The 72,089-nt window shown below is 36.3% G+C and overlaps 3 long non-coding RNA genes across 11 annotated transcripts; all 3 read right to left on the bottom strand.

Moving 5' to 3' along the window:
• Nucleotides 1-19,939: 19,939 nt before the first annotated feature.
• On the bottom strand, nt 19,940-25,146 carry LOC127833851 (uncharacterized). Of its 2 annotated transcripts, none has more exons than XR_008027646.1 (6): nt 25,027-25,146; nt 24,540-24,667; nt 23,821-23,993; nt 23,244-23,420; nt 21,424-21,591; nt 19,940-20,239 (listed from the first exon to the last, which is right to left on the bottom strand). It is a non-coding gene; the product is annotated as an uncharacterized LOC127833851 (long non-coding RNA). The 2 variants fall into 2 exon arrangements; XR_008027645.1 differs by having other exon boundaries at nt 19,941-20,239; nt 21,436-21,591.
• Nucleotides 25,147-32,031: 6,885 nt separating this feature from the next.
• Nucleotides 32,032-42,692, bottom strand: LOC127833849 (uncharacterized). Its single transcript, XR_008027643.1, has 9 exons — nt 42,579-42,692; nt 42,044-42,227; nt 41,373-41,505; nt 40,266-40,535; nt 38,998-39,146; nt 37,674-37,868; nt 36,881-37,008; nt 35,574-35,757; nt 32,032-32,153 (listed from the first exon to the last, which is right to left on the bottom strand). It is a non-coding gene; the product is annotated as an uncharacterized LOC127833849 (long non-coding RNA).
• A 4,420-nt stretch (nt 42,693-47,112) lies between these two features.
• LOC127833842 (uncharacterized) lies at nt 47,113-60,294 on the bottom strand. Of its 8 annotated transcripts, XR_008027625.1 has the most exons (11): nt 60,223-60,294; nt 58,420-58,544; nt 56,090-56,221; nt 54,704-54,888; nt 53,478-53,661; nt 52,863-53,009; nt 52,197-52,345; nt 51,211-51,382; nt 49,556-49,683; nt 48,961-49,143; nt 47,113-47,540 (listed from the first exon to the last, which is right to left on the bottom strand). It is a non-coding gene; the product is annotated as an uncharacterized LOC127833842 (long non-coding RNA). The 8 variants fall into 8 exon arrangements; XR_008027624.1 differs by lacking the exon at nt 51,211-51,382 and having other exon boundaries at nt 47,116-47,540; nt 60,223-60,288; XR_008027631.1 differs by lacking the exons at nt 47,113-47,540; nt 51,211-51,382 and adding an exon at nt 47,564-48,272 and having other exon boundaries at nt 60,223-60,291.
• Nucleotides 60,295-72,089: the final 11,795 nt, after the last annotated feature.

Raw genomic sequence — 72,089 nt, 5'->3', positions numbered from 1 at the left:
ATCTTTTTTATAACATTCAAAATAAAATTTAAAGAATACCTACAAACAAATCATTGATATATATGTATGCTCATTTGTTAATTTTTCTATGTTAATACTTTGTTGTGATGTGTCTGATGTGATTTATTTGAAAGATTAATTTTTGAAAGATTGATTTTTGTATCACATTTTGCATATTTTGTATTATCATAATCATCATCGTCATCATTATCATCGTCGTCGTTGTCTTCGTCGTCGTCGACGTCGTCGGAATTGATAAGGAAGTTATTATAACATTTAACTGTATAGTTCATTTTCTTTTTTCCCTTGTATGTTCGTATGCATGTTTCAAAATATATACTTGTGTTTTGTTACTGAAGACCACATTGTTAAAAAGAAATTATTTCTTAATGTGAATTCTTCATGAAATAAAGTTATTATTATTTTTATTATTATTATTAGTTAGTGTGTGTGTGTCGTATGAATAGATATCGTTGCCGGAAATTAACATGATCCGTAAAAATAAATTTAGATTCACTTCGTACATGCATTATATGCATGCTGTCGAATTCGACTATAATACAGACATTTTCGATTTCAGAATAAAATATCTGGCTTATTTCGCATTTTTCGACACATGTTTTTCTTAACTTTTATTTTAATTTATATCGAAATATATGTCTTATGAGTTTTTTACACATTTTATATAAATTCACAAAGATTTGACAAAATCGTGCAGTCCCGCTTTAAGAATCACAAAACACGCACATTTAATGAATACGTACATTATATATGCACTATTTTAAGAAAATATTACGCATCCGCAGATCGACGGTATAAAACCTTGAGTTAATCTCTTAAACTTCTAAATTGCATGACCTATGTATGTTTAATTGAACATGTATTTCACTATTATAATGACTTAAACTGTGTCTATGCAGTGGCCTTATGTGGGGAAATTGGTGAATTGAGGTCATTTTCGAGCGTGCGATGCCTACGAAGTGAGTTCGGATCATAGATTTCGCTTGTATCGTTTGTCAATCCCGCTTCTTGGGCGGAAAATAAATCGAAACGTGATATAGGGGTCCAAATCATACTTCGTGCAATGAAAGAAGGAGCTGGATTGAGTTGCATGGAAGAATGACTCTTAATGGATAAATCCGATGTTTTTTTAATGTCGCCAGGATAATGTTTTTTTTCCATATTTTACAACAAATTTTGTTTTACGATGCCACATGGAGCGTATATACACGAGCACTGCATTTCTTCATTACAGGCGGCATCAACCCGATGTTTCCTGTAGTCAGTGGAAGCGGTAATGGCGGCTGCACGGGCCCGTTCTGTATGGGCGCCGGAAATGGCGGCAGTAGAGGAGCCAGAAGTGGCGGTGGGATGATAGGCGGACCCAGGGGAGTGAGAGTTAAATATTGGCGTACGTTCCTGTTGTTATTGCTGGCCGGACACGAAATTCGCCATAGGTTGTCAAACTTTGACGTCATCGAGCCACGCATTGCAGCTGGGAGAGGCATCACCGGGGAACTAATATACACATGTCCGGTTTGCTCTTTGGATAGAGGGATGTCCTCTGGTTTTTCCGGATCTCCGCCCAACAGCACACCAAAATTACATATACAGTGACAATAACTTTATTGCTGTAAATTGCTGCTTTAATTCAGTATTCGACCAAACGTCCTTGTTTGTAGAAAGTAAATGTTGTCACGGACGCGTAAGGACCTTATACACTTTGAAATGCAAATTAACTCATAAATGAACATTGGGACATTGATCCACAAACATCAACTTGATCTCCTTCACAATGCGAGTGTTTGTCGTTTCAGTTGTTGTTAAATATTTTAATTTTTTTTTTTGTTATACTGGCACATTTTCCGTTTTATTGTTATAAAATTGTTCACATACAAAATTGATTCAACACAGTTCAAAAATACGAATCAAAGAAAAAAGTAATAAAAAATTGATTCAGAACAGTTCAAAAACACGAATCAATGAAAAAGTAAATGTAAAAAAAATTAAAAAAATAATTGTCAAAAGTGTAATGTGTAAAAAGTATGATTTCTGAAAAGTGTAATTTGTATAATGCATGATTTCTGAAACGTATAATCAGTGACTACTACTACTTCTACTACTACTACTACTACTTCTTCTTCTACTACTACTTCTACTACTACTACTACTACTACTACTACTACTACTACTACTACTACTACTACTACTACTACTACTACTACTACTACTACTACTACTGCTACTACTACTACTACTACTACTACTACTACTACTACTACTACTACTACTACTACTACTACTACTACTACTACTACTACTACTACTACTACTACTACTACTACTACTACTACTACTACTACTGCTACTACTACAACTACTACTACTACTACTACTACTACTACTACTACTACTACTACTACTACTTCTACTACTACTACTACTACTACTACTACTACTACTACTACTTCTACTACTACTACTACTACTACTACTACTTCTACTACTACTACTACTACTACTACTACTACTACTACTACTACTACTACTACTACTACTACTACTACTACTACTACTACTACTACTACTTCTACTTCTACTTCTACTACTACTACTACTACTACTACTACTACTACTACTACTACTACTACTACTACTACTACTACTACTACTACTACTTCTTTGTATATGTTAATTAAGTGAATAACAAATTGTGAGTCAAAGGCTGATATTTGCCTAGGTAGCTTATTTAGGTCCTTATTTTTATCACAAAATCTCTTTTTAAATCATCGTAGAGCGAAAGTAAAGCGCCTTACCCCTGCGTGGGGTTACAGTGATTATACATACTTCAATATAAAAATGAGTCACATAATTTTCTCTGAAACTACATGACCCCGTGGTTTTACAAGCTGAGCTGTTTATTTTCTGCCAATCGAAGGTTATGATATTATTTTTAAAATTTAAATCACATCTTTCTTGTGAAATTTGACAATGTTCATATTAATACACTTCGAAACAACCTGCATGTGCATAGTGTTCGTTGTTCAGGTTACAACAACAAGTACGCGGGACCGGAGTGCTCGACAAAAGTGGGACAAAGTATGTCGCCTGAACTTGATGTTTTCCCGAGAGTTTTGTCGCGTTTGGGCTGATTTGGGCGATTACTTCTAAAACAGACCGAAACTTGTGTGTTTGTGTTTAATCCAAAATATATCGTGACCATTAGACACTTGACAGCAAATTGTTGGTGGTCTCTTTATTTTCTTTATATTTTGAACTCATCGCAACCACTCGAACCAAACATCCTGTGAACCCGCATCATCCTGCAAATGCGCTAATTTTAGAATTATGAAATACACGCAACTATGTTTTTGTAAATGTATACATTAATATTAATCACACATTGATTCGTTTTACTGGCTCTGTTTTGGAAATCTACTTACTGTTGTTAATATCTTGTTTTTGTGATTTTCAGGATTTAACTGACCCTGAAGCAAAACGAGTTTGATTCAGAACAAGTGTTTGGATTGTAGTGAATTGCATAACCAGGCCAGCCAAGTTTTATTCAATGTTCAGCATCCCCATGATGTTTTATAAACTCGCATGTAAGAATTCAAAAGTCGTTAATATACTGTTATTAAACAGTTTTACCATGTATACTTCTAATAGTTGTACATTTTTACCATATTTATTTCAAACAGTTGGGTTATGTAACCCATAACCCTTTGTAAGACCCGTCCCTTCTTGCATTTGTGATTTTTTTCTATATGTCATCACTCTTCTGAACAATTGAAAAATACAGGGGCTTTTGGTGGTTTAATTTTAATTTGAATTATTGATATGAAATCAACATTTAACTTATATGTAATATAATTATCTGTTGAAATGTATATTATTACCTCATTGTACCCAAAAACGAATATAATGATGAAACGATACACCAATGCTTTTGTTGTTTTTAAAAAAGGAAAATTAACGAACAGAAACGACGTGTTATGCAAAAAGATTAAATAGAGGATATTCGTTCATGTCAGTGTAAGATCGTTTGTTATTTCACGAGAGATCATATACAATATATATTCACGACTGGCGCAGCTATAAGTGAAAATATTATTGTTCTATGATCACGAGTGAATGTTTCTTTTATGCCCCTTTTTCAAGACAATAATCAACAGCTGTTTCCCTTTCGCTGACAAGTTACCCTTTCTCCCGTGGCATGCATCAATACATTTCAAAACACAAAATGACGCCATAAGTGTTACGAAATGACTTTGAAGCATGTGAAGAAAATTATGAAATAATTACTATTTTATAACATGCGATACTCCAATGAACAAACACGTATACTGTACCTATATTGACTTTATCTTTATTGAATTATCTGTATATTTATCCTGATTATCGATTATAATCCGATACATTATACTTGCAATTTGACACGTGGCCCTTAATTAACACCACGGAAAGGGACATTATACTTTTTAAGGAAAATGACAGAATTACAAATCCGTTGTGTTCGACCCTTTCCGTATTTTATTGTTTGACCAGAAAAAGCTTCGTACATTCATCAATACATCATGGAGTTGAAGAAAATGTTCAGTATGAACATAATTTAATATGATATTTTTTCTAGTTCAATATTCGTTACCATTGTGTAATAGTTTATTAAAAACCCAATCGGGAATCCTCGGACAATTCCGCCATACCGGCGATGTGTAGCCCACTGTCCGAAGTGTTCAGATTGTTATAAAACCCGTAAGTTCAATAAAAACTCTTTCCGCGGATATGAGCCCTTTTCGTTTTTCAGTCATAACCCTAACATATATGAAGGAAGCAAATTTTGCCTCTAATTGTGTACATTTATGTTAATATGCGGAAACTGATATTGTTAGGCACAGTTATTTTCAATGATTTGTTTTCAATAAAATTTTTGATTCATCGCAACTTGACATATCAACGACGCTGTTACTGACTTGAAGAAAGGACTTTGTTTAAAAACATTTTGGTTCCAAAATCCAAATGCAGAGTAACGAACAATCGGGACTCCTCGGACAATTCCGCCATATCGGCGATCGTCTCTCGGGTGTATTTGGTGGAAGGATATGTCTAACGCCTCTAGGCGGAAGATGTTACACCGAAAATATAGTTCGGGTTACACACCATTAAATTTGCACTAAATTAACTGATAATATAGATATAGAAGGACCAATATCTCTGAGGAGTAATATAATAGAATATTTGTTTCTGTTATTGTTAAACATTAGTTGTCATTACATACAAAATATTCAAATGTTAATTAAATGTTTAGAAAGCCAATTAGTTGTTTCTTGAGGGTAAACAACACCATTATTCAAACTTAAAGAACCAGTATTTCTTAAATTGCATTAATTATCGGTACAACATTGCGGATGTTCTGCAGGGCGACAAACTTTGAGATTTTATCCATATGTTTAGGTTCTATACCATAAACAATCGTACAACACTGTACAGTGGTACAGGGAAAACTCTTCGGTGTAATATAAGAAATAGTAAAATCCACTTAGATCCCCCCCAAAAAAACAACATAATTATAGTGACAAGCCAAGCTGTCACAAACTGTATACAGACAAAAGCCATATGGCTCTCAGTGGGGTTTACTATTACCAGTATTGAGACACCTAAAGGGTTTCGCAGGATGGAATAAGTGGAGAGCTTGATTGAATTTGAAAAACAATTCTTTCTGTGCATTTGATGATGGCAACCATACAGTACTTCAGGCAGATATTTTTTATATTTTAGCCTAGGCAACTTAATTTCAGATGCTGTTATTCTGGCCAGGCCGATACTCTTTAGCTGGGCAACCAAAACACTTAATATGGTCAACTGTGCAGGCAACAATTGTAACTAGAAGTGGCGCGGCAGAGGCCGACGCGTATCCCCATGCCGCATGTTTGACCCAGTAAGCATTTTAATGAACCTTGTGGTGAATATAATGGATCAGCCTTGTTTTAGCCTTAAGTGTAAATTGGTTATTCCAATACTGTGGAGACACCAATAACACCGATAAACAAATTAAGAATACAGTTTTTTATGCCCCCGGTAGGGTGGCATATAGTTTTTGAACTGTCCGTCAGTCTGTCTGTCTGTCCTTCCGTCTGAAAACTTTAACATTGCCCTAACTTTGCAATATTGAAGATAGCAACTTGATATTTGGCATGCATGTGTATCTCAAGTAGCTGCACATTTTGAGTGGTGAAAGGTCAAGGTAATCCTTAAAGGTCAAATATATGGCTTTAAAGCGGCGCAATAGGGGGTATTGTGTTTCTGACAAACACATCTCTTGTTTTTAATTGAAAAACCAAAGACATTGTTGGAATTTGACTTATTTAAGGCATCGTGTAAACATTTTAAAACTCAATTTTCCACAATATGAAACAACTTTTTTAAAAGGCACCATTAAAAGCTCCTCCATCCCCTTATAATGCACGCTAAACCAAGAATCAGTTTTTTATAAGATTATCCTTCAAGATGGGCAAAAGTCCGGGGCAATACTGTCAAAATGACCTTTAACAACTCTTGTGACATGCACCTGTAGTCTTTTTTCTCTGTATTTTTTTTACAGCGAAACACATAATGGCATCATCATAGATGTATAGCTCAGAATTCATTTTATACTATATAAATATGTTATGTGGTCTTATTTATACAAAATAACCTGGATATTTATGAAAAAACACCATCTCCCTGTAAAGAGAGATGGCATTTGTTCACCATAAACATTTATATATTCAGTAAATTATAAGCAACAAACATGAAAAATTCAGTCCCCCAGTCATTGAGTTTTTAAAGAGTTCAACTTTGCTTAAGTAATAATGCATCAATGTTGATTCTAACAAAAAAAGGGTAGTCATTTATGCCTAAACAGTTCTGCTTTCCAGATGCAAGCACGTCAAACACAAACTTTAAACCATTTATAGTCTTAATTATTAAACAAGAGGGCCATGATGGCCCTGTATCGCTCCACTGCTGAAAAAAAGGCTGAAACAAGTATTCTCGGCATGTGCAAATACTTAAATATAGGCCCTATTTAAGCACATGTACACTTTTGTGACCCCCTGGTCACATTTAACCCAAGGGGCATAATTTGAGTAAATTTTGTAGTGGACTACTATATCTCACTACATACAAAATGTGGTAGCCCTAGGTCCTAGAGTTAAGGACAAGAATATTTTAAAAGTTTTCACAAAATAAGCAAGATATAAGCGTATATAATGTTCAATTTTGTGACCCGGTGGTCAGGGTCATATTTGACCCAAAGGGCATTATTTGAACAAAGTTGGTAGAAGACTATAAGATGCTACTGCATACCAAATTTGGTAGCCATAGTCCAAATGGTTTTCGACAAGAAGATTTTTAAAGATACCACAAAATAGGTGCTTTATAAGCGTTAATTCAATTTTGCGACCCCTCGGGGAAGGGTCCAAGTTGACCCCAGAGGCATCATTTGAACAATTTTGGTAGAGGTTTATTTTAGATGTCACTACATACCAAATTTGGTAGCCCTAAGCCCAATGGTTATGGACAAGAATTTTTGAAGTTTTCACAAAATAGGCCTTATATAAGCATATGTTCAATTTTGTGACCCCCGGGGCAGAGTCAAATTTGACCCCAGGGGCATAATTTGAACAAATTTGGTAGAGGACTATTAGATGTCTCTACATACAAAATTAGACAGCCCTAGGCTCAATGGTTATGGACAATAAGATTTTGAAAGTTTTCACAAAATAGACCTTATATAAGCAAATTTTCAATTTTGTGACCCCTGGGGCAGGGTCAAATTTGACCCCAGGGGCATAATTTGAACAAATTTGAAAGAGGTTCACCCAGGAACATTCCTGAGAAATTTCATCAGAATTGGACCTGTAGTTTAGGAGATGTTTAAAGGAAAAGTTAACGCGCGGACGGACACACGCGCGACAAACACAGGACCATGACATAAGCCCCGCTTGTCTTTGACCTGTGGAGCCTAAAAGATATTCGGCGTATATCCTGATTTTGTTATATAGTACGAAAAATAACAATTTTATTTGATTCTGTGGTAGAAACAAAGAAGAACCCTTTTCTTTTCAAAGTAAAAGTTTTATAATTATTTTTATTTATTTATTTTTTTACATTTTTTGTTTAATTCAATATAGTACTTACAATGTATACATGTATATGATCATACAACAAAGTGATTGTACAAAGCAATAAAGTTCAGACATGAACTATACAAGATATTCTAATATATATACTTTTTTTGGTTTCCTTAAGATTAAGACAAAAACCAAAAAAACTGGGTAAATATGGTTTTTCTTTGGTTGTTTGTGATAGGTGTTGTTTTTTTTTTAAAGAGAAAAGAAAAGAACAACAGAAGAACAGTTATGAAAAATGACGAGTTGTATAAAGTGGGAAGAAAGCATAATGGACTGTGTGTTTTGTTGTATATTCACAATGATCTTATAATGATTGAAAAAAATATACACAAATATTTTAGAAAGATAAACTAACATTAGAGTAAAATGTATATAAGTGGACAAACATTATGAGAATTTTATCCGATTCCATTTTTGTTCAAAGATTTGTAATGTGTCATTACTGAGGGCTATTTCTTTCTCAATCTGGATTTTTAGTGGACAAAAACAATTAAAATTTGGAACTTGTTTTTTGTACTTCATGTTAAAGATAAAAGATGTTTAAAGGAAAAGTTAACGCGCAGACGGACGCACGCACACACAGCAAACACAGGACCATGACATAAGCCCTGCTGGTCCTTGGCAAGTGGAGCTAAAAAGATATTCGGCGTATATTCTGATTTTGTAATATAGTACGAAAAATAACGTTTTTATTTGATTCTGTAGTAGAAACAAAGAAGAACCCTTTTCTTTTCAAAGTATAAGTTTTATAATTATGATAAATTGCCAGGACATAATTATGGGCCTTTGTTTTTGACATCTGATATCTTGTGAACCTAATAATGGTGCCCTTATACGAATGATACATAACATGAAGTAAAACAAAACAAAATTACTGCGTAAGTGTGTGTGAGATAGAGAAAATTATCAAAAAACATTGAAAATTTTATTTGCATATTAAATACAACACACTTTGACAACAAAAAGTATTGTTTGTATAATCAATATGAACACAATCTAAGTTGCTGCTAATATGGGATCCCCACCAGGATTTGAACCTGGATTTCCTTTCCATATAGAAAGGTGTGTTTGCTTACACTATAAGGATGTTCCAATTAACAGCAATAATATTGGTTACAATTATTTCTGTCAACTATATTAATTGTTTTATTAAGTCTTGACACAAAATATGTAAATAAACTTTTTAAGCTTTTTAAAAACAATTTATTCTCCATCAATTTTTTAAGGCAACTGTCACATTGATAATGGCATGTATCATAAGGGCTCGCCTTTAAAGCTACTCTCGATCAGAAACTCATGTTTTTCCACAAACACTGAACCTGAAATCAGAAAAAGATTATTTAAAACCACTTTTTTTGTTATAGAAACAATTAAATGCCTTTTTTATTTCAATAGATAATTGATCCCCATAAACATCTGGACATATCACCCAACAACTTGTTGAAAATGTGTTTGCTTATTTACATCTGTGAGTACATGTGTTGGTACATGTGACAGTGAGGCGGTAAGAAACTGCAACAACTAAATCGAAACAAATATTCAAATAACTACAATGGTATGTTTCTTATGCTAGCAATTAAGTAGCAAATAATGAGAATATCTAAGTATGACATTTTGGGCTGCACTAACTATTAAGATCTATATAATGTTCAATGAACTTTATATACAAACAGGGCCGAGTTGCAACATTTTACAAGATAAAACGTTTGATTACTTGTACTGTAAGAAATAACACTTTTTAATTGATGTAACATGCATCAAAATACTCCCAAATAGTTTAAACAAAAAACACAGAAATATTAATTGACTAGATAGTAGATTGACATGAACAGACAGTAAAATAGAGTTTTGGAATGGTCATGTTCATCAGATCATGTACAAAATTGGGACAATCATAGCTCTACACAGTTTCCAACTAGTATTTTAAATGTAAAAGAAACAGATGAAGAGAAAAAGATGTACACAGAACATATGCTTGGAAAGTTCTGGGATTATTTCATCAAAATTTCTTCAAGAAAGTATCATGTACTGAAAAGTTTAGCTTAATAAAAAAAACACTTAACAATATATATATAATATTCTAGATATTCACATATAAACATTGTTACTGAACTCAACAGAAAACAATTGAAAAGTTTCAATGACTTAACATATCGTTGTTGAAAAAAAGGGGCGCTTGCTGCACTGGTAACAACACAATTATATAACGCGATAATTTGCTCATAAAATGTCCATAATCAAGAATGAGTTAAACATTGTGGGCAGTCAATCGTTTGGCGTATGGGTGTTTGAACTAAATTGCATCCGATAAACAAAATGGCAGCAAAAGCTATTGATGTTATGTACATTGAAAACCCGCAGAACTAGATATAATAAGCGCTTGGTGAAATCTACAATTAGTTATGCTCACCATCTTGAAATAAAAAGTTCTTCAGCAAGCGTCGATTCTTTCTTGGGTCTGATGCGCAATACACAACTGATTGATTATTATGCCACTTGAAGTGATTAATAGTAATAACACATTTAATTAATATATCAGTGAACTAAATCTTGCATTAGACTAACACTAGTGTAAATTATTAATTTTTTTGACTTGATACATTGACATGTTTAACTATGCTGTTTACTATAGATAAGAGTTGGTCTCACTAAACACTGCAAAGACACACACAGTCTAGCAAAGGCTACAAAGACAAGTAAAGTCAGATAAAAACACAAATAAGTTAACCAGTGTATCCTTTATTTAATAAATTTAAGACTATTAGGGGAATATATTTAGGAGAAACAAAGATTTTAACATTAATAACTGTTTTTATTTGGTCTACAGTAGTTTTGATATAATTCCAGGCAAGGTATAACAAAGGCAATCCAAGAGTTACAGTGGGTTTATTGGACCTTGCAGCATGTGTTTGACTTTGTGTACCTTTGCTACACTTTGTGTGTGTGTTTTTGTAGTGTTTAGTGTGAGCGTTACGGCATGTAAACAATAGCTTCTTTTCATTTTAGAGACATGTGATTAATGCTATAATGCTTCTTAACTAAGGAAAAACGTTTCGGTGTAATGTTTAGAGAATGTTTTTTATCATGTTTTTAATTTATTGTAATAAACATGTACATGTTCTTTAAAATATATTCATATTTCTGTTCAAATGATATGCATCCATTGTTTACAGTGATTTTTGTATTATTAGCTAATGTACAATTCGGATGTAATCATTTGGGACCTACTGGCGGGAATTTTTATATGAATTTGACTGGTCATGATTAAAGGTAAACTAAGGTCAAAAGTGACGTTAAACAGCTTTGCTGAAAAAAAAGAAAGGAAGTCTTCCTTAACTGAGCTCAATCCACTGACCCTTGGAGTAAAAGTCAAGCGCTTAAACCAATGGGCCATCAGTGCTTCCATAGTCAGTGGTTGATTTTATACTTTATACATGTATAAGCATTCCTTGAAATATCACACAATCAAACAATAAAAAAAGAACTCTCCAAAATTATTTGTGTCATTAAATGCAATATTGATAAATGTAAACATTCGATCTAAAAAGCTCCAATACAACACAAGAATAAAATAAAATAAAATAAAAAAGTAACCCTCAACTTGGCTAGAACCATTGAGTCCTGGAGTAAAAGTCTACCGCTTAGACCACTCGGCCTTCCATGCGTATACAATGAGTGATGTATTTTATACTTTATGTAAGCAATCCTTGTAGTGTCACAAATTATAACGAAAACAGTCAATTTAAAGGTGCCAGTTAAAAATCTAGAATAGAATTAAAATAAGGAAAAAAAGTAGCCCTCATCAGGGCTAGAACCAATGACCCCTAAAGTCCTGGATTTAAAGTCTACCATTTAGACTACTCAAACATCCGTGCTTATTGAATGAAGGATGTATTTTATACTATATATAAGCATTCTTTATAGCTTCACAAAATATAAGGACAACAACAGATTTCTCCAAAGTATTCAATCGTTTCGCGTTGCAACGCTGTATAATTTTCAGGCTTTTAAATGCTCTCTCTCAAGATGCATATAATGGCTATTTTAGAGCATGGTTAATGTTCAGTATTACTGTTTCCTTGCAAATATCATAACTAAAACCAAAATATGCGAATCTGAAACATAGTTTTAAATTTTCTCAATTTACCAAAACATGAAAATTTTAAATTAACTTAATGTCATAGTCCAAATAATTAGACGTAATCTACCAATGTATATATGTATCGACCTCATATTTGTAGGATAGCTGAAATTATTCGCGTTCAGAATAAATCTGAGCCAAGAGTCTGCCAAAACAGAAATCATCAAAAGACTATTGCAGCAATTTATATTGACTACATGAAGTCATTATTGATTATTAATATCGTGAAAGTACATCTTCTCGAACCTCACCTCTTTTCGAACCCTTTGTTTACATTTTATTCGCATACGCGCATGCGTACTACGTCACCGTTTTTGTGTGTATATGTCATTTGTTTACGACGACTCATACGTAGCGGCAAATCGACGAAAATGCTTCAAAAACAGTAAGAATAAGTGTAATTATCATTAAACACGTAAAATTCATCGTATTTCTTTATGCTTTTTAAACATTGTCTAATTTTTGTTATCAACTTTGCTTGACATTTTACATATTTTGGCTGCTTCAATATGTCACGTGACCTTGGTCTAAACATGTGACTTATTTATTTTTAATGGTGTACACTGAAGGGTTCGAAAGCAGGTACTCGTTGTTTAAGCGGCATTGATAGTTTTACATGCTATGGATGTGCTGGAAACTTGCAAAAATATGTTATCAAAAGAGGATTTACATAGCAATTAAAGTTGCCAGCCATGAAGAAACAAGTTATTTATCAAATAGAGTACTTATTAATATGTCTCACTATTTTTAATATTATATTTGAGTCACATTGACATATCAAAAAATTAAGAGGTTCGAAAGATGGTTCGTCCATGATACTATAGGAGAACTCAATGGCAATAATGGAAACTTTCCATTTAAACAAGTGTAATTATGTTGTGGGAATTCACAGATTTACACTTAATATTATTTAAAGAATGTAATCTTGAAACAGACGAGCTACAAACAACACATTTTAATGTTTCTTCTTTACGTCAGGTTTGAAACCGTGGGGCCGCCATCTTGTTTTCAAAAGTAGTTCCAAATCCAATATGACGGCCGCCTTCGTACATCAGAGAGACGGTGTGGTGTAGCCCACTGTCCGATGCGTTCAGATTGAGTAACGAATTGTTAAAAACGCTATTTTCACGACTACATAAAACATTGACACAGTAAACATCGCGGGAATATTACGTTTGTTTATTTCCGAGGAACGAACACAAAACTCCATTCTGCGTGGAATGTTCGGTAAGGCCTTTAAATAATTAATTCATATGGTTTGTTTACGATATATTTACTTCGTCCCACTGATAATATATAGACTGATAGGTGTGAAAAATACCGTATGGATGTGAATCACAACGAGACGTATATTTAGTATTTACTGTTAATTACATAAAATGACGTCGGAAATTTACCTTTTGCTTTAGAAAGCTTATGCTTTATCGTTGAAGTTCTTCTTGAATGCTCTGAGCGTTTATGAGTACATACGTACAGCTCATAGTTCTTTTTGTTCAAAGGCAAAAACAATGTAAAAAAATATGTATCACGAATGTCTATAAAATCGAGTTCAATCAACCTAATACATTGTTACAAACACAATATATGTTGCAATCGACATCAATTTGCGTGTATTTTGTTGAGAAATGCTCAAAACATAAACTTGATAACGAATCGTTTATGGCGAAAGATATGGCACGCCTGAACCACAAAAATGAGAAAAACTAAGTTTAAGTTACTTAAACTAGGTTTTTCTCTACTTAAATTCAATTTAAGTTACTTAATTCGAATTAACGCTGCTTAAAATGAATTTAAGTAGTTTTTGTGGTTCCCGCGGCGTTAACGCTAATTAAAACACCGAAAATGCATTAACGGTGCTTAATGGTAATTTTCTTACTTAAGTTGAATTAATTCAACTTAACAAGGATTTTCTCTATCAATTGTACTATTTTCAATTAAGTTGCGTTAAAATAGGTTTTTCTACTTAAAATATGTTTTTAGTTACACGAATTCAACTTTAGTAAGGAATTTTACTTAAGTTGTAAAGTCGAATTGTTTTGATTGGTCAGTTAATGATCCGGAAGACCTAAGCCAATCAGAAACGTCGTAATCGTGTATGTGTAATCAAGGGGTACCCTTCAATTAACTAGACAATTACCAATACTGTTAAAACAACAACAAAATGTTGGTTGTTTTTAAAAAGGGAACTGAAATAACAAATACAGGATATGAAAGACAATTAACGAGCAATCACTGATCCTCATGACATTTTTAATACTGTATTATGGATTCGTTTGTTACCATTGCAATATTTACACACTCATAAAAAAATATAAATTGTTAACTGCTGCACTAAAACAACAATTAAATTCTTAATTAGGTTTATTTTGAATCTCATCAAACAATATAGGATAATATTTCGGAAGAACGAATGACATTTAACAAATGCATACATTAGTTCTTTTAATTAATATCTAAACTGGGAATATATACTGAATATATGTCTCTGTCTAAACTATTTATTTCTAAAGGGGAAAAATCAGAACACTTAAGTTAGATATGTTTCTAAATAATATGTTAACAGTACATTTTTTTCTTTTTTTACATTTAAAATTATTTTAAAAGACAATAGTGCACTCAGACTTAAAATATCACCTGGGTAATTTCTGATATGTGTACTTTTTGGGATTGTTTACTTATAAGTTCACTGCCAATACTGAGATACTGGAGACTGTTTTTTTTTCCATTTAAATACTAAAATCAAAGCCAACATTTACATGTATAGAATATAATTAAGTTGGATTCGGTGACACGATATAATCTTTAATTTCTACCTGGGACATATAATATAGTCCCAGTTTCTACATACAAGCTGGTATGACTACTCGTATACAAGACAAGTTATTACTACAGGTAAATGCGATATGACCCGGAAATATATAGACGGGCGGATCGTTTTTGATGTTTATTGCATAGTTACTGACTGTCAGCAAAATTTGATGATGAAAGGGTGTTTTGCATGTTATTCCAGACTAAAACAAATTTTAGCTGACTTAAGATTCTAATCCAAATTTATAATATCTGTATTTTTTGCTCGTACCACATGGCAATCTTTTTCTTCCGACCTCGGGCCTGAATTTATTAACAAACCTGACAACCAATCAAAACGCTTGTTTCATATGCTTATTTTCGGACGCGAGTTTTGACTTAACGATAATTAATAATTCAACTTAAGTAAAAATTTTATTACTTAAGTAATAATTAAATACAATTAACGATGCGAAAGCACTTAAATTAATTTTAAGCAGCGTTAAATGCAATTTAAGTAACTTAACGGTAATTAAAATCAATTTTTGTTGTTCGGGCGCACTTAACGAGTTAAACTAAGTTTTTCTCTGCTTAATTCATTTTTCTCACATAAATAGAAAATAACTCTTCTTAACTACTTAATGCATTTAGTAGCGTTAATTCGAATTAAGTTACTTAAATTGAGTTTAAGTAGTGAAAAACTAAGTTTAAGTTACTTAAACTTAGTTTTTCTCTTTTTTGTGGTTCAGGCGTGCCATAGAAAGATGTGAATTATCGATTAGAGCAAAGCAAAAGAAAAGGTTACACTGCACAAATTGTTTTCACCGTAGAATCTGACGATCTGGTCTTATGGTAGCAGTTGAAATTGTATTGTGTATAACAGTTAAGTTTGAATTAGGACACATTCTTATGACTGTATTCTCGCTGCAATCGGATAAGTGTCATGTCCCATTAGTAAGTTGAATAATATCGGGCGTATGTTTGCATTGTAAACAAGTTGTTCTTAAAATAAAGATAAAATGTGGTGTTGGTGTAACTTTTACTATTTTACTAAGTGAATGAGGTTTGAAATGCTATGAAAGACTTGCTGCATCAATTAAAATATTTATTGAACATATTCCATATTTGTTTTCGGTAATACGGCTAGATTATTTAAAGGGGCCTTTTCAAAGATTTTGGCATGTTTTGAAGTTTGTCATTAAATGCTTTATATTGATAAATGTAAACATTAAATTTTAAAAGCTCCAGTTAAAAATCCAAAATAAAATTTAAAAAAGGAAAAAAAATATAGCCCGCAGCAGGGCTCGAACCAGTGACCCCCGGAATCCTGTAGTAAAAACGATTAGCCAACTGAGCTATCTTGCCAAGCATACATAAGATGCGTATTTTATACATTATATAAGCAATCTTCGTAGTTTCACAAATTTCAGCGACAACAACAGAACTCTCCAAATTATTCAATCGTTTCGCGTTGCAACGCTTTATAATTTTTAGGTTTTTAAATCGTCAAAAGATGCATATAATGGCTATATTAGACCATGGCAAATGTTCAGTAATACTGTTTCCTCTCAAATATCTGAAACAACTTTTTTCAATTTTGTCAATTTACCAAACCGTAAATAGATCCCTTTAATATGCATGTACACATAGAAAAATATTGCAGACATACACACACGCAAAGTATAAAGTAATTGAAAAAAGAAACACCATAAAATAAACTTGACAAATAAAACAAGAAAGAATAAAGAATGAATATGCATTGTTATAATGAAATATAAACACATACAGCTAATAGATTTACAGAAAGCGAAATCCTAGGCAAGATCGAGGGACACCACACATAATCAATTGGTCCCTGTCGGCTCAGGTACTACTTATAAAGTACCCCGTGTACCCTTAGGTAAACTACCATGTTCCCGGGTACGAATTATACGCTTAAAGGCACCATACACTATTTTCCATACACCAGGTTCCGTGTAGTAAACTTTAAAGTACCCGGGGTACCATATACACGCATACAGCTGATAAATTTACATATATTTCCCTGTGTGTGAGCGTGCTTATTGAAAGCGAAAGACTAAGCACGATCGCGGGACACCTCACATAATTAATGCTCAACTGTTAATTGTCGGCTCAGGTACTACTTCAAAGTACCCTGTGTACTATTAGTATTAGGTATACTACAATGTTACCCAGGTACGGATAATACGCTTAAAGGCACTCGGCGAGATTCCAAGGCACTTTTAGTACAGTTCCCATACACCGGATACTTTGTAGTAGCCTAAGCACGATCGAGGGACACCACACATAATTTACGCTCAATTGGTCATTGTCGGCTCAGGTACTACTTAAAAGTACCCCGGGTACTCAGAAGTATTCTGCAATGTACCCTGGATACGGAAAATACGCACCCGGTCATACTCCGGAAGACTTTTTAGAACTGGTATAATATACTAATATATTTTCCGTACCCCGCATACTTTGCAGTATATTTTTTAATTACCCCGGGTACTTTGAAGTAGTATCTGAGCCGACAATAACCAATCAAGCATACTTTACTATTGCTTATATAATTATCATTATATATTTCGAGTCCGCATTAAAGACGTACATTAAGTTGACAGGTGGTAATGTATTCGTTCATTTGTTTACCATATGAGTGTTTTGGTATATACATGTATTGAAATACCTGAATTGTGTATGATAAATCTAGTAGGAGATGATTGTGGTTTTCTACAAAATTGACCGGTACATTATTAAATAAAACATGTGGTTGGGGAACAGCATGGTGTGATAAAAACAACATAGCCATGGTTTTATGTAGATTAAAATCTACAAGCCATAGTTTTGCCCAGTTACTTATAACTTGTAGGTCATGGTTCAGAACAATTTCAATGTTATATATATATATTTGAGGTAGTACATTAGAGGGAAGTGTCATCGGCAAAAAGGCGGGCAGTACATTGAAGGTGCTTGACTATGTCGTTTACGTAAACAAGAAAAAATAATGGGCCTAGAACATATCCCTGTGGAACACCGGCATTAAGCTCTAACGTTTGAGATATTGATGCACCAACCACGACTTTTTAAATGCAACTCCCTAGATAACTTTTTATCCAATTAAGTAAATTACCATCAAATCCATTTTGTTTAAGTGTGTAGAGTAGTCCTGTGTGCCAGACGCGGTCGAACGCTTTAGAAATATCACAGAAAACCATGCATGTGAGTTTCTTTTCATCAATACCTTTCGTTATTCGATCAAAAATGTCGATTAATTGAGCGACCGTGGAGTGACCTTTTAAGACGCCCGACTGGTATATAAGCTTGTTAGCAAGAAGGTGGTTGTATAAATGTTTATAAACTATCCTCTCCATCAGCTTGCCTACGCAACTGAACAATGAGATAGGACGGTAGTTGGAAGGATTATTCGGTTTCCACTTTTTAAATAGAGGCATTACAATCGCTTCTTTCCATTGGGCGGGATATGTACTTTCGTTTAGTGATTTGTTAAAGAGGATACAAAAAGGCTAAGCAATAGAATTACACGTTTTCTTAATGACAATATGACTTATAAGGTCACAACCGACGGCTTTATTGGTTATTAAGCATTTAATAACATCTATAATTTCCGATTCTGATATGGGCAGGTTATATAATTTTGCGTTAGAGATATCTGAGAATTGTGGAAGAACACCGGCTGAGTCATTCAACGACGCAATGGAGGCAAAGTATCTGTTAAAACAGTTTGACTTGTCAGTATCTGACAAATGTACGACAAGATTGCCGTCAGAGTCCGTTGACTGTAAAGGTGGTATCGAATTCGGGTGAGAATTTGTTTTTATTAGTTGCTTTAGTGTTTTCCAATATTTTTTGGATTTGAAGTATTTGGTTCATCACGAGATGTTTCTAGGTTAGAATAAAACTATTCTTCCGAATGTTTTATCATGTTAATAACCTTATTTCGAAGTTGTTTATATCAATATTCCAGTTAGAAGAAGTAGGATTGTCTATGGATATGTGTTTTTGTCTATCTCGTTTACGAGCCATTGTTCTAATAGAAGAATCATACCATGGTTTGTCATGAGGGCGCACTGTGACAAGTTTATTTGGAATGCAAAGTTTTATAAGTTCGATAAGTTTGTTCGTATACATAACAGTTGCTTCATTTACATTAGAATCATGGATAAATTTCCATTTGTACATGTAATAAGATTGTTTAGTCGATCGAAATCGGCATATTTATACAACCAAATGTTTCGTTGAATCGGTTTGCTGTTTATTTAAGGAATTGTAACATGAATGGTATAAGCATGATGGTCACTAACAGTTTGAGGGATATCTATTACTTCACTGTTCAAGCATGAAATGGTATCCGAGACTAATATCGGATCAATTAGTGTAGCAGTATTTGCGGTGACCCTTGTCGCTTGAGAGATAACGTTGTGCATGTTATACAGGGATACTGATTGAGAGAGGCAAGCATTGTGTTTAAATTGGTCTTCATTTATGTCCCCAAGCATGATGACGTTCTTGTTTAAATCAAGCGCTTTATCAATCATGATTTCAAACTCATTCCTTGTTACTTAATCACAATAACCTCCGCTCCAATAATCAAGGTGGAAAGGCAAACAATGACAGAAAGAAATATTTTAATGCGAAACCGGTCGGAGCGATTCGTAGCTATAAGACGAATCTCGACATTAAATGGTACATTTCACATGCATTGACAAAATTAAATACCATGACATGAACAGCGAACACAAGTACATGTATTGTCGTCGATTTGATTTGTTTCCTTCCGTCAGTTGTGGGTGTTCGTGTTTTGGTTTTATTTTTCCATCTGTTTTTTTTTTCAAAGGCAGAGAAACATTGACAAAACTAGAATATATCCGGTAACTGTGTCTAAAACGGATACGTTAGCATTTACGTCGCCAATGTTTGTGGTTTCGGTTTTGTTATCCTCGCTAAATTAATTTATCCAACACTTACCTAGTTGTCTCAATGTACTGACCAGTTATTTCTACAATGACGGTGTACGGAGTCGGATTCTTGTTATACTTGTCTGTTGCCACAACCGAGAGTTGGAACGAGTTGTTAGGGTACGAATGAAGATCCGCGTTCGTTACTATGGTTCCATCTAGAATTGCGCAATAGATTATGCTTGTACACAAGCTATCATTAATTATTTGAAGATTTATGCGGCAAATACCATCTGTTTATAAGGTATGAAAATGAAGATAGTTGTACGCAATATAATAAATATTAGTACAATACATTTTCAAATTTTACCGAGCCACAAAAGAGTAAAGAAAGCAATTTAAGCAAATTCAGTAGGCGGAGACTATAGAGTACCGCCGTTGTAATTGAAAATTCGTGTATACTTCAATAAATTACCTTTTTATGGACACTTTACATCGTAGATTTTGGATTTGGGGAAAAAAAATAAATTGCGTCGCTGTGTTGAACGCATTTTTTCAAATTCAAAAAAGGCAGAATTTATGTGCTAACGAAATAGTCATTTTTATGACGAAATTGTGTGCTGACGAAAATAAATTGGTCAACCCACGGAATCATTAAAAAAATATAATTTAAAATACTTTTACAGTGAATGGCTTTTTGTGATACATTATTCAGTGCATTTATTTTAACTCGTATTCCCCAAAAGCTAATTTTTGAATCGAACCACTTATTATGGTTATTAAAGGGATCTTTTCACGCTTTGGTAAATTGACAAAATTGAAAAAAGTTGTTTCAGATTCGCAAATTTTCGTTTTAGTTATGATATTTGTGAGGAAACAGTAATACTGAACATTTACCATGGTCTAATATAGCCATTATATGCATCTTTTGACGATTTTAAAACCTAAAAATTATAAAGCGTTGCAACGCGAAACAATTGAATAATTTGGAGAGTTCTGTTTTTGTCGTTAAATTTTGTGAAACTACGAAGATTGCTTATATAAGGTATAAAATACGTCAAGTATGTGTACTCGGCGGAATAGCTCAGTAGGCTAAAGCGTTTTTACTTCAGGACTCTGGCAGGACTCCTGGGGTCACTGGTTCGAAACCTGCTCCGGGCAATGTTCTTTTCCTTTTTTTTATTTTATTCTTGATTTTTTACTGAAGCCTTTACGATCCAATGTTTACATTTATCAATATAAAGCATTTAATGAATGAATTAAAAAATGCCAAAATCTGTGAAAAGGCCCCTTTAAATCTAAAGCACACTCTTAGATCAACTATGGGCGTTTCCATAACAGGGCGGAAACCTTTATACACTTCGTTACCGCGTAAATGATTCACTCCGCGTAAAATGCTTACTGAACAACCTACTCGGAGACATGATGAATGGGCACGTGGCATTCGGGGTACAGGACAGCATACTGTAGATGACGTTATCGTTTTCCACGTCACTTCCGGTAGCGGTAAACACGGTGTCGGTAGCGCTGAAGTCTTTTGCGACGAGGCTAAGTTTTGTAATAGGCAACCCTATGACGACAGGTAAAATCGTTTGAAGACTCAATAAAACAGTTTGAAGATTCTTAAAGCAACTTAATGGCAACGTGATCCAAAATAAGGTTGATTCTATAAAACTAGTCCTCCGAACAGGCTAATCAAGGACGACACTTTCCGCTGTTATTGTGTTTTTCGTTTAAAGAACTTTAAATCCGGTGCCAGCGCAAAGTGTCGTCCATTATAAAGCTGTGCGGACTGCACAGGCTTTTCCGGGAAAGCACTAAACGCACATGCATTGAGACACGTTCTCCTAGAGCGAGGATAATTAAATACAATGTCTGTAAAACTATGTAAAACAGGAAATCTCATGGTAAAAATAAAAAAGCTCATTGGGTAAATCTTATGTGTTTGATATGGAAAATTTCAGAAAGAATTTGTTATAAGAAATTCTAACATCTTTTGCTTGCACAAATATAAAATGTTAGTCATATAGGCAGATGGGATAATCACGTGACAAATATGATGGCGACGTTCATGCCTTGACATGTAGTTTACGATGTCGTATACTACGGAATCCTTTGAACAGTACAAATATTGTGCGTCGCCGCGACTGCCGCGCAAACTATCGTGTATTGCTTCGTGTGTCTAGTGTCGCCCTTTGAACACGACACACGAAGCGAATCACGATATTTTTCGCGACAGTCGCGGCGACGCACGATATTTTGTCGCGACAATCTCGGCAACGCACCATATTTTTCGCGCCAGTCGCGGCAACGTACGATATTTTTCGCGACAGTCGCGGCGACGCACGATATATTTAACACGATATATTGCCTTTTGGACTACCTACACAAACGCGATATATCGTGTTAAATATATCGTGCGTCACCGAGACTGTCGCGCAAAATATCGTGTATCACTTTGTGTGTCTAGTGTCGCCTTTGCTGAAAGAAGGGCGAGATTATACTAGTAGATGGCATTATCCGGATTCCGTAGTATACCATTTATTACGTTTGTTAATTGTTGAAATGTCCCTCACTTTCCAGCCATATCGGAAATAAATGGATAAGCGTGAATAACGTATTAATATTCGCGCTATACATCAACTTTACGCTGTGAAATGTCTTAGCGGGTCACAAAATTACAGCTCCTGCCCTCTTGCTGATATGGTAGGAAAGTGAGCGGCATTTAAACAATTAATACAAGTATTAAAGCGTATAAAACGGCGAAAAATACCTGTCTCGGCATGGACGTCACCATCTTTTTTTGTCACGTGATTAACATATCGTATAAGTCACACAAAGCTGTTTAAACGATTTTAATTAAAACAAACCGTAAGACGTTATATCGAGAGACTAAAGGAATTATATTAAATCAATAAATTTCATAAACACGTTTTAATTTTAACAAACACGTTTTTTTGGATATCTTAAACATAAATCATGTTTCGGCCATAGCTGTCATCAGTAGGATGATTCGAAGCATAAACACAAGAAGTGACGTCAACGTAATACAGTAAAGTAACGTCGTTTGGCAAACAAAAAGACATAATGCGCAATACAAAGATGGATCAAAGTTGATACAATACTATATAAGTAATACTAGAATTTATTTTTAAAGTATCTAAATAACGCTGAAGAATTCTCGCAAGGCGTCTTTAATCAAGCATATGTTGTTCGGCTTACTGCTAAGGTTGTCGCTCGTCGGTGCGTTGTTATCGTTAATATGGACGGTGAAAATCTTCTCCGCCCCTTTGACCCCCGCGGCGTCGCTGTACTCAATGTGCAGGTTGTAAAAGGGGTTCGTGTCGTAGCTAAGCGACCGCCCCGCAACCGCCTCGCTGACGTAGTAGATCACCCATACTGAAAGAAATCGTGCAGTCGTAAAGACGTCATAAATATGGGACATTCTCAAGAAAACATGAATGACGTCACTAGATGCAAGAATATGATAATTACTGAAAGGTAATACTTATAACGTAAACTGACGACATAAAAATACTGTTTATACTGAAATTATGTTCATCAATGTTTTAAAGATAGAAGAAAAATGTAAGCCTATCCTGTATGTATATATGGACGTGGCGTAATGGATATTGTGTCCGCTTAGCGACTGAGAGGTCATGGGTTCGAATACCACTGCGGAAGCTTTCTTTTGATCCACAGTCTCAGAGACACCAAGTTACGCAGAAAACAAACTCAATAGCGTTTAATTAAGCCTGAGGTGTTTTATGCAGTAGAGCCAAAATAAATAGGTATATACTGTTTTAAAACTTTTGTGGCGGGCTCGTATTTGACGTTAAACTCGTTATACGTCGGTGACGTTTAAACGCAGTCAGCCGCGTCCTCCGCTAACGTCAACGTCGTGAGTAGCTTTTCCGCAGTCTGCCACTCGTCCAGAGTAGACGCCGTCGGCAAACTCGTTATCTTTGGACCCTTAAATGATACAGTATACATTGGGTTTCGTTTGGAACTTGACTATACCCATTTATGCCTAGAGTCTTTAAAAAGGCATTGGCAAACAGCGTAGACCCAGATGAGACGCCGCTTGATGCGGCGTCTCATCTGGGTCGGCGCTGTTTGCTTAAAGGAATTTCTGTAAGAAATATTCTAAATATAGAAAAAAATATACTCGACATCCCTATTTTTGAAATAAATTGATCCAATTTAGAAGGATGGGAGAGTCCACTAGGCATAAATGGGTAAATGTATTTGCTTGAAGTGTCGTTTCGTGCACAGGCACTGTCTAATCTTGAACGACACTTAACGCGCATGCATTAAAACCAATTTTATCAGAAAGACGCTCTCGTGAGGATGTACAAATCAACGTTAATCGCGACGTAAATATCAACGTTTCTTACGACGTAAATATCAACGTTATTCACGACGTAAATATCAACGCTACTCACGACGTAAATATCAAGATTTACTCAACACGTAAATATCAACGTTACTCAATACGTTAATATCAACGTTACTCACGACGTTTTGGACTTTGACGACGTAAGTATCCGTGGTTTGAAGAAGGTCGTCAGTGCACGTGACGTCAAGATTATACGTTGCCTTTGTCTCAAAGTCCAGAGCTCCAGCCGTCTTTACGATTTGGTTGCCTGAAAGACGTCTGTGCGTGAGCTTATATACGTCTCATTCTGCGAAAACTGGACTTAATGCACGTGCTAAAGCGTCATCTCAGATCAGCCTATGCAGTTCCCACAGGCTTATCAGGGACGACGCTGTCCACCTGAACTGAATTTTTAATAAAGAGGCTTCCTTTAAACAAAACAAATAAATACCAAAGAAGCGCAGTTCATGGAATAATGAATTTGGGAAACGCATGAGGAAAACGCGTCGTTTATTTTCAGATGTGTTTGTGTTAAATTCGTAAATCGATCGACCCAAGAAATCAAAGAAAATTAATACCCTACAAAAAATAATGATTCTACACTAATACGAGAGATCATGAACTAACCAGTGACGGCGAATGGTCCTCCGTCAGCGCTCGTCATTGAGCAGGTGGCATCAGACTTATCGAAAGTAACAAAATCCAACGTCTTTAACGTCAACGTTCCGATGACGTCCTCGGCGACGTCACTGGAACCCCAAGGATTAGTAATCAATGGTGTCTACGGAAAAAGGGTAAAACGTCATCCCAGATACGCATGTGCAGTCCGCACAGGCTAATCTGTGACGAAACTTTCTTCATAAGGTGGATTTTCGTTCAGAGATGACCCCGTTTTCCCAGAGCGAGATACATATAAAAGATATGAGTTGGTTCTGGTCGATAATTTTTATTTGAATAATTATTATTTACGAATAGTGCAATTCATAGAAACATTTATTAAATAGCATTTATTGACAAACATTACTTCCTTGCAATATAGCCACATCTCAGTTAAAATATTCACCAATGAGAATGCAATTAACATCTCACCTTACTTAGAACTTAAACCTAGCATATGACAAACTTTAAAAGGCTTTAACATGCACACTTCTGTTCCTCTAGAGCGATGAAAAAGAGGCCCTTGACGTACCGTATTGATGATGTTCACAATCAGCGTCTCTCTGACGGTGGACACGGAGTCGCCGCACGTGTTCTCGGCGTCCACGGCTCCGGAACTTCTTTTGAAATCGAATCCGCCCGGATTATGGGCGTACACCAGGTACTCTGCATGGAGATGCAAACACTGCTAAATTGGTCGTTGTCGGCTCATGTCCTACTTAAAAGTACCCTGGTACTCTTAAGTACTCTCGTAAGTTATAAAATATGCACAAACTACCGGTACACAAAATAAACATACACACACACAAATAATGCATCGTTTCTATCCCTTATGATTAAAGTGATAAGACCAACACACGCTGACAATCAAGTGACTTTTATATGGTTTTACCGGAACTATTTTTTACATATAGCGTGTGTGTTTTTTTACAAATATAATCATTTGCTAATTGCAAAAAGTAAAAAGAAAATTCGTTGCATTCTGTGAAAATGGATTTTTATTCACACATGATCATAGAAAAACATATTTTTATTGATCAGTCGTGAATTAAAATCGATATTTCACCAAATCCAACAAATAACTTATATGTACATATATAATCAATGACGTAAATGGTGATGTCACGTACGAGCATTTGGCGGTGTCACAGTACTTTGCTCCAAGGGTAGAATGCCCGCGGCAAGCGCAGTATCGCTCAAGTAACATGGTGGAACTTGAAATAAACAGAAAGAAGATCTTTGACGTAATGTTCTATATTAAAACGACATAGTTATACCCTTGTGTACAAAAAAGAAGAAATCCACCTTCGTAGCGTATTGTTTTGTTGACAATGTGTTATTTTCTATCGACGCAATTATCTTTTTACACATAAACAACATTTTGATACAACTTAATTTGACGAAAACAATCCGAAGAAAATGTAATTGCAAATAAAAATAGCACACTTTTGCTAGGAACATAGAACGCATTGGGTTTAGTAACAATACATTGAGCAATTGATCGACGGAATTTCCGAAACATGTGAGCGATCGAGCGCAAAACAAGTATAGTGGTATTTAATTTGCGATATTAGAGGTGAGCGAAAGTCATTGTTAAGTATTTACTTATCATCTACCAAGCGCATTCGGCTTATTAGATGGTGTCATTTTGAATTAATAACCGTGTAAAGAACAATTAACAGTATGTGCAGTAAAATATGTAGGGTTTACCAAAATGAAAAGAATAAAAATAAAAACTTTGCTTTAAAAATGGATGCGGGGCAAAATGGACTATGCGGGCGCCTGATAATTATATGTAAAAATACGATGCTCAATTTGATCAAATGTGTGTGGCGTTAAAGGGGCCTTTTCACAGATTTTGGCATGTTTTGAAGTGTGTCATTAAATACTTTATATTGATAAATGTAAACATTAAATTTTAAAAGCTCCAGTAAAAAATCAAAAATAAAAATTTAAAAAGGATAAAAAAAATAGCACGCAGCAGGATCTCGAACCGGTGACCCCCGAATTCCTGAAGTAAAAACGCATTTGCCAACTGAGCTATCCTGCCAAGCATACATAACATGCGTATTTTATACGTTATATAAGCAATATTCGTAGTTTCACAAATTAAAACGACAACAACAGAACTCTCCAAATTATTCAATCGTTTCGCGCTTAATAATTTTTATGTTTTTAAATCGTCAAAAGATGCATATAATGGCTATATAAGACCATGGCAAATGTTCAGTTATACTGTTTCCTCACAAATATCATAACTTAACCAAAATTTGCGAATCTGAAACAACTTTTTGCAATTTTGTCAATTTACCAAATTGTGAAAATATCCCTTTAAGATTGAATTAAGATACGTATATTCAAAGAGGAATAGAAACACTTAATCTCCACGCAGAGTTGTCGTTCCTTGCTCTAACATACCGTCTCTGACATAACAAGATAATCCTACCAGTTTTGGTAGGTGTTTTTTTAGTATTATACTTTGAAAAATTATATTATTTTCATTTATATTTTGAAAATAGTGTTTAAGTTTAGGTTAATAAAAAAAATGCCTTAATTAAAAGAAGTAAATATAACAACGGTAAAACTATTGTACCACGTGGCTAGGCTTTCATCACGTGGTCGGTTATGAAGGCAAGGGTTTGAACCAGCTATGGTGGTTCCAGTCAAATCTCTGCGTGGAGGTTGAGAAACCCTAAACCACAAGCTGTGGCGTCGTGTAAACAATGACTTCATCATACATATATTAATAGTTTTATCCAAGCAATTATTAAAATTCTTAAATAAACCCGAGTTTACAGCATATTGCATATTTCGACAATTAATAGATCTATATTTCCACATCAGGCAAATGGTTTGTGAAATTAAAAATCACAATGTTACACATACCGCCTAGGTCCGATACTGTGAGAGAATATAGCAATCTTTTAGACGTCACTGACTCCGCTATTGACGTAAAGTAACCGCAGGAAGGTTAACAAACACCGGAGGCTGAAAGAGAAACAGACACTAATTATTTGAGTCTTGTTCTGAGAAAACTGGGCTTAAATCATGTGCGTAAAGTGTCGTCCAAGATTAGCCTGTGCAGTCCGCAAAGGCTACTTTCTGCAGTTTCTACTCAAAAATCCAGTTAAGGCGGAAAGTGTCGTCCCTGATTAGCCTGTGCAGACTGCACAGGCCAATCTGTGACGACACTTTACGCACATGCATTAACTTGATTAAGCCCGATTTTCTCAGAACAAGACACATTTAATGAAATGAGCTGGTTCGATTAGAAAACGGGGTTTAAAGGGACCCTTTTACGTTTTGGGAAATTGACAAGATTAAAATAAATTGTTTCAGATTCGAAAAGTGTTGTGTAATTATGATATTTGTGAGGAGACAGTAATACTGAACATTTAACATGACGGTTAAATATGGCAGATGAATATGGTTGGATACAGATTGACCGACATGCATATAGCGCGACGTTTTCTTTACTCGATAATTCCTGTCGTACTTTTTTTAATTTATAAAAACACTATTAGGCTTTGTTTTATTTTAAGTTACAGTGAAATTACCTTTGACCAATGGTGGAAAATGGGAGGGGCGTAATTTCCTTTTTGTTAGTATACCAAGTATAATCCATGACAGACATACAGTTGGTCTGTTCTTCGTCTTGGATTACTTACGTTGTTTTCCAGAACCACTGCGTAATAATATCTCGCGCTAAAGACTTCACCGTCGTCGCAAATAATCCCGATGTTATGAACGGGCGTGACGTCATAGTTCAAGGACGCTCGCGGGCGTCCCTTGTACCAAATCTGAAACGCTAAAAGAAGGGAAAAAAACAAGCGATTGTTCATATAAATTGTATCACGTTTTAATGCCTGCTTTAACGCAATAAGACCGACACTGAATGTTGAAAAAAGCAAACACCCGCAGGGTAGTGACACCATCTTGTTTAATTTCTTTTGCAGTGTTCAAACGAAGATTGATGGAAAAAAAAAAACATTCATCGATTGTTTGCGAATCTTTATATCTTTATATTGATTTACTTTTATTTATTTATTTATTTATTTATTTATTTATTTATTTATTTATTTATTTATTTATTTATTTATTTATTTATGTATTTATTTATTATTATATTTATATTTATTTTTATAACGTTTGACCTTTGACGTTGATTTTCAGATTTGACAGATGACATCAAGCAGATATGACAGTCATCAGAATCTTTAAGGCTGAATGAGTTTAGCTCCAGAGCGGAGAACGGAAGTGTCTTCTAGGAACTGATATGACGTCAGTAGGAAACGACGTTAGAACTGGGTCCTACGAGGAAATGGATTTTAAAATAAATTTAATTTACAATTGCAAAATGGTTTATAACCGTTTATTGCTTTCCCCGAGATTAAATAAAGAGACCTCTGGAAGCAAAAGATGAAGCGTTACCACTTTGTTAGGCTTGCTGAAGAAAATATGAGAAGAAAAACGCTTTTTTGATAAGTTTTTGCGCATTCTCGAGAAAAAAAGCGTTACAAAATCTGTCATTATTTTTCCAATTACGCGTGATGAATAGCCATAAATGAAACAATATCTCCTTTAAACATATAGTAAAATTCTTCTTAGAATCCTAAACAATTATTTTGAAAGCCGTCATTTAACCAAACTTTGAATGAAAAACTCATTTTAAGGTCAACCACGATTCCGGTATCCTACAGACGTACCTCATCAACGATATTGACGTTGAAAGTCCCGGTGATGACGTTGACGGGGTTGCCGTCAGTACACCGTATCGTTAACGTCAACGGCACGGCCTGGTCGTTGAAGTCGATGGCAGCTTCAGTCACGGTGCTAGAGATCCTGACTTTAAATTCTAGGAATTAAACAGCACAAAAAATCATTTGCTTGTGCGCATAACGAGAGTATTTCATCGAAAAAAGAGACATTAAAAAAATTACAAATAATCACACTTGTCACACATACTTTCAATAGCTTATGAAAAACGAAGATTTTCAAAGATCGAAGCGTTTAATTGTTTCAATTACAGTATCATATTAAAAACAAATAATACTGGTATTATGTTCAATTCATGCACAGAGTGTTAGCAACCTTAAAGTGATAAAACTATTCTGACTTCCATTAAAGAGGAAATCGTCGTTCCGGATTAGCCCTTTGAGACTAGACAGGCTAATCAGGGGCGATTAATGCATCTAAAAAATAGGACAATACTTTAAGCACATGCCTAGTTGTTTCGTCAGACGAAAATTCACTTATTCTCCCTATCGAAACCATTTTGGCGCTTCTATTTGGTAACGTACTCACGTCCCAAAAAAGCACAATGAAGTGACCGCTTAACAACACTACTAGAATTTATCAACTTTCAACAGCGATACTTTCGTAAATAGTAAATGGCTCCCAATAAGCAAGAGTTTTGTAAATTTATTATAGCTTAGTATCAGGAATATACTTGAGCATACTTAAGCCAATGATCTGACTCAACTTAGTGTTTTTCTTAATTAATGTATTATTTATTCATTCATTTTATTTTATTTATTTATTTAGTTATTTATTTATTAATTATTGGTGTTCATAAAAGCTTTTTGAGTTGCTAGTACGACTCAATCCTGAGTTTGCATAGAACTATGTGCGTATTCTTATCAAAGGGGGAAATCGCGTGATAGTCAAGATGGCGAAGTCCATAGCGGCAAAAAAATAAGTGTCTCGACAAGAACGTCGCCACTTTTACTATCAAGTGATTACCCCCTCTGTTATAGCTGGGATTATGAACGTCGCCACTTTTACTATCAAGTGATTACCCCCTCTGTTATAGCTGGGATTATGAACGTCGCCACTTTTACTATCAAGTGATTACCCCCTCTGTTATAGCTGGGATTATGAACGTCGTAACTTTTACTATCAAGTGATTATCTGTTTATCTGGGATTTGAGATTGTTCGTGAGCAGACCGACATTCTTCATACTCCGTTACGAGGAAACTTTATTCTTATCATTTTAGTTGTGATAAAAAAGAGAAAAAAGCTCACATGCAAAACACGGAGCACTAATGTCTCTAATGATTATTCACCTGGTTGAGAAACATTCACCGGTGACGTCACATTTCTGATCTCATACACGGTGGTGGATGGTGACGTCACAGAAACACGCCGTATCCGGGTCGGTAGTTGTAAACTTCCCGAGTAACATCTGTGTGACAGTGGAGTCAGAGACGTTAGGGGAACTTCCGGGGATCCCGGATACAAAACTCGGCGGCTGCCAAAACATAAGGACAATAAGAAAATCAAATTAACGGCCAGGCGTCATTTTGGGGTTTTCGTTTGGTTAATATAAGCGCATTTATGTGAATATCTATTATTGAGGACTCTTGTACCGCGATGACTCCCGGTTCACATTTTGTTCCGGAATAACCACAAAGGCGGGAATATTTATTGTTGAGGCAACATTTGCCGGGATGATTTTTTAAAACCTTTTATTCAGAAATTCATATAAACATACACGGATTCATACTATTTATTAATATATCATAACAGTACCAATACATACTACAATATAATATAGCATGTAATGAACAAAAGTACAATTGGTAGTTATATATTCGTGTAATTCTCATATACATTTCTTGAAAAAAATGCAGAGAAATGCAAGAAAAAAAGAAGAAAAGTTAGACGCAGAAAAAAACCTGGACAAAGAAACAAAACCATTTCGATTTACTCATCCTTAAATTTGTTTTCAGTGACAAATGTATAGTTTATATATATGATTTTTTGTTTTGTTATCATTTGGGTCTAGTATAACTACATTCATTTGAATATCTATTATTGAAGGCACATTAGCTGGGATGACTGTTTGGTATCGTTTGGTTTCGGTGTAACCACATTTACTTGAACATCTATTATTGAAGGCGTATATGCCGGAATGTTTGATCGGTTTACGGCTAATCCAGTTAATTTGCGCATGTTAGACAACCTACCGTATCAATCACTGGTTGTGTGAACGTCGCAGTGACGTCATTGTCGCCATCTGAGCAGTCGACGTTGATGACGTAAGGTCCGTTCGCAGCTCTTAGCGTTACCCCCGCCTTTACGTTAATTGTAAACCCTGAAAACGTGCAAGCGATGTGTTATATTGACACGAGCCTCGCTCTGGGATAACGGGGCTTAATGCATGTGCGTAAAGTGTCGTCCTATATTAGCATGTGCAGTCCAAACAAGCTAATCAGGGTCGACACCTTAGTTACAAAAGTTTAGGCAAAATGGCGGGCTAATCTGGGAAGACACTTTTACAATATGCATTTAACCCCGTTTTCCAAGCGCGCGTCCACACGCAGTGTTAAAAATGTTTTAATCTAAGAAAATTGCGTAAAATAATCCTACTGCATCGACAAGAAACAACATTTATTTTATGCTTTCCGGTGGTTTATAGAGAAATATCAGTGCGTTAAACCTATAATTTCACTGTTTCAAACAGTGAAAATTAACAATGAAAACTATCGATAATTTTCACTGTTTACTGCGAAATGTATATAAATTTTTTTAAAAAGCATAAAATAAAAAGAAATGTGTTGGATATGGAGGAATATCGATTTTACTTCACTTGTGACCATAGACATTATATTTTTTTCACGAGTGGCGCACACTCGTGGCTGCGCCATTCGTGAAAATATTATTTTCTATGATCACTCGTGAATTAAAATCGATAATCCACCGAATCAAACAAATATCTTCTATTTAAATTAAACATTGAATAACAGATTTATTATAAGAAAGCATATGATTGCTTTTATTTTATTTTGTTCTTCGGTTTTTAGAAGACTGATCGACGTTTGCACGTATTTAACAGCAAACATATTTGTGGGTTTTTTAACCGATGTTCTTGATTTAAACTCCCTTAATCCATAAATGTTCTGATTATTTGACACTCTTTTTTTGGCAATTATCTCTATAAATGTTATTTATTAGGGCTGATGCAGAAATCCAAGTAAAGACCCCTAAAGCACTAAGCGGACACTTAGCTGTACTGTATAATGCATTTGATGACGTCATCTTGTTTACATTTATGACGTCATTTAACGTTTACCTACAAGAACTTATCTTTACTAGAAGCATAGATAATAATTTATTACTGCCCTTTTGCATTGCAATATATATCAGATCAGGCTTAACTAATAATAATATCTTTGGATATTCGAGCCAAGTATAATATTTTATAAAACAATAGGACAATAGCCTATTTTTCTGTGTATCATACATCCGTGAACACATTTTAAACAGATAATAAAATATAATCGCTAGAACGTTGATTTTTTAGGTAGAATATATAATGTATTCATAACGTCATTAGCACTTGCGCTTTACATTTGTATGGTAGTTTTTTTTTCATGGCATTTGTGCTTAAAATATATTACATCTTAGTATCAAATTGTTGTTGTTTTTTGTTAAATTTGAATCGTTTTTACCTTTTTATTGAAACAGATGACTAAAAAGTTGATCCCTAGTATTATATTATTGATTATAAAACAACGCCTACTAGTAACTAACCGGATATAAAAATCATATCAGGCAACTTTAATATCAACATAACGAAATGATTAAAAACGCTACTGTGATATCATACAGTAGAAAATGGCGCCTCGACGTGAACTGACTTAGCCAATGAAACATTAGTATCATATAAAACTTAAACTTCATGGGCCTCGTTCGTTGAAAACTAGGCTTAATGCATCTGCGTAGTGTCGTCCAGATTATCATGTGCAGTCGACACAGGCTAATCAGGGACGACATTTTCCGCTTAAGCTGGATTGTCGTGTAGAATCGACTTCATAAAAACAAAAACAACCTATAAAAGCGAAAAGTGTCGTTCCTTTGTTGGCCTGGGTCCGCTCAGGGACGACATTCAGCGCATATGCATTAAACACAGTTTTCAGGGACGACATTCAGCGCATATGCATTAAAACCAGTTTCCCAAGAACGAGGCTTAACTTTTTATTATTTTTTTTCCAGTTTATTACTTGATGCGACACCGGCAATCACTTCAAAAAGGGCGTTTTCCGGCACTCTTGCAGAGCAGTTAACAGCGTCGTCGCTATCGGTGACGCTGAACGTGTGAAGGGTCTCGGTGGCGTGATTAAGACCGTCGAAAATGTTAGTTCCGGTCGCAGGCAGTGCGGTGACAACCGGCGGCTGAAGTCAAATAATATAATCATTTCACAGGATATTACGTCATCACTTTGGAATATTTTCTGTTACTAGTTGCCATTCGACACGGGTTTTCGGTGAATTTTAAGCGAGACAAAATTACACGTCAAGTCAATAATTGTTATTAATATTCAAAGACCACATGTCCAATATATGAAACAAACATCTGGGAAAGCCGGAGCTTCCCAAGCAATCAGGAACGACACTTTCCGCCTATGCTAATATGGAATGACACTTTGAAAATCCCATGCATTTAACCCGGTCTTCTCAGAGCGAGGCTCATTTTTTCAAACACAACGTTGTTAAACTCCAAAGCAAACAACATAAAAGGTGTGCCGGCAGGCTTACGCGCAATTGCGTGCATGGGTTCAAGTGAAAAACAATCGAGTCGAAGTGTCACTGTTTAAATAAACATATACATGTATAACGATGTACAGCAGTTTTTGAAAGTGCATTTTAAACCATCAGGGCTGGTCGTTTTTCAAAGAGTTTTTAAATTTATACAAATAGTTTAGTGCTTTCCAAGCAATTCATCAGGATTCCCATACCCTATAATAACATGAACGCAACTTACTGAGTCGACAATGTTGACGTTAAACGTCCCTGTGATGTCATTAAGAACGTTCCTGTCAGTGCACTTGATTGTAAACGTAAGGGAAACAGGCGGGTCATTGAAGTCGATTGACGCCTGGGTAACGGCGTTACTGATCCACACTTCAAACTCTGTAAAACTATGGTTCTAGATTTAAGCCTTCACGCAATAATATTTCAAAGCGGAAAATGTCGTCTGAGCGTAAGCGGAATGCACAGGCTTATCTGAGACGACCTTTTACGCAGATGCATTAAGCCCCGTTTTCCAAGAACGAAGCTCGTATGTGCTATGTTTACCTATGTGTCATGTTTACTTATGTGTTATGTTTAGTTATGTGTTATGTTAACTTATGCTTTATGTTTACATATGTGTTATGTTTACTTATGTGGTATGTGTACTTTTGTGGTATGTTTACTTATGTGGTATGTTTGTTACGGCGCCTCCCTTAAATAAACATTAAGCAAACCGCTCTGTGAAAATGGGGTTTAATGTGCGCAAAGTTTCTTCCCAGATAAGCCTGTGCAGTCTGCATAGGCTAATCCGGCAAACACTTTCCGCCTAAACTGGAATTTTTGCTAAGAAGAGACTTTTTTTAAACGAAAAATATCATAAAAGCGATAAGTGTCGTTCCTGATATATTCTGCACAGGCTAATATGGGATGACACTTTCCGCACATGCATTAAACCCCTTTCTCACAGAGCGCGGCCCATTTATTTTTACTAAATTGTTACCCGGTTTCTGGGGATCGGTCGGTGACGCTGCTTTTTTGATCTCATAGACGGTTGTCACAGGTAACGTCACAGAACACGTGGTATCAGGGTCCGTAGTTGTGAACTTTCCCAGTGACGTCGCAATCACGGTGTCGTCTGAGACGTCAGTGGAATTCCCGGGAATCCTAGATAAAAATGTCGGCGGCTACTCGGAATAAAAGAAATAGAGGATATTTGGTGGATTTGGAAGAATATGGATTTTAATTCAGGCTTGATCACATAAAGAAATCTATGATCACGAGTGAATTTAAATCGATTTAACCTGGAGAATTACTCTAAAATAATGGCATCACGATATATAAACAATAACGTTATTTCACTGTTACTTTCACTGTTTTAAACAGTGAATTGTCATTTTTAATTGACTGATATTTCTCTATAAACCACTGGAAAGCATAAAACCCTGAATGCAACACATGAATCACGCTCTGGGAAAATCGGACTTAATGTGCGTAGAGTGTCGTACAAGGCTAATCAAGGAAGACACTTTCCGCCTTTATTGTAATCTTCTTTAAAAATGCCGTCTCTTCTGAGCAAAATTTAAGTTATGGGCGAAAATGTAGTGCCCGATTAGCCTGTGCGGACGGCAAAGACTTATATGTGACGAAACTTTACGCACATGCATTTAATCACATTTTCCTAGATCTCGGCTCAAACATAAAACTTAGCGGGATGACCTAATTACAGCTCTACTAAGAAAATCGGCGGGTAGTAAAGTTAAGATTTAAAGCGAATTTTAATATGAAACGAAAAACATTTTACTAATATGGCTTGATAGTGAGCGTCATTTAAAAGATAATTAATGTAGTAAAGGGTATAAGACGCCGAAAAATAACTGTCTTGGCATGGACGTAGTCATCTTGACTATCACGTGATTACCTGCTCTGTATATGGTGGCTAAACATAAATCATAGTTTCATTTTATTGAGGCCTGAGAACAACTAGGTCCTGTTAATTTAAAATATAGCTACCCTCCTGACAGTGTTGCGCATGAAATGTTTGTAAATCGTCATAACATGTTTAAGGACTATCATATTTTCAGCTGGAAAAACATGCTCAGCAATGTAAGATATGTGTATTGTATTTTTGAAGATTTCAAGGAGAAAAAAACATTTTTTTTAAATGTTCAAATTGGCATAACTTCACTAAAGTTTTACCAATTTTCAAATATTTTTCAGTTTTGTAATTCTTATGTAATTCTCTTAAATTGTATACAAACATCAATGGATACTCAATTGTGTTTTCGATACCACAACAACATTACGTACCTTATCAAGGACTGGCTGGGTAAACGTTGAACTGACGGCGGTTACGGCATCTGTGCAATCAACGTTCATGACGTACGGACTGACAGCTGCAGCCAACGTCACTCCTGCTTTCACGCGGATACTGAACGCTGAAAAGAAAGTCGTTTTTATTCCATTTTCATTACAGACATTGTTTGTGAATATTATACGCATCATATAAAGTTATCACGAATTTAACGACCTGTGTTGAAAACGTTTGGCTTATATTTCAGTAGGAAAAGAGAGCATATTATTGCATACTGACAAGGCAATCCAAGCAACTTTACATCACTGGACAAATGACTATAGAAAACACAACGGCGGCTCTGATCGACGTTTCGGTTAATAAGCAATTACTGTAAAATCATTATTAAAGGTCAAATTCCGATTTTATAACGAAACCTTTAGTAAATATCGATATTCTAAACCGATTGGAATCATCAAGAGCAATGGCAAAAACTATTATGCTACTAAAAAAACGAAAATCTTGTTTTTCGTAAACCGCTCGGGTATTTTTGCCACCTTTTTTGATAGCGACGTCATTTTTACACAACGCGCATGCCAAGGAAACTCATGAATTATCGTTGATTTCGTGGTTTGGTTTCGAATATATGATTCCAGAGTCCGACTTATGTTTCTGTTTGGAAATTAAAAATCCGCTCATTTTCATGTCGTTTTTTATACCAAAAGAAATTTAATGCCGACAAATTAAAATTAGTTATCATTGTTAATAAAAAGCAATTAAAAGGTGGAGGATAATTGTGAAACCATGTACCTGGGCTAGTTGCGGCTACCACTTCAAAAAAAGGTGGATTCCGGCGCTCGTATGGAGCACGTGACAACGTCGTCGCTGTCGGTGACGTTAAACGTATGGATGGTCGCCGCTGAACGTATGGGTAGTCACCGCGGCTGCCTGCATACCATCGTTGATGGAACTTCCGGTAGAGGGTAGTAAGGTAATCACTGGGGGCTGTAGTTAAACAATTAACTGTAATTTAAATGGGCAATACGTATATGAGCCTTGCTCTGGGAAAACAGGGTTTAAAGCATCCGCGTCAATTGTCGTCACATATTAGCCTGTGCTGTCCGCACTGACATATCAGAGACGATTACATTAATTCTCTTCATAACGAGAATTATGTTTAGGCATAGTCTAATCTGGGTGAACACTTCACGCACAAGTCCAGTTTTCCAGAACGATGCATATAATAAATAGAAGGAAAAGTGGACATCCTTGTGAAATTCCTTTTTTTTACGTTAAAATATATCTTCTGACAAAATGACGATTGCTTGATAGTCATGACTTTTGTTTGATGATTTTGAAAGATAATATGGTTATTGTTAATATAGATTTATTTTATGATTTTTGACGAAATGAAGATTTAAATAAAAAATGAAAAAAATCAAAAAAATCATTGATTCAAAAAGTTTGTTTTCATAATATTCAAACAGGCAAGATATATCTCCCATCTTGATAAAAAAATAGTTAAAGTATATGCTTGTAAATTGGTACAAAAATTACAAAGCGTTTAAATCGCTGTTAGTCGAAGCAAAACAATGTGTCACCGACATTTGGTTTAAACTACGTAATAGTTTCACAAGCATTCGTGGTTCAGAAGTACAGAGTCAGTTTTTCCTTTATGTTCGATCCTCACGGCACGATCTTATTTTATCTTTTCCTTGTGTTTATGTTTTTTAACAGTTCCAGATCTTATAGTTGTGTTACTTATTCAATTTAATGATATTTTACGTTAATACGAAAATCTGTCAAGAAGTCCATTAAAAGTCTGAACAGAAATTTCATACCTATTAATTCATGCCTTTTACTTTTAATTTCTTAATGCATGTCGCTGATACTGTGCTCCGAAACGTTTCCGAAATCGCTCCTTTTACAAACCTACATTGGTCCAACTTAATTATATTTTCAAAAACATGAATTGTGTCCTTGACCTTTGACCATGACACGTCACGTCTGTTATGTTAGTTTGAAATCCATTTATGTCAAATTACGTAGCGCCCATGAAAGTGTTGTTGTTGTTTTTATAGAGTTGGTATTATACATATGAATAAATTGCTTATTAAAACAGTTCCATACAAACCTTGTCGACAATATTGACGTTAAACGTTCCCGTGATATCATTCGCGACGTATCCGTCAGTACATTTTATCGTTAACGGCAACGGAACGGTCTGGTCGTTGAAGTCGATAGACGCTTGAGTTACGGTGCTTTTGATCCACACTTCAATCTCTGTTAAACAAGTATATGACATCATACTATACACATATATGACATGACTCATAATGTACCAAAAAATAACGTCAAGCTGATCCACACTATTCACGTATATGACGTTAACATGACTCATACTGAACACATACATGATGTCATATTGTACACATTAATGACGTCATACTGTATTGTTAGACATAGAAAAAGAAGAAACTGTCAGATTAGATGGCCGTTTACAAGGAAATTTGAAAAGACTCAGTTGCGGCCGCGATTTAACCAAGCTTGGGATATTCGTGAGGAAACAATTACATATTATATAAAACGTTATCTGTGAAATGTCATGAATGTCGATGTTTAATTTGAAAGAATTGCCAGAATCAAAGCTCTGCTCTTTTACTAAAATGCCTCTATTAATATATAACTTATCATTCCTTCAATATTAATGCAGTTATAGGCCGCCCCATAACATGACAAAGCGAAATAACACTCTTAATGTAGCAGGGTTCGGTATAAGGAGAACTTATACTGCCTTGCTTAATGAACTAGCTTTTATAGCGACGCGGTAGAGTGTCTGCCTGATTTGGAACCGGGAGGTCCCGGGTTCGATCCCCATGGTGGTCGGGAATCGAACCCGGTACCGCGTCGCTATAAAAGCTAGCTCATATAGCAAGGCAGTATAAGTTCTTCTTATACCGAACCCTGTTACATTAATATTGAAGGAGATATGTTTTATAATCCCACATACTAATGCAAAATAAATGCGATTTAAAGATGAATGAACAGAAGGGTCGACGATGATACTTCTATTGGTTTAATTGCTTTGTCGGCTCAGTTACAATTTAGAAGTACCCCGTGTACTCTAAAGTACTCTTAAGTTCACTTAACTGTACCCCGTGTACGAATAATACGCTTAAAGGCATCCGGTCATACCCCTAGGTACTTTCTTACTTATTATGTATTTTCCGTACCACGGGTACTTTGTAGTATACTTATGAATATCCGGGTACTTTTAAGTACATACAGTACCTGAACCGATGAACCGACAATGACCAATTGAACATTACTAAATGTACCCTTGTGGTGGTTCATGAGCCTTAAAATTGTAGGCATTCACACTATGATCAATGATTACCTTACCAGGTTGTTGAGGATTCGCCGGTGACGTCACTTTTCTCGTTGTATCAGGGTCTGAAGTTGTGAATTTCCCGAGCAACGTCTGTGTGACAGTGGCGTCAGAGATGCTCGCGGAACTTCGGGGCATGCCGGAGACAAATGTGGGCGGCCTCACGGAGCACGTTACGGCGTCATCGCTGTCTGTCACGCTGAACGTGTGGAGAATTGCGGCGGTCGTCTGAAGACCGTCGTTGATAGCCGTCCGCTCGCCGGAAGTGCTGATATCACCGGCGGCTTAAATCGCGATTAGAAAAAAAAACGTGTGTTAAACGCGGCAAACCCCGTTGACTGTGTACCCTGTTAATGAATGTGCCTAAAGTGCATTCCGCACAGGCTTATCAGGGTCAAATGTTTTCGCAATATTTAGATTTTCGCGAGGAAGAGACTTCCTTTCAACGTAAAACTCCACACAAAAAAACGGAAAGTGTCGTCCCTGTGTAGCATGTGCAGACTGCACTGGCAAATATCATTATGGGACGACAATTTACACAGATGCATTTAGCCTTGTTTTTTCAGAGCGTGGACTTAAATAGAGAATATAATGTGAGTTTTGGATAGAGATTCATTCGGGGCTAAGAACCGTGGTAGTACAAGGCTCTAATTATCCTATTTTTCCTACATTTTCCCATAAACAATAATCAAATAGAGCATTTTTTTGGACATTTTTTTTCTTCCGTAGTTGACAAAAACAGATTCTCCAATTTTTAGAAAAATCCGTGTTTGATCCAAAAATAGCGATAGTAAAGAGCTCAAGTTTATACTATCGTTGTTATACCATCGATTTTCATCTGATAATAAATGAGTCGTGTTCTTAAAAAACTGGGCTTAATTCATGTGCGTAAAGTGTCGTCCCAGATAAGCCTGAGCAGTCCGCACAGGCTAATCAGGGACGACCCTTTCCGCTTTTATGGTATTTTTAGTTTCAAGGAAGTCCCTCCTTACCGTAAATCAAGTTTAGGCGGAAAGTGTCGTCCCTGATTAGCCTGTGCGGACTGCTCAGGCTAATCTGGAACGACACTTTACGCAGTTGCATTAAGCCTGATAACGCGACTCATATGATAAAATACAAACCTCGTCGACAATGTTGACACTGAACGTGCCCGTGATGGCGGTGTTTCCGTCCGTACACGTGGTCGTCAACGGCACCGGAACCGCCTGGTCATTGAAGTCTATAAACGCTTGAATAACGGCGGCACTTGGAACTCTTGAATAAAACATTTGTTGATGTCAAACAAAGATTGCTTTAGAGTTGATATGGGTTTCTGATAAAGATTGTTCATAATTTATCCATAATTTCGAGATCTTATATGGTCTTGTTCACAGTTTGGCAAAAAGCTTTTTTCAAAAAATATATCATTGATTCAACGACAGAATGAATGCATTTTACTCACAAGAGCAAAAGAGCACTCGTGATCTGGAAGAATCTTTAAAATATATATTTGTTTTTGGATAATTATCTATCAAAATCAATAAAATAATATTGCGTTTGTAACTCCCATCATCACAAACTTGGGACAAGCGCCTAGTACTAAAACAGCGATAAGACACAACGCTGTTGTTGTTATAAGCCCGTGGATTTCAGCGGAAACGCGTTAGAATGGGCTCATTAAGGTCATTGGAATCGAAATTCTGGAAAGACGGATTATTTGTGTAGTTATTATAATAATAAAATTCATCATGAAATATACATCTTCCGCCCGGACAAGTTGTATTATGCCAAGCTGTATTTGGAAGAAACATACCAGGCTTTTGAGGATCTGCCGGTGACGTCAAGGGTCTGATCTCATACACTGACGTCACCGTTGACGTAATACTGCACGTCGTGTCGGGGTCAGTAACGGTGAATACACCAAGTGACGTCGCGATGACGGTCGAGTCGGAAATAGACGGAGATGTTCCGGGAATTCCCGAAACGAACGTCGGAGGCTGAATAGTAAATATACTCATTTATTATTATTATTATTATTATAATTATTTTGATCATTATTATTATTATTATCATCATCATCATCATCATCAGCATCATAATCATCATCATCATCATCATCACCATCATCATCATCACTATAATCATCATCATCATCAACATTATCATCATTTTTATCATCATCATTATCATCATCATCGTCATCATCATCGCCATTATCATCACGACGTTTAAACTCGAATAAAATAAAATCAAATCACACTCGATCAGAAGAGAGAGTTTACTGGGCTTTCGTAAAGTTTTGAATTTTTGAAAAAAAAGTCGTTGGAACATCGTGCAGTTGTATTCACCTGGTAAATGGTGATTTAACAAGTCGGTGTGCATTATACATTGATACAAAGCTATTCTGACTGCTAACTTGCGAGAAATTCATTGTGTCTTTCCTCAATCGCTTGTTGTTGCTGTAGGGCTATGTACTACTATGTTGAAAGGGCTGTTGTCGACATAGCGAATAGCGCGTATGAGGGGCATTTGATGGCAGTGATTTTTGAGAAGAGCAAAGATATAAGCCAAGTGATTTAGTACGTTGTTATGTGTGTATTTAATCTATGTATGTGATATGTTGCTTTGTTAATTTGCGTGCGTATGTGAGCAAAGTCATGTAATTGCGGATTGCGCCAGTAAAGTGAAAGTGAAAGCATCAGGCTCGTGAAAGCGGCAAAAGGAAAGTAGAAGTGGATGTGGAAATTAGTTGGAAGCGGATTTCGTATTGTGTTTTGAGTGATTTGTTATTGAGCGGTGATGATTAGCGCAAGAGATAAATGAATGTATGTTGTGTGCACTGTAATGTAGAGTTGCTGCACTTGCGAAGAGACTCAGAGTTGCTTTGTATGCGGACTATGCTGTGGGCATGCGCTACTGCCTGGTTAATTATGATAATTTTCACATTTTGCGAGGGATTCCGGAAATAGTCATGGTAATTTTCACATTTTGCCGGGGATTCCGGAAATAGTCGCTGCATCACGATTGGCTGATTTATGGTGAAAACACACTAAGATATTTGTTTCACGTGGTGATTGTCGAAAGTAGTGCCTATTTGTAATGAGTTCTCTTTCTCTTCTGGATGAAAAGCCATTTCGCGATCGCGCCCATTCCTTTAGTGGTTATCAACTGTTTCCTAAGTGTGTCTGCAACATGTATTTCATTGGCAGCGACGTTGACAGACGAGAGTTTGTGGTGCATTTATTGAGGTGAAGGTTTATCGCTCGCTTGCATTTGGGCGAATGGGATTTTCTTAGAAGCTGCGTGATATACGTTTTTGATTGCATCTTTCGGAATAAGATCGATTGATATTTAAACTGATACTAGCCTTGCACACTCTGATGCAAAGAAAAGGCATGACCATAAACGTCGGCCGTTCATCAGATGCAGTGTCAACGAAGTAATAACTGCGTAAATATACTCTTGACCAGTCTGGCAACCCCAAATCGTAAACTGACCGAAGCCGCATACAGTTTGAGGCTACCTGGCTGGTCACTATTGGGTTTTCTCATTTACCCCTCTGGGTTATGTACTGAACATTTTGTCCTGGGTATCAATCAGTGTATAATCAACGATTTTAATAGCAATCAATGTCGGTTGCTCTTTTAACGTGATATTATGGGCATCTAACAGCGTATAGGTGTCTATCGCAACCGTTGTTTATTTTTGGTGTTTTCACTTCATACACATGTATATTTGTTAATGCAGTATCAACATACTAAAACAACATCCCGGAAAAAGAAAACTAATGCATTTGAATATCATCCGTACTTTGTGAATCTCAATTAAGTTTTAGTGCAGATTCGTTCATACGACACAAAGACACTCTTTTGTTTTACGGTATACACGCTTCTCACCAAGGCGATCCGGCTTCAATCCCAGACTCAGTTGTTGGCATGATGCGAGTGATTTAGTTTCCTAACTATATTGTAAACGTTTGTTTTATAATGCAGAACTGTAGGATAGAATTAAGAACATGATATTGAAGCGATAGATGCGGAATGTTATGTCCGTAACATTTAAAACATAAATAAATAATTTATTTATTAAAAAAAACGTTGAAATAAAATATACAGATGTTTATCTCTATATGCCTATGACCACGCTGATCACGAATTCGTTGGAATTTTTAAGATATCTACAGCCGTTCAAAAGTTATCAATTTTTAAAAAATAAATAAAAAAATACATATGTATCATATAATGAATTTTTTTTTATTTATTTTTTGTTTTCAATAAAACATAAACAGTTTTTAGTGTTGTTTAAAAGTTTGAAAAAAAAAGAAAAACAAATAAAAATAAAAAAGTTATAATCAAAAAATGTTTTGCATTAAGCACCCTTTTCTCACGCAGTCCTATTTACGTGCACAAATGAAATACGCTCGCTCGCTAGTTCGTTCGCTCCATCGAAATCAAACAATAAGATAGTGAAATCTCTATGAATTTGTGTCGCTGAATCCGAATCCGGTGGTAATTTTTCGATATCTCGACTCGTTAAAGAATAATGGAGTTTAAATTGTGCATTTCGATAAGAATGCAGCACCCTTTTAATAGAAGCGTAAAACCCAGTACACCTTACATTCCAGTGAAATAAAACAAAAAGATGGTCCATTCTATGTGATTTTGTCTTCCTGAATCCGATTCCGGTGCTACTTTTCCGATATCTGGACCCCTTAAAGAAGTATTGATGTTTGACTGTTTGGTGGTTAAGTCTAACCATTATATTTAAGCATTTGTTGTATTTTGAACTACGGAAAATAATACATGTCATTACATCTAATCGATGCATTCAAGATTTGAGAGTTATTTATCTCACTAACACGGACGATCATGTTAATAAATGAATGGATGAATAGATAAACAAGACAATGTGAATATAAACAATTGCTAAAGTGATAGTATGGGCATTTTTTCACTGTTGAATTGAGCTGAAAAGAATTAACAGGTCAAAAGAATTAGTTAAAATGTGGTAACTGACCCATTATCTACAACTCATCTTGCTACCAGTTGTTTAAAAAAAAATTGTATTATTTTCTATATTTTACATGACTCAACCAGTCCTCTAAGCCGAAACGATCCGTAAAACAAAATTGTGTCTTTGTGTCGTATGAACGAATCTGCATGAAAACTGCATTTAGACAAAACGAAAGTACTGTTGACATTCAAATGGATTATTTTGCTCTTTCCAGCATATTGTTTTAGTATGTTGATGCTGCATTAACAAATATAAGTGTATATGAAGTGAACACACCAGAAATAAACACAACGGTTGCGATAGACGCCTTCATACCGTTAGATGCCCATAATATCACTTTAAGCTTCCAACACAAAGCACAGGGAGAACCCAGGGACGCATTTCCAGTAGTTTCGATACGTTCATTAATATGCCTTAATGGTGACGAATACATTTTAAATAGATGCATATCAATCACTCATTTAGTCAGTCACTCACTCACTCACTCCTTCACTCAGTCAGTCACTCAATCACAAAGTCACTCACTCAGTCAATCAATCATTTAGTTTCGCGGATCACGATTTTGGTTTCAATTATCGGATACAGTTAGCCCTTAAATAATAGTGTAAGTTTGTTCGCACTTTTGTGTTTGAAAAGTCTTTTCGCTTAGCTCAAGGCAATATTGATTCAACGAGCGAGTGTCTGTAATATTAATACACTGATGTGTGTATTAATTTTAATATTTTCAGACAAAAAACACTGGGTAGAACCGGTAGGATGATCGTATAGTTTCTACAAATAAAGTAAAGATGAAAGATTAACGCAAATTAAATGAGCCTAGCTCTGTGGAAAGGGGGGTTTAATGCATGTGCGAAAAGTGTCGTCCCAGATAAGCGGTCCGAATGACACTTTCCGCCTAAATTAATGTTTGCTAAGAACAGAATTTCTTAAAACGAAAAATATCATAAAAGTGGTAAATGTTGTCCCTGATTAGCCTGTGCGGAATTCACAGGCTAATCTGGGACGACAATTTACGCACATGCATTAAACCCTCTGTTCACAGAGCGGGGCTAAAATATAATTTTGGAATAAAACTAGTCATTGAAGTCTATACTGTAAAACGCATTATTATTCGGGACATGATATGTTTCTGTCATTTTTTGTTTTTGAGTTAAGTTTACAGTATTTGAGTATGGAGATCAATGGGTACAAAGGTAACTTACATGATTTTATGTTGGTATGTTTTAATTGCTCGGAAAATTAAGCGGCTATAAAGTGTGGAATGCCCAATATGTGCTGGTGATGGTGTTTACATCAGAAATTTCTTTCATTAAACCAGGGAGTTTATGGTAAATACCCTTAAGTATTCCTATTCAATCGCAAACATGGATTATAATGAGCCGCACTCTGAGAAAACAGGGCTTAATGCTGTCCGCACAGGCTTATCAGGGACGACACTTCCCGTATAGACGGGATTTTTGTTTACTTCCTTTACGCTTAAAAAAATCCGCCGGAAAGTGTCCACCCTTATTAGCCCGTACGGACTGCACTGGCTATTCTGGAAAGATGCTCTACGCACATTCATTCAGCCCTGTTGTCCCAAATACATATTTATACAAGGATTAAGTCTGACAACAACAAAAAATACAAACACACCCTTTCATCTTGAGACGTATTTAATAACATGTGTATAGCCATATTTACTATTATAGTACATATTCCTAATAATCATCTAGTATACAAACACAAGAAATAACTTAGCGCAACATTTGTGATGTACATAACATTAAATGTAATGAGACAACACTGTCGGATATGGGTCAAAAAGGGCCAGCATCAGTAATTATAATACATGTATAATACTTTGCAGAAAACATACAATAACAAAGAAGCTTTAAATAGTGATGGGAGCAATACATATAAATTGGAGCTCTAAACAGACATTAGGGCTCTGAAAACACAAGTGAGCTCTAAATAGAAATGGGAGCTCAAAATAGTTATTGGAGCTCTAAATGGAAATGAGAGCTATACACAGAAATGGGATGGAGGGCTTTTGTCAGAACAGCTAAATACGAGGTTTTGCCCATTCTCTTTGCCAGCAAAATTTCAGTCTCTGTCGAACAATTTTAAGACGCGGTTAATTGGCTTTCATGCGTTGTCTGTGTTTCAAGACCCACTCAGCTTTGGGGTTGACCTTGTACAGAGCCAACATTTTCGTGTTGTCGGGCAGGCAGCGTTCACCAATGTTTCCCCCAACCTCATAGAGATATGTGTCAACATCAGCCGCAATAAACTTCTTATCCTTACTGGAGGATTTCCTGAAATTACACAACAAACTATGGTCTTTTTTTGGTGAAATTTGAGGCCAAAATTCGGCATCATTTCTAACCCTTAATGTTCATATTTTTCTGAAATGACTACCTAAATTTACAAATTAAAGGTTTAAACAAAAATTATAAACAAATATTCATATCTTTTTTTATAATAAATTGCAACATTTAGTTATTTTCCTAGTTTAGCTATAACAGTTTAACATAGTAAATGCAATATTTGAAAACAAAACTATTCTTCATTTGAAGGTATTTGTATGCACAAAAAAAAAACAATATCAATTTCCCAGTTTTAAACGCAATAACGTTGTCCTTTCCAATCCAAAGGTCCCCAGTATTAACGCGTGTTTGGGAGGAAAATGTATTTGACTTAACTACAAATTCAAATTTAAACTTGGAGATAACTGTTTTTTATTTTTTAAATAAAACCAAATTCACTACTACCCGACAACGTTTATTGTGTTTATTTTTTTAGATTGCAATTGATTAATTCTAAATATCTCAACAACTCATCTGACTGCCCATGAATCATGACACTTGGCAGCAGACATCAGTACAGTGTTTATCAATGCCGTTATACCGTGGCGCGGCGCCAAGCCATTTCTTGTAGCGCCACACTACCCCCTTTCAAAGCAATTTAGCGCCACACTGCCCTTTCCAAAGGCCGCCCTGCCCTTTCTTGAGCATCCGCTGTTTTCCATCCTCTATTGGTACAGTATGCTGGATCACAATGTGCCCATATTGATAACATCTTAATTGCTGAATATTTTTATATTGACAACGTGTTATAAAGACTGACAGCGCCTTATACTGGTTGACAACGTGTTATAGCGACTGACAGCGCCTTATACTGGTTGACAACGTATTATAGCGACTGACAGCGCCTTATACTGGTTGACAACGTGTAATAGCGACTGTCAGCGCCTTATACTGGTTGACAACGTGTTTTAAAGACTGACAGCGCCTTATACTGGTTGACAACTTGTTATAGCGACTGACAGCGCCATATACTGGTTGAAAACGTGTTATAGCGACTGACAGCGCCTTATACTGGTTGACAACGTGTTATAGTGACTGACTGCGCCTTATATATATATATATATAATAAGATAATTCTGACGGAAATTAACCCATTTATGCCTAGCGTCTAGAAAAAAGTCCTTGGCAAACAGCGTAGACCCAGATGAGATGCCGCATGATGCGGCAGGACCAGGAGGTCATGGGTCCGATCCCCACTGTGATAGCGATCTTGAGATCTCCCCAAAATACACTATGTTCTATTTCTACCCAAGAAAAGAAAAGGACTCGATAGCGTTACGATAAGTCTTAGGCTTGCAATGCAACTGAGCTAAAATAAATAGGTTTAAACTAAACTAACTGTGTACTAATGTTTCTAATGACTATTCACCTGGCTGAGAAACATTCACCGGTGACGTCACATTTCTGATCTCATACACGGTGGTGGATGGTGACGTCACAGAGCGCGCCGTATCTGGGTCTGTAGTTGTAAACTTCCCGAGTAACGTCTGCGTGACAGTGGCGTCAGATACGTTGGGGAACTTCAGGGGATCCCGGATACAAAGGTCGGCGGCTGCCAAAACAGAAGGACAATCAAAATAATCCCTTTAAAAGCCAGGCGTCATTTTTATTTTTTTTGGTTACCATAACCTTATGTATTTGAACATCTATTATTTGGGCACTTTTAAGGTGCCGTGATGACTTTCGGTTTACATTTGGTTTCGGAGTAACCACATGAGCGGGAACATTTATTGTTAAGGGAACATTTGAAGGGATGATCTTTTTGGTTATCATTTTGTTCCAGTATAACAACATTAATTTGAACATCCATTTTTGAAGGCACATTGGTCGGGATGACTGTTTGGTTTCCTTTGGTTTCGGTGTAACGACATTTATTTGAACATCTATTGTTGAAAACTTACATACCGGTTTATTTGTTAGGTTTTCGGTAAATTAGGTAAATTTGCCCACGTGAGACAACTTACCGTATCGATCACTGGTTGTGTGAACGTCGCAGTGACGTTATTGTCGCCATCTGAGCAGTCGACGTTGATGACGTAAGGTCCGTTCGCTGCTCTTAGCGTAACCCCCATCCTTACGTTAACTGTAAATCCTGAAAACGTTCAAGCAATGAATTATATGACCTTCAATCTGGGATAAAGGGGCTTAATGCATGTGCGTAAAGTGTCGTCCTATGTAAGCATGTGCAGTAAAAACAAGCTAATCAAGGACGATAGGGATAACGGGACATAAAGTGTCGTCCTATATTAGCCTGTGAAGTCCGAACAAGCTAATCAGGGACGATACGTTCCGCTATTTTTTGCGTTTATCTTGTGAGGAAAGTCTCTTATTGGTAAACAAAGTTTAGGCGAAAAGTGCCTTTCCTGATTACCCTGTGCTAATTAACATGGGCAAATCTGGGACAACACTTTTCCAACATGCATTTAACCCCGTTTTCCGATCGCGCGACCATACCCAGTGTTAAAAATGTTTTTATCTGAAAAAATGCGTTATATGATCCTACCTCACCGACGATTAACAACATTCAAATGAAACATTACATAACATTGTTATTATAAGCAAGAAGACTTCTCGACGTTCGCACGTATTTATACTAAATAGTGGGGATTTTTAACCGATGTCCGTGCTTTAAACTCACTTATTTCATCCATGTTCTTATTCTTTGCCCTCTTTTGGCAACTTGCTCGATAAATGTTCGTTATCAGCGCTGATGCAGGAATCCAATTAATTTTGTGGTGCTTCTTCAAATAATTTGTTTAAACAATTTTTCTTGAGATGTTCAACTTGTGCATAAAAGACAATTTTGATGCTGCTTATGGCAATGTGAAATACATCAGAATTAATGGATTTAATAAGCCTGTGTTCTTTTCCAAAAATTGATTTGTAACGCATTCATGTACACGCTTACGCTGCACGCAACGTGAAATTTAGGCACCGATTTTAGACGTATTCAATGATGTGTTTTTTAATCTTAAGCTATCGGAATAAAATGCTGGATAAAAAACTTTCTTGTATGCACAAAAGATTTGTGCAAATGTATCTCAATAACTTAAATATTTGCAAAATAAAGTTCTTAACGTTTTGTTTACATTCTGTCCAGCTCGTGTGTAAAGCCCTGTGAAACCCGCGTCGATCCTGCATCGTGTATAACGTTGATATCACCATAACGGTATGATAAAAGGCACATCTGTGATTGCATACAGTAGAAAATAATGTCTCCGCGTTATCTGACTTAGCCAATTAAAAAATAAGTATTATATACGAGGTCATATAAAACTTAAACTGATGTGACCTTACAACGCATTTATCTGTGACTCCATCGAGTCTTTTCTGTGAAAACTAGGCTAAATGTATGGTCGTAAAGTGTTGTCCCAGATTATCATGTGCAGTCTACACAGGCTAATCAGGGACGACAATATCCGCTTAAGCTGGATTTGTAGAATCGACTTCATAAAAGCGAAAACAACATATAAAAGCGAAAAGTGTCGTCACCTTTTTGCCTGTGTCCGCTCAGAGACTTAGCCTGTGTCCGCTCAGAGACCACTTTTAAAGCACATGCATTAGGCCCAGTTTTCCCAGAACGAGGATTAAATTGGTATTGATTTTTCCAGTTTATTACTTGGTGCCACGCCGGCGACCACTTCAAAAAGGGCGTTTTCCGGCGCTCTTGCAGAGCACGAAACGGTGTCATCGCTATCGGTGACGCTGAATGTGTGAAGGGTTTCGGTGGCGTGTTTGAGACCGTCGAAAATGTTAGATCCGGTAGCAGGCAGTGCAGTGAAAACCGGCGGCTGAAGTCAAATAATATAATCATTACACGGGATATTACGTCATCACTATCGAAGATTTTCTGTTACTAGTTACCATTTGGCATGGATATTCACTGAATTTCTAGCTAGAACAAAGTCAAGTCAATACTTTTTATCAATAATCGAAGACCACACGTCCAAAACAGTGCTGTCTGCACCGGCTAATATGGGACGACACTTTAAAAGTCCCACGCATCAAACCCGGTCTTCTCAGAAATAGGCTCGTATCTTTCAACAAAACGTTGTTAAACCCTCAAGCCAACAACATTGGCTCAAGCCAAAAAATGAATGTTTCTCTCGATAGCAAATATATATGTCAAACATTATAGACTCGGAATAAGTTGTTGCTGCCGGCATAGCTACGCGCAATTTGCGTTTTTGGGTTCAAGCGACAAACACTCAAAACGAAGTGTCACTGTTTATATGAATTGCATCAGTTCTTGAGAATGTATTTTTAAAAATCAGGATTGGTCGTTTTTGAAAGAGCATACACAATATACAAACAGTATAACGCTCCTCAAGCAATTCATTAGGATTTCCATATCCTTTAACCCATTTATGTCTAGCGTCTAGTAAAAAGACCTTGGTAAAAAGCGTAGACCGAGATGAGACGCCGAATGATGCGGCGTCTCATCAGGGTCTGCGCTGTTTGCTTAAATTAATTTCTGTAAAAAATATTCTAACTATAGTTATAAATATACTGTACATCCCTAATTTTGGAAAGAACTTGATCCCATCTAGAAGGATGGGAGAGTCCACTAGGCATACATGGGTTAAAAACGTGAACGCAACTTACCGAGTCGACGATGTTGACGTTAAACGTCCCCGTGATGTCATTGACAACGTTTCCGTCTGTGCACTTGATTGTTAGCGGCAGCGGAACAGCCTAGTCATTGAAGTCGATAGACGCCTGGGTAACGGCGTTTCTGATCCACACTTCGAACTCTGTAATAAAATGGAACTAGATTTCAGCCCTCACAATTCATATTTCAAAGCGGAAAATCTCGTCTCTGATGAGCGTACGCGGACTGCACAGGCTATTCTGAGACAACTCTGTACGTACATGCATTAAGCCCCGTTTTCCAAGAACGAGGCTCGTATGTGTTACGTTTACTAAGACGTGTTAAATACTGACATATAAAAATAAGTTAAATACCTACAGCAACAGTTCAAATATTTATATGAACCGCCCTCTGTGAAAATGGGGGTTTAGGCATGTGCGTAGAGTGTCGTCCCAGATCATCCTGCGCGGTCCTGTACAGGCTCATCAGGGACGAAATTTTTCGCCTTAACAGGACAATTTGCCAAGAAGAGACTTTCTTCAAACTAAAAATATCATAAAAGCGAAAAGAGTCGTTCCTGATACATACTGCACAGGCTAATATGGGATGACACTTAACGCACATGCATTAAACCCCTTTCTCACAGAGCGCGGCTCATTTATTTTTGACTAAATTGTTACCCGGTTTCTAGGGATCGGTCGGTGACGCAATTTTTCTGATCTCATAGACTGTTGTCACAGGTGACGTCACAGAACATGTCGTATCCGGGTCCGTAGTTGTGAACTTCCCCAATGGCGTCGCACACCCACCGAACCAGCTTTAAATTCCTGTGGTTAGAAAACAAAAAAATAAGATGCTAGATCTTTAAGCTAGGAACATGTAACTCGTTTTACGATTGATTTTTTTGGATGCACTACTTAATTATTGCAACAATTATAATATCAGAAAACAGATTGGTTCCTGATAAGCGTCATATCAATCGGACGTAAAGTAAAAAATGTGACGTCATTGTATAATATCATAAGGACTATTCCTAAAAAGGGTTTTTAATGCATGTGCGTAGAGTGTCGTTCCAGATTAGCCTGTGCAGTCGGCACAGGCTAATCTGGGACGATCCTTTCCGCTTGTATGGTATTTTTAGTTTCAAGGAATGGGCTCATTAAGGTCATTTGATTCGAAAACCTGGAAAGACGGATTATTTGTGTTGTTATTATAAAAATAAAATTCATTATGAAATATATATCTTCCGCCCGGACAAGTTGTATTATGCCAAGCTGTATTCTGAAGAAACATACCCGGCTTTTGAGGATCTGCCGGTGACATCAAGGGTCTGATCTCATACACTGACGTCACCGGTGACATAATACTGCATATCGTGTCGGGGTCGGTAACGGTGAATACACCAAGTGACGTCGCGATGACGGTCGAGTCGGAAATAGACGGAGATGTTCCGGGAATTCCCGAAACGAACGTCGGAGGCTGAATAGTAAATACACTCATTTATTATTATTATTATTATTATTATAATAATTATTATTATCATTATTATTATCATCATCATCATCATTATCATCATCATTATCATCATAGTCATCATCATAATCATAATCATCGTCATCATCATCATCATCATCATCATCACCATCATTTTTATCATTATCATTATCTTTATCATCATCATCATCATCCATTTGGTTTTTTTACCATTTTTTGCAGTCAATTTGACAAAACGAGTCGCGACCAACAATTGTTACTATACATTTATCTTAAGAAAGAAGAAAATCTATATTAAAATATCATAAGACATTAATTAATTACCGGCTTAAATGGATTTTAGAAGAGACGCACTGTAAACAAAAAATTCCTTTAAAGTGGATAAGATCGTCCTGATTATCCCGTTCAGACTGCAAAGGCTTAACTGGAACGAACATGCATAAAGCCACGTTTTCCAAGAGGCTTATTCGTGTTTGTTTTTAATGTGATAACACATTTTATAAATGCGCAACATTTTGTTTGCTCAAAATAATTAATGCTATGAAAACTATGAAAAATCACACATTTTGAAAATATCACAATATCAAGAAGAAGTCACAGATGTGGATAAGCTATATTTTGTGTGAGCATTATAATCTTGCGTAACATACTGTAAGATCATTTGTTGTTATTTTCGTTGATCATCCGCGAATCAAATAGAAATAGAAAAATAGAAAAAATGATCGAGGCATTTTTGTCTTTCTCTTATCCAAAATCAGAAATCAACGAATTTAAATGTCAACGAGCAATTCATTTTTTTAAACCACGAAATTTCATTGTTACGAATATAACGATTTTATAGTACCTTATCAAGTGAAGCAACTGTGAAAGTAAGTATTAAGTAGTAAAAAACAAACACGAAATTTCCACTCTGGATCAGCAGACGATTTATTGCTTAAATCTGCCTATCTTACGGAGGAGCCCGGAGAAAGCCGATGTATCTCGATTGCGAAATATCTTGCCGTCGAATTAACACAATTCACAATACCTCGTCAAGTAAGGGAACAGTGAACGTTTCGGTAATGGTATTCGCGGGCGATCTGTCGTCAACGCACTGGACGTTTACGAGGAGAGTGATGATGCTGCGTACAACGTCACGCTGGCTTTGACCCAAGATCGCAAAAATGTCGGCGCCGTGCCGGGAACCAGGTTGAAGAAGCTGTCCATCGGCGCCTGCAGGATAAGTAGAGGTTATTTGTGTGCAGTCCGCGCAGGCACAGCAGGGACGACACTTTCCGCCTAAACTTGACTTTTGCTTAGAAGAGACTTTCTTTAAATGAAAAAATATTATAACAGCGGAAAGTGTCGTCCCTGATTAGTCCATTTTATTTTACGAGTGATAAGATGAATTGAGACTCGTTCTGGGAAAACTAGACGTAAAGCATTTGCGTAAATTGTCGTCCCAGATTTGCATGTGCAGGTCGAACAACAGTTTCATCTTTTATGGATTTGCTCGTTTAAGTGAAGTCTCTTCTAAAGAAAAATACGGTCTCGGTTCAAAGTGTCGTACCTGATAAGCCTGTGCGAACTGCATCCGCTAATCAAGTACCACGCTTTACTTACATGAGTTAAGCCTGGTTTTCCGGGCGACTTAATTGTAATTTGCATTTAGGACTGCGCCACTCGTGAAATACTGGTTTATATTTTTGCGAGCATGAGGTGATAAAAAATCGATTATATACGAAAACTTACAAGTTTATAATTTGTGTTATGCTTTTCAAACGCTTGTTTACACTTAAAAGAGTTTAATCCCTCTATTTTGTTTCACAGGTAGTACATATGTCAAGTATAAATAGAAATAGCTGTTTGTAATACAAGTAAAGTGTGTATCGAAAACAGCTACCCGGGGTAACTGAAATTTAAACAAACGGCTATAGACATGGAAAGACAGGGATGTCCAAACTTTTAACAAAACAGAAAAGGTTTGGAAGTACCGGGTATTACTGAATATTTTAACAAAACGTTAAGCAAAACGGAAATAGACGGAAAAGTAACGGCAATTTCCAAAACAAAACTTTGAACAAAACAAAACAAGCCTTAAAACAAAATTGTAAACAACATGGTCCATTGGACATAGAAGATTAGTACCTGGAATTCCCGAAACAACAATGTATATTTTTTATTGATCAGTTCTACTAGTTACTATCCTATATCGAGCGAAAGATAACACTTTGGTCGTTAGCGTCATATAAAACTTTAAACAAAACGGAAATAGACGGAGAAGTACCGGGAATTCCCGAAACAGCCCGAAGTTACTTACCTGTATCTAGCAAATGATCACACTTTGGTCATTGGTGTCATATTAAAACTTTAAACAAAACGGTAAAAGACGAAGAAGTACCGGGAATTCCCGAAACAGCCCGAAGTTACTAACCTGTATCAAGCACGTGCTAATACTCTGGTCGTTGGCGTCCGTGACGCTGAACGTGCAAAGTAACGTCGCCGTCTGAAAGCCGTCGTTACGTGCCGGCGACAACGTAGCCGGAAGTCCGGAGAAAACGGGTTTCTGAAGCAGTGTGTAAATTAAATGAGGTTTTTTCATAAATCTGGAAACATGATTATCTGCTTGAAGCCATAACGACCACAGAAGACTACTATACAAGTGAAAAATGATGTTCGAAAAATATTCATATCCCCGACATACAGCCAATGCATCAGTATGTAAATTTTGTTTTTCAATATCTAAAGCCTTAGTGATCTTTGATTTCTTCATGTTCAAATCGACAGGCGTATCCCAACTCCATATTGACAGCGAACTAATATATACGACATATCGTATGTAAAACAAGAAATATCTTTAAAAAAGATATACGGCGTTGATTGTGGTTGGAGTTTATGGAAGGTAAAGATTAAAATGAATGAGATCAAGGATAGCTAATATCTTTTTCTGTTCAGTTTTTAGCTGCATCAAACGCAGTACGGGATGTTACGCGGAGTTTTCGCGGCTTATTTTACATTATTACATATTGCTGGTCATAAACCTATAGATACAAAACAGAAAACCAAAGTCAACCGGCCACACGCGAAGTCTCCGTACATATTTTTAATATGTATACGCGCGTTCTTCGAACAAACCTGTTTGAGTGGTTTATCGGGCATTGCTACGTGTATTTGATTCGATTATTAACAGTATCGAGAATCATCGCGCTCATACTTAATACATTAGTCAATATGCTGCAATAATACATTAGTAAATATGATGGAATAATTCTTGTTAATTAATTAAAAATAATATTTATCATGGTATTGTTGAAAACACATTAAGAATATATTATTGACATGCCATAAAATAATATCGCTGGATATCTTCATTTCACATCTTTCTGGTGGTAAAGAAAATTCCAGTTCACCTAGTTCACGCTATAGCGTCTTTATTATATAACTATTATGTTACTGACCGCGAACTCTGAACAGCACATAAGGTCTGACCTGTATATAAACTCTGACATTCAAACACACTAACCGCGAACTGACCCCTTATACCTCGCGGGTTGAAATGCAATGCATTAAAGTGAGGCATCGCTTCCACTGCTCTTTATACATTTACATATAACATGTTGACAGGAATATGAAAGCCATTACTAAATATGAGAGCATTGCCTTTAAGTACACAACGTTCTCGCGCTGAAAATTCTCTGAAATAAAAGGTGCACGCACAAACTCTTTTGATGTCGAGATTGAGTGTAAAACTGTTCTATCTATTAAGCCTTTTTATTAAAGATAAAACTGTTTCATGCTGAACACGCAGTAAAACAGTGTTACAAAGACGCGGACATGTTTCCAATGTTCTAGTGGTATTATCAAATCAGCCAATGCAGTCAATGAAGTGTATTCATCTGTACTTGGCCGCGGGAAGTTTTATTTGAATTCTATTGGACGCTAACAAAGGTCAGGCTAAGGTGAAAAGCTGGCGTATACAGCTAACGCCGAAAAAACACGCATGTCCAGTTAATTAACCTCAACATTTTTGGCCACTTCCTTTCTTTAAGAATAACCAACACACTTGTTTGGGATATCTTTAGTCGAAGCGTTATCTATATATCTTGCAGAAATTAACTGAGTTTACATGTTACAGATGTTGCCCGTGTGCCGGGACCTTGAACTAAGATTATCCGAGATCAAAGCATTCTTTAGCTCTGCTGCTATTACGAATTTCATCTTACAAGCACTATGACTTTGACATGTGACCTTTTGACCAGAAAGTAAAAGGCGTCGTCTGCTCTTTCCAAGTAGCCAGCATACCAATTCAGATGGTCGTAAGTCAAAACGGTCTCTTAATAACGAAGGGAAACGAAAATGCCGATCTACACAGTCTGGTTCAGGGGACGATTTGTTGCATAATCAATCTTACGAAGAATTCCGGAAATAGTCGATGTATCACGATTGTTGAGATCTATCTTACGAAGGTTGACGGAGATAATTGATGCATCACGATTGCGACCGACCGACGTATAGGTTCAAAGAAATATATTCCCACTTTTCAAGCGATGGAATACCAAAACCAACGGAATGAGTGCTATAATGTATATTGGGAAAAGTTACGCCAATGCAGACATATGTATTGTCAATAGTTTTATACGTTAATCGTTCACCTCGACTTCAGCGAACAGTATTTGCCTAACAATAAACGTTTTGACTTATTCGAAAAACACGTTTTAACAAATACTTAAATCGTTTTAAGATATTGATTTTTACTATGCTTACGTCATCGGCTAAGTTGATGGTCCTTGATGACGTCACAGGGTTGATAGCGTCAGTACACGTGACGGTGATCGTGTAACTCGTAGCAGAGTCGTAATCAAGCGTGGCAATCGTCATGCCGTCGAACCCTGTCAAAAAAAGCACCTTACCATGATGGCTTAGTCAAAGGTGTCACCGATATTTAAACCATTTTACCATCTTTGAACACTCGCATTAACGAAAATTCCTCCTCCTCCTCCTCCTCATCACCATCATCATCATCATTATCATCATCATCATCATCATCATCATCATCATCATCATCATCATCATCATCATCATCATCAGCATCAGCATCAGCATCATCATCATCATCATCATCATCATCATCATCATCATCATCATCATCATCATCATCATCATCATCATCATCATCATCATCATCATCATCATCATCATCATCATCATCATCACCACCACCATCATCATCATCATCATCATCATCATCATCATCATCATCATCATCATCATCACCATAACATCATCATCATAAGCAGCAGCAGTATCCTGATCATTATATTCCTACTCTTCATCAACAACACCACTATTACAATCATCATCATCATATAAATGACTGCAAAACTATCACAATAATCATCATCATCATTTAAATTACGTCACTCTACGTACGTATTACCGTCAACAAACTTACGCAACGACGTCTACACATTCACGAAATGACGTCACCAAACCTACGTTGCGCTCCGGTAGCGGTATCCAACTTATTGATGCCAAACTTTGCGCTCTCCTGCGCGTTGATGGAACAGGAAATGGCGTCATCCTGGTCGGTGACGGTGAACTGGTGAACAGAAGTTCCCACTGGCGATAGGTCTCCCAGCGGACCGGAAGTACCGGCAAAATTGGTTAGAACGGGGACCTTTAATGAACATAAACTTTTATTTCAATTTGAAAGTAAAGCAAATACCATTTATTAAGAATCATGTTTTGATTTAGAAAGATACAAAACTTGTGAAATATATCCCATGATATAGATATATTATATGTAAGTCTAAGCCATAACAAAACGGATTAAGAAGCATATATCTATGTCCATAGTGTGTTCGCTCAGTTATATCGATTATTCTTTTATTTTGGGAATTACCGACACAAGTTTGGAAAATCGTCAAATATATGAACATGTTTTTTCAATGTTGTCCAAAAAATATCAGGCCATGTTATCTAAAAGCAAACGCTTTTCTTCAGTCTGCTGGGTTTTTTACAACGGGAACTAAAATACACAACTTCTATGCCTGGAATCGAACGTCGCCTGTATCTTGCAATCCTCACGCTGCCTCCCCCCACCCCACCCCGATGCCCGCAACGCTTTGGCGATCCACAGTTTGAAATACTTCATATATCTGTCATTGCCTTGACTTAATGCAACCGTCCATAGCTTAGGACGCAGCTTTCCGGATACATCAACGGACCGACATAACGAGCTACTCCGAAACACTGCGTCCATGCGGTCTTCCGATTGCGGTGCTAATGTAGGAGAGAATACCGGTGAATTCGATAAAGAAATGAGCCGCGCTGGGGTAAAACGGGGCTTAATGCATGTGCGTTAAGTGTCGTACCAGATTTATCTGTCTAGTCTGCAGAGGCTGATCTGGGACGACACTTTCCGCTTTAACAGGGTTTGTTGATAGCAGGAGACTTTTTAAAAAGAAAAATGCCGTACAAGCGGACTGCAGAGGCTAATCTCAGACGACACTTTACGAACTTGCATAAGCCCCGTTTTCCCAGAGCTCGGCTTAAATCTACACATACCGCGTCCGAAATGTCCACCTTGTAACTGCTGGTGATTTGGTCCGTCCCGTCACTGCACGTGATCGTCATGGATTCTTCAGCGGTGACGTCATTTCAATAAAAAAAAATCAAATAAGTATGCATGTATTTTTTTTACAAATAATTTTTGAAAAAATGTTTTTAATTTTTTTTTTTAAATAGTAAGCCTTAATTTTTAAATAATAATAATAATAATAACACACTAAAGTATCAATATGAAATATCCAAAGAGTTTGTTTATTGTTGGTCAGAGGACTAGTTTATAACAATTATGAGCCTTGTTTTCAAAAAATAGAAATAAAGTTCTGTTCGTTAAATATAACTGTTTAATGTGTTTGTTTCAATCGAGTGGCTTGTGTGATGACAATAGCGCAAGCTATGAGACTGAAACAAACACTTGTAACTAACAATTGACTTGCGGAATATTAATTTTATTATATACAACTTTGAATCATTTAAGTTAAAAAAAATGAGTTTAAGCGTTCATAATTAACCAAGAATGCTCTTATAATTTTCTGACTTCAAAATGACGTCATTAAAAGTAGTCTGGCTAGTATGGTAATACGGAAATGGAAACTAGCGAGTAGCATAATTATACGGGAGTTATTTCTGTGCAGTTGTATTTTACCGATTGATACAACTTTTTTTGTTGGGGGGGGGGGGGGGGGGGGGGGGAACATAAAATCCCACAGGCTAATTAGGGACGACGCTTTCCGCCTTTATGGAAAGTTTCGTTTTAAGGCATTTTCGAAACGAAACTCCGGTGTAAGTTATTTATATTTGTAAATAATACGAACCTGATCCAACCGTTTTGATTTCAAACTTGGTGTTATCGACTGTGCACGTTATTGGAATCGTGTCCGTGACGTCAAAAGTGTAGAGAGAACTAGCCGTAGTCGTTACGTCACTGATCGGGGTCGGGTGAATGGTTTGAAGAGAAACCGGAACAAAGACCGGGACCTAGAGAGGAGAGGTCAATTAACCAATTTATGCCTAGTGGACTCTCCCATCCTTCTAAATTAGATCAATTTATTTCCAAAATTAGGGATGTCTAGTATATTTATTTCTATATTTAGAATATTTCTTAAAGATATTCCTTTAAGCGAAAAGCGCAGACCCTGGTGAGACACCAAGGCCATTTTCTAGACGCTAGGCATAAATGGGTTCATTCAGAAAAAAATCGCTCGGTAAGTGGATCTATGATATATACTACACCACAAACGATATTTTATATAATCTTTAAATTGCTTTATATCTAGAATTCTTATGAAGCTTACAAAATGCTAGGTAGAAGATATCTGATACTTATAAAATCTTATGGGCAGTAAATTAAATAAATATATTTATATGAGTATAGTCAATTTTCTAAGTAAAGAATCGTTAACATTTGCCAAACATCCAAATACTTACATTGCGTGTACCTGTACTCATAATATGAAATCTTTGAATCGTAATAAATTTTGAATTCATGGATTTTAATTTGATCCAAAATATGTGTTTTATGTTTTCTTGTGGTTTATAGAAAAACATAGGTAATTTAAAACTGGTTATTACTAATTTCAAACAGAAAAAGATATATTGAGACAATGAGTGAATTCTTTCACTGTTTTTACGATAAAAATGACAGATGTATTGTTCCCACGAAAGTTTAAACCTGTTAAAATGTTAAACAACTGTTATAGCGAATTAAATAAGAAGACAATACATTATTTTCATTCACTTGTGATGACAACAAAAATATATTCACTCACTCAAATATATTTTAATTAAAAAGGTTCGACTGGAGATTTTTCTAAATTATCACGTCATGACGTCTAAACTATGTCATTTCACAGAACAACAGTGAACATGAGCGAAAGTGTTTACTTTCTTCAAAAAGTAGATTCTCGGTTTTAACTCAAATTAATATAAATTAACGAGTCAAATTGTTACGACGTAACGCTTTCTTTAACGACACCCTGTCCTTGATGTCACGTTGTGCATGACGTCACGCGATTCCTGACAGATCGTTGAGTACTTAACACTTACGGTATTCGTGACGGTGACTGTTATCGTTCCGGTGGCGGTGTCGCCGCAGCGGTCGGTGGCGGTGATAGTCAGGGGATAAATTCAGGCGCTCAAGGAGGCGCCGCTGCGAATATCATCTTAAATATGAATTTGAAATGATATATTGTTAAAGGATAAGGTATGGAGATAACCAGGGTTTTGTTACTAGACAGTGTCGCCTAGATTATTTTTTTAACTCGTTCCTATACATGTACTATGAACACTTAGTACTGAAGGACGACTGTAGACAACTATGTACAGAAAATAGTTTCTACGCTTAAAGAAATGAAAAACTGCTGAACAAGTCAAGTCAATGTAATGTTCAAGTGCTGTCACTGTAAGTTACAAATGCCCCCCCCCCCCCAAAAAAAAATTTTTTTATTTTAACCCAAACGTGTGATATTAACCTTTTCTGCATTTTGATGTCTAAGTGTGACCTTGTCCTTTAAGATAGCAGCCAAGTTTTTGAATGCGACACATCATTTAGATTCGTTATTTAAAAATTCATCAATGGTTGGCAAAATAATGGATGATAATGTTTGGATCGATAATCAAGGAAATTCATGTCCCACGAAATCAATAAAATTCGTGTCCCACGAAATCAAAAAAAATCATGTCCCAAGATATCCAGAAAATTCATGTCCCACGAAATCAAGATAATTCGTATCCCAAACAATCAATAAAATTCGTGTCGTTCTAAATCAAACAATTTAATGTCATACGAAATCAAGAAAATGCATGTCCAATGAAATCAAGAAAATTCATATCCAACGAAATCAAGAAAATTCGTGTCCCACGAAATCAAGGAAATTCATGTCCCGTGAAATCAAGAAAATTCGTTCCAAAACATCAAGAAAATTCGTGTCGCACGAAATCAAGCAAATTCTTGTCCCATGACAATAATGAGTTTACAATATTCGAAAACCAATTCATATCTCCGATAGGCTGATGATATTTTCCTTACTGAAAATAATCGTTTCAAGACTTACATCCCGTGGCAGTCTTAACCATCGAGAAAATGGAACTTCCGGCAGTCTTCGTGACGCTGAAACCTGAAGTAACCGCCACGAGGTCGGTTTTGTCCGCATCCGTGACGTCAATGGTGAATATCGGTTGTGACGTCATAGTGTCGGTGATTGTGACGCTATCGTCCACGATTACTGGATCCTCATCTGAATACGCATAATGAAATAAATGCGAGCTCATTACATAACTATTAACTGATAATACAAATTATTTTCGGTTTTGTTTTTGTTTCATTGGTTTCTTCTTTGTATGTTTTTCTTCTTTAAGACATACTCAGACTCGCAGCAATCGTATTGATTATATCGATAACGTCTATCACATCAAATCATATGAATCACTCAATCACACCAAACATAACAACCACATAAATCACATCAATGGCCAAAAGAACATTAAAAAAGGACACAGTGAGAGACGACCAAACCAAATGTTGATAGACGTATCCTTTTTTAAACGATGTAAATATGTGAGAACCCCGTCGCCGGCGACAGAAATGAACAACCGTTACTTACTGGCAGTCACAACCGCTCCGGCGGCGTAGGTATTGGCGGTATCCGGCGTCATCGCCCAGGGAACTTCCGTCCCAACGACCGCGGCCGCCAGCACCTGGCTCTGAGTGTTCGAACCCGCTGCGACGCTGGAAGGAATGAGCTCTGCACCGGACGTGTACCTGCGTAACAAAAACAAAGGCAGTCAACAGGTAACAATATTCGCTTTTTACCGCGATAGCAATATTGCATACACACCGGTCTTACTGACCTGTGTACTAACGCGAAAGGATTTGTGCGTAGCACTTCTTTTAAGAGTTAAAAGTGAAAGCGAAAGTAAGTCAGGTAATCGTGCTTCTGATAATCGCTATCAGTCTTAAAAGAGATTCAAAATCGCATTTAAACATAATCAAATGACATTTCCTAAAAAAAAATCCGTTTTAAACACACAATAAAAAAAACGAATTTTCTATCATTATTAACATGTTCATTCCTTCGCAGAACTACTTTGGCGGAAGCATAAATCCCCAAACCAGGGGAATGTGATGCGTCTTAGTAAAGAGGTGACAATAACGTAGTGACGTCACCATCTATGTATAGAATGCGATAGCAACATTAACATTCGCGGAAGGACAGACCATCGGCTACTATGATTTCTATGAACCGAAAGTGTACGAAGTGAATATTGTTCATTAATTCACACACGTATAAACTGTATTATATATCATATATAAATATAACAATCTTAAATCGAAAACGGCCATGAACATGGAGTGATGTCACACATACCACCCTATGACGTCATCGATTTCAACTTCTACTGTACCCGTCGACAAAGGAGTGTTTAGTCCGACGGCGGTTGAAAATAAGCGAATTTGTACATTTAACATACAAAATAAAGAACGACACACTATAAAGAAAATCATGTGGACGTTCTTAATTTATTTTTATGTTATTGCTGAGAATAAGAGATTTTTTTTCTATTTAAATACATAATTAGGACCGAAAAATTATTAAGAAAATCATGTGAACGTTCTTCGTTCTCTTCTGACAAACACTCAATATACATGTCTGATGTTCAATATTTTGCCGTGCCGTTGATGTAATCAGAATATCGGTGACTTAAATTTTGGCAACTAATTGTTCTAATTTATAACAAACATTTGTAAGGCGTAGGTGTATAACAGTGTAGATCTACTTGTTCTATTCGTGAAAAAAATCTAAATAAAACAAAATAATCGAAACCACGAATGTCATTATTCTCTCTTTAACTTCAAAGTTTGGATATTCGGAATTTTTTTTTAATAAGCTTCCGAGAATAAGCTTGTATTTTAGTGTGAAACTTGTTAAATAAAATTAATTTAAGTGTGTCTGATCTTGGTTACCTGTAAATGTTTGTTGCGCAATAAGTTTGTAACTTGGTGTCGATGTCGGCCGCCATAGATGCATCGTGACGTCCCCAATTGACATCACATAGAATTTCCAGTTGTTGAGCGTTCCGCAGCAAGGCGACTTGGAAGACCCAATAAAAAACGTCAGCCCTAAAAGCGGAGAGTGCTAAGATGAACAATTATGTGTTAAGTTACGTGTTTGTTATCAATGACCGTTTACGTATTTGTTATCAATGACCGTATAAGTGTTTGTTATCAATGACCGTTTACGTGTTTGTAATCAATGACCGTTTACGTGTTTGATATCAATGACCGTTTTCGTGTTTGTTATCAATGACTGTTTACGTGTTTGTTATCAATGACTGTTTACTTGTTTGTTATCAATGACCGTTTACGTGTTTGTTATCAATGACCGTTTGCGTGTTTGCTATCAATGACCGTTTACTAGTTGGTTATCAATGACTGTTTACGTGTTGCTATCAATGGCCGTTGACGTGTTTGCTATCAATGATTGTTTACGTGTTTGTTATCAATGACCGTTGACGTGGTTGTTATCAATGGCTGTTTACGTTTTGGTTATCAATGACTGTTTACGTGTTTGTTATCAATGACCAATTACGTGTTTGTTATCAATAACTTGAGTTTATTTATGTGTTTGCATTAATAACAATAACGATAAAACGGCTATTAACGACCTACCGGTACCAGTTCCGATATTGCCAATGTGCGCTCCGGGGTTAGATGTCCCGTTGTCGCCACATCCTTCTGTGAATGAGAAAACTTAGCACTTTGAATCCTCGCAGCGCTTTGATTAACAAATAACGAAAGTTGTATCAATAGGTGTTGTTGTACAGAAGTAGTCACTTAGTTACAGGAACAACAGCAACTTACTAAATGAAGTTTTAGTAAAAATGATGATGACCATCATCATCAGCAGCAGCATCATCATCATTATCATCATCATCGTCGTCGCCGTCGTCGTCGTCGTTATCATCACCATCATCATCATCATCATCATCATCATCATCATCATCATCATCATCATCATCATCATCATCATCATCATCATCATCATCATCATCATCATCATCATCATCATCATCATCATCATCATCATCATCATCAATCATCATCATCATCATCATCATCATCATCATCATCATCATCATCATCATCATCATCATCATCATCATCATCATCATCACCACCACCATCATCATCATCATCATCATCATCATCATCATCATCATCATCATCATCATAATCATCATCATCATCATCATCATCATCATCGTCATCGTCATCGACATCGTTATTGTCATCATCATTACTAATATTTGTTTTAAAAATTCAAATAAAAACTATTAACATTAAATACAAAATATTCCTAATAGTTATAGCAGAAGTAGTAGTAGTAGTAGTAGTAGTAGTAGTAGTATTAGTAGTAGTAGTAGTTGTTGTTGTTGTTGTTGTTGTTTCTGTTTTTGTTATTTTGAATGTAAAAGTAGTTATTGTTGTTGCTGCTGTTGTTATTGTAAAAGAAACTTTGTTTGTTGATGATGTGGTCGGTGTTTGGTAAGATGATGGAGGTGGTACTGATACGGTTACTATATTGTTGTTAAGGTGATGTTGTTGATGATAATGGCGACATTTGACGTCATAATATGAATGCATACTTACTGCATGCACATAACATTGTCGTCAGAATGAAAACACTGCCGAAAAACATTTTCCTTTCCAAAACCGACATGTTCTGGTTCCTATGAACTTGTTAAAAAATCTTTTAAGTCCTTCCTCGCCTAACATGTATTTTTTCCTCGTAGCCTTATTACTGTTTATCGAATATGACTTTCCTCGTGAAATGATTCCATTTGATGGAAACGTTGTTTATCACTTGATAAAGGTTACATAATTGAAAGTCCGGTATATTTTCTTGTTGTAAAGCTTTTTTACTTCTTTAAGATATTGCAACGCATGTAGCAAATCAGATTATATCATTAGACGTCGATGACTTTAAAAAATAAACGTAGATGAGTATTCGCGAAATGAAAGGTAACTTTTATCAACACGACTCTTTACTAAAACGCGTTATTTAATGTTGAACGTTCATATTATTACGTCTTATACAGCGGTGTATTTGTAATTTAATTAAAATCAATCAATAATCAAAGCCGCCATCATTCTATCATCCATGAAAATGTTAATTTCCTCTTTTTTACATTTGACACACGTCTTGAAACATTTCATTTTAAAAATCGCTCATATTTCATAGAATAAAACCTGATTCATTTTCAAATAGATGCTGTATACAAGCAATGTGGAGACTTCTTACACTTAATGCGGATAATCAATAACTGCAATAGAAAGTGTATTAATGGTTAAACTTATTATGATAATCTCTGATCCATTCAAAAGAAGTAGCATCAATACATGTTTATAAATGACACGACCAGACATTAAAATCATCGTAAACATTAAACTTAAACATCCATTCATCAATGCTGTAAAAAGATGGTTTAAATACGTACATGACAGTCATAAATTGTGTTTACCTATTTTAATTACTTATGTGACCAATGAAATAAAATGGAATTAAATTAAATATGTTAATATGATTTATACACTTGTATATATGGGGTGTGCTCCGTGAAAAAGTGGTTTCATGAATGAGCGTAAAGTGTCGTCCCAGATCAGCCTGTGCAGTTCGCAGCCTGTGCAGTTCGCAGCCTGTGCAGTTCGCACAGGCTAATCAGGGGCGACACTTCCCGATTGTATTATATTTTTCGTTTAAAGAAAGTCTATAATTAGCAAAACTCTCGTTTAGGCGTAAAGTGTCGACCCTGATTAGCCTGTGTGTAATGCACAGGCTAATCTGGGACGGCACTTTTCGGAAATGCATAAAATCCCCTTTTCACAGAGCGCGGGTCATATATTTTGCTGGACTAATTATCAAACCGAGCGTGTAACAGTTGTGTTTGTTTGTTTTTGGTTTTTGTTAGATTTTACAATGTTTACCACGATATTACAATCATGTCAAAGCGTTCACTTTACCAACTCTCATTTTCCTTGGTTTGTTGGTTTCCTTGGTTTGTTGGTCGGATGGTCACGGGTTTGATCCCCACTGTTTGAGCGTTGTTAAGTTCTCACCCATAGACAGCCAGTACTGGCTAGGCCCAGGCAACGGACTCAAGAGCGTTTCATATAAGCCTAAGACTTTCTATGCGATCGAGCTAAAAATGGTTTTAAACTAACAGCTGCCTTATTTGAATCAGAGATATGGGAAAAATGGCCGTAGAAATGTTTGAATAACCAGCCCGCGCAAAAGTAATGTGACCGTACCGAGGATCGGACCCGCAATCCTCAGATTTATTGCCAAGCACTCTACCAACTGCGCTAGCCCGTCATAGAAGGGACGAAACTTTCTCCCGGGGGTTGGTTCTCGGGAAATTCTTACCATACCTCCAAATCATGTAGGACATCAGTGCAGTTAGAACTGGTAAACCAGCTTACCAAGGGAAATTAGTCGTGTATGTTTTTCTTCCTGTATGTGTTCGTCCGTCCGTACGATATGTAGCAAGTTGGGTTCAAAAATCACGTTACAGTAATTCAATATTCGAAGGGCAGGGGGCATAATTTTCGAACAAGTTTTAACGAAGCCTGATGCAGAATTGCACATGCGCATTTTTTTCATATAAGGTAAAGTGCATGCATGTATTATTGGTGTACCTTAAATAGTGTAGGAGTTATAATCGGCAAATTGTTTGTCTACGGACACACAGACGGCCAGACAGACAGACAGAAAGACGGACGGGCACGGGCAGGAAGTAAAACAGACATAAACACACACGAATATTGCGAATCCAGCATACCCTTATATTTTGTCTTGACTAAATCGATGGTTTTAATTAAATGTATAAGTATCCATCATTCGGCTGCAGCTTTGAATATTTTGAAATAGTTTACACAACTAAAGATAGACTTAAGGTGATAATAACATGCAACTTAGACGCTGTTTCGTGCGATTTGGAAAACAAACAAGAACATGCTTTGTACCAATTCAGTTTTGTTTATTTTATATAAATATTAGCTTTTGTTATTTTAATTTTAAACGTAAATAAAAATATGAATTCATCGCAACAACTTTTGTATCACACATTAAAAATTCAAAAATATATTTTTTTTTATGTTACATATATACAAATATTTACATATTCAACATATTGAATTATATATTCAAATATTAACATATTTAGCAACCATTAATAATAATAACAAAGGCACAACTTTGAACATTAAGCGATAAAAAGAATAATAAGAGCAGCGTTTTGGGAAAACTGGGTTTAATGCATGTTAACATGCAAATCAGGGACGACAGTCTCCGCTTTTATGGTATTCTTTGTTTAAAGAAAGTCTCTTCTTAGCGAAAATCCAGTTTTGGCGGAACATGTCGTCCCGGATAAGCCTGTGACTTGAGATCTACCATAATTAACAAGCGTACAAGCGAGCACGTGTAAATATCGCTCGTCATCGATGTATGATATTAAATCGTTTCGTACAACACACGAACTGTTTTATCAATACTTGTCTTACATTCAAAAATGTTTGAATAGCATAACGTATACATCGATACCGCGTTATTCGCATTTGTTCACACCAAAAATGTACGCTTAACAATTAAAACATTCACAGAAGACAAACATGATGATTTTGGTACAAAATAAGTCGAATGAACAATATTACATTCAATACGGAAGCACACTGGAGATTTTCTCCCACAAAATCAAAACACAGGTGTGATTGTATAAATCCGTCCAGACCTCGACGTCATTAGATAGAAGGTCCGAATCAACGAAACGTATTTGTATCATCGTCACAACAATAACGCATGCGTTTGTTCATTTTGTTGTCACAGACGAACAATTAATGCTTATTCCATAGGGTATGCGAGTTTTTTTCCGGATGCGACATCTGGATGCGTGCGCATTTTTTCGACGAGAGCCGGAAACGGCCAAATGTGATCACGAGATTACATGACGCTGCATCTATCCTGGAGGTCACTAGTTCTTTTATTGTCGGGACGTCGCCCGTTCCAGACGCCGACGTTACGTGCTTCCGTCATTATAAATCCTCGATGTCAATGCCGTAAAAAACTTCGATTTTGTCGAGGCTCATGCGCGAAGTGCCGTTGCTAGGCATGGTCTCCTTTGTTACGGCCGTCCGCGCATGCGCGCTGAGTGCTGCAGCGTCCAGTGGGCCTCCGAGGTAGTCCCGGGTGTCCAGCTCTAGGTTGCATTCCGGGAGAGCTGAAATGAAGACACAAAATATACGTAATTTTATTAAGTCACTTTATACACCTTGCGAAATTTTTATTACTAAATTAAGTTTATTTGATCGGTAAGCTATTGCATGTTTCGGTGGGTTGTGTCTCATGAGTTGGTTGTGCGACAGTCCCGCTGTCACAATCATAAACTTTTATATTTATTATATACATGAACCTTGTTATGGCCAAAAGCAACGTAGCAAGCCATCAATCAAACAATGTATTAATAACTCGATACAAAAAGGAGAATGTTGTAGAACAGCGCAAACACATAGCGTTGTCGGACCGTATTTGGTACAAAAACGAATATGGTACATTTGTACCATATTCGGCCGAATATGGTACAAATGTACCATACTCGGACCGAAGATGGTACAATTTTCGACCGAATATGGTACAAACATTGTACCATATTCGGTTGGAATAAGTTTTTCTATGCTCGCCAAAACGTATTTGGTACATACCAAAAAAACTCATAAAAATGAAAATGGCCTACGTATATGGTACATAAATTATGTATTTCTTAATAAATGAAATAGTCTGCCGATGTGTAAACTTTTTTCAAACTCAAATACATTGTATTAACCTAATATTGGAAGTGACAAAAGTATCATCATCATCATCATCATCATCATCATCATCATCATCATCATCATCATCATCATCATCATCATCATCATCGTCGTCGTCGTCGTCGTCGTCGTCGTCGTAACTAGCAGTAACAGAAACAGCTAACCTAACCACACTTTACATGGATTTTGCTGGTTGTGTAACAGTTTCGCCGGCTGGCTCAGTCGGTTGCGCGTCAGATTGGCACGCAGGCGGCCTGGGTTCGATTCCCGGGCGGGCCAGATACTTTCGTGGAGATCATTAATAGCAATTTTCAAATTTTTAAAACTTTTTTTTTCGAAAGTGTATTTTCACCAATATCCGATTTAAGAGATTTTGAGCTCTTTTAAATGAATATATCTCTCCAAAAATAAGGATGTTTGACTGGCTGCTTTAGACAGGTGTGACTGTATTCCTAAACATTACTTTGTAAAGTTGATTTGTCGTTCCGACGTCATATTGCTGAGAAGCCGACAAAGCTTTGAAGTTTCCGATTTTTTCTTTGATAACGTGCCGCTTTAAAAAGGCGGGAATTTTGCACACGAGTCTTACTCAGAAGTCAGTAACCATATTTGACTTGGCGGTCGGCAAGAAAAGTTGTGATTTTCGACTAGAAAGAATTGAAATCCAAACTTTCTTCAAACTTCAAAAGAATTCTTGACAGTAAGTACTGTACATAATTTTAATTTTCAGTTGTCTTAATATGCATTGATGTTTTAACATGCATTGATTTTTATGTTTTATGCCCCCCCCCCCCCCTCAGAGTGCATTTGCAGTTGTCCGTCCGTCTATCCAATTGTCCGTGGCATTCCTTCCGGGTGCGTAACTCCTAAACTGCTAAAATATTTAAGCTACAGTCATTTTTTCGAAAGTGTATTTTCCACCAAAATCAGATCGAGCTCCTGTAATCTGTAGATTTGAACATTTTAAATTTTATGGAGTTTATAGGTCTTTGACCTTCGAACCCTG

Source organism: Dreissena polymorpha, chromosome 6, assembly GCF_020536995.1.
Source record: "Dreissena polymorpha isolate Duluth1 chromosome 6, UMN_Dpol_1.0, whole genome shotgun sequence".
Lineage (NCBI taxonomy): Eukaryota > Metazoa > Mollusca > Bivalvia > Myida > Dreissenidae > Dreissena > Dreissena polymorpha.
Note: the sequence above shows the minus strand (reverse complement) of the source record. Positions and strands in the feature narration are given on the sequence as shown.